The sequence below is a fragment of the Leopardus geoffroyi genome, chromosome B2, assembly GCF_018350155.1.
Source record: "Leopardus geoffroyi isolate Oge1 chromosome B2, O.geoffroyi_Oge1_pat1.0, whole genome shotgun sequence".
NCBI classification, from domain to species: domain Eukaryota; kingdom Metazoa; phylum Chordata; class Mammalia; order Carnivora; family Felidae; genus Leopardus; species Leopardus geoffroyi.
The window spans coordinates 90,153,003-90,225,091 of NC_059332.1; the positions used below are offsets into that span (position 1 = coordinate 90,153,003).

The 72,089-nt window shown below is 39.4% G+C and overlaps 1 protein-coding gene and 1 non-coding gene across 2 annotated transcripts; one reads left to right on the forward strand and one right to left on the reverse strand.

Moving 5' to 3' along the window:
- Nucleotides 1-4,889: 4,889 nt before the first annotated feature.
- On the reverse strand, nucleotides 4,890-30,544 carry MCHR2 (melanin concentrating hormone receptor 2). Its single transcript, XM_045500867.1, is given in 6 exon segments — nucleotides 4,890-5,193; nucleotides 5,196-5,278; nucleotides 11,033-11,152; nucleotides 13,536-13,730; nucleotides 21,045-21,254; nucleotides 30,343-30,544. Coding segments are annotated over 6 exon segments (1,020 nt in total). The 5' UTR covers nucleotides 30,525-30,544; the 3' UTR covers nucleotides 4,890-4,963.
- Nucleotides 30,545-39,601: 9,057 nt separating this feature from the next.
- LOC123610104 lies at nucleotides 39,602-39,736 on the forward strand. The gene has a single exon (XR_006718110.1). It is a non-coding gene; the product is annotated as a U4 spliceosomal RNA (small nuclear RNA).
- The last annotated feature ends 32,353 nt before the right edge of the window (nucleotides 39,737-72,089 follow it).

Genomic DNA, 72,089 nt, shown 5'->3' on the forward strand with positions numbered 1-72,089 from the left:
GTATATGTCCAAAATAAATGAAATACTATCTTGAAGAGATATATGCACTTGCATGTTTATTGCAGCATTATTCCCAGTAGTCAATACAGAAACAACCTAAATGTCCATCAACAGATGTATGGATAAAGAAAATGTGATACACACAGATCACACACACACACACACACACACACACACACACACACACACACACTATTCAGCCTTTAAAAAGAAGAAAATCCTTTCATTTGCGATAGCATAGGTGAACTTGGAGGACGTTATGCCAACTGAAATAAGCCAGATGCAGAAGGATACATACTGCATGGTCTCATTTATGTAGAACTTAAAATAGTCAAATGCATAGAAGCAATGAATGACATGGTGATTGCCAGGGCCAGGAGGAAGGGTGAATGGGGAAGATGTTGGTCAGAGTACAAAGTTTCAAGGTGAGTAAGTTCTGGTGATCTAATGTACAGTATGCTGATTATATTAACAATACTGTGTTGTATACCTGAAGCTTTCTAAGTGGGTAGATCTTAAGTGTTCTCACCAAATAAATAAATAAATAAATAAATAAATAAATAAATAAAATGAGTATGTTAATTAACTTGATTGTGGTAATCATTTCACAATGTATACATATATCAAAACATCAAGTTGTACACCTTAAAAAATACTATCCCTATTCGTCAGTTATACTTTAATATAGCTGAAAAAAGATCCTCTTTTATTCAGTTTAGAAAGCTCTTATACTGTTCTTCCTTTCTGATTGTATACTCTAATAAACTGTTGCCTGCTGCTCATTTTATTTTGTGCCCACCTCTTCATTCTTTGAAGTGGGAATACAACAAATCCTAGGTATTAAGGTAAAAAAAAATCCTGAAACAGTACAATTTATTTCAAAATTATTTGTATATTTTTTTCTCAATCCTGTGTGTGAAAAAAAGTAAAACATTTTGTGAGGTATTTAGTTAATTTTGATCCTTCTATATGATTCATTTATGCATTTGGATTTAGGCATTTATTAGTAGGGAGGAAGTCAGTTGGTAGAGACTTGTTTCATTGAATGATAGAGATGGGTACATTTAATTTTAGAAGAAAATGCAACGATGAGTTGTCAGTGTATTTTTTCATCAATTCAGTGATGTGCACTTTACCCACATGTTAGTTTTTAAACTAATAACTAGGATGTGCCTTACTATTAATATGAATATTTAATGTTGTATTTTTGGTTCCCAAAGGAAGTTATTACATTAATTGTGCATTTTTTAAATGTTTAATTTTGAAAGAGAGAGACAGCATGACCAGAGGAGGGGGAGAGAGAAAGAGACACAGAATCCGAAGCAGGCTCCAGGCTCTGAGCTGTCAGCACAGAGCCTGATGTGAGGCTTGAACCCACAAACTATGAGATCATGACCTGAGCTGAAGTCAGATGCTTAACCAACTGAGCCATCCAGATGCCTCTAAATTCATTGTACATTTTACCATCAATTGTACTTTACAATAGAGAAATCACTGGGGATTGTTTTCTGGTTCACCTAAGTAGGTAGAATTGATCTATAGGAAACACAGGAGACAATGGATTTTCAATTCTTGAGACTGGGTAATGTTTTAGGCATTAAATTTTATTTTTTCCCCCCAGTGGAGCCCAGAATAATGTCTTGGAGATATTGTTATGTAAATGTATGTTAAATAATGAATATACAAACATCAAAAATCAAGATACCAATTTAGCATAGGTTTTTGGATGGACATTGCTGTATTTGAGCTAATTACTGAAAGGGCAAATGAAACAATACTATCTCTATGGGGGTGAAGTCATAAAGGATTCATAGCTATAGGATTGTTCCTAGCCTTAGGCAAAGGAGGAAGCTATCTGTACAATGAACTAAATTTTTGGTGTAGAGAGGTGTCAACAAAAAACTGGGGATAGTAGAAAAAAAATATTGTTAATTTCTATATTTTGCTTTGGGCTTGTTCCATAGAACTCTGTGAATAAAGGGATGACTGGGTGCCTCAGTTGGTTAAGTTTCTGACTTTGGCTCAGATCATGATCTCAGGGTGCGAGAGCCCCACATCGGGCTCCTTGCTGTCAGCATAGAGCCCACTTTAGATCCTCTGTCTACCTCTCTCTCTGCTCCTCCCCCCTCACCTCCTCACTCTCTCTCCCGCTCTCTCTCTCAAAAATATTTTAAAAAAAGAACTCTGTTAAGTAAATGGAAAATTAATCTCTGCCATCCTGACAAAGAAGTCAAAGCAAATTATGAAGAATCAGCTATTTTTTTTTTAACTACAACTTTTAAAACATATGATCTTGATTTATTCACTGAACTCTCAAGAATTTGGTATAGCCATTAAGTGTTAACTTTAATTTTCTTACTAGCAGTTTTTTACTGTCCCCACAAGGGAGGGAAGTTTGGTGGCAAGAACTCAGGGCTGGTTTCTAGCAGCCCATTGGGGTTGGGTCTCTGGACACACACTGGACTGTGTTAAAAATAACTTGGTCTTTCTGGGGATTATTTTTCTCATTTGTAACATCTGATAATCTCTAAAGCATCTTTCAAGTCCAGATTCCATGACCCCTGTGACATCATAACCCATGAAAAACAGTAATATCTAGACTTCAGGTGCCTAGATTTCTGAGAATCTGGTATGATGGGTGCCTTTTAATTATTAGCCATATTTAGGGTACATTTTACTAATTCTGAGCTCTTTATGCTTTGTTCATGAGAAACTATATTAAGGAAAAATGAAATCCTTAGGAATATATACCTATTGGGATGAGCACTGGGTGTTGTATGGAAACCAATTTGACAATAAATTTCATATAAAAAAATACAAGCTGTAGGCTAGAAGTAAATTAATATTCAAGCATTCACTGATTTATATTAATTGGTCAAAATTTAAATGAGGTACCTAAAATTGAATAAGCATAGAGGAGGGATGCAGTTATGATTGTAAGTAATAACAAATACCCAAGTATTAATTAGATATGGGAAACTGATCATTATGTTGTCTTGAAAATAAACATGTATACATATCATGGGCAAAAAATACAAGACAGAGAATCTCTGTCAAACAACCTTAGCAAATTTGCATGTGTGTGTGTGTGTGTGTGTGTGTACTTATACATAGAAAAAGTATATATAAAGCACAAAAATGAATTTAATAGTCATCCTTTTTATTTTGCACTTTGATTAAATGCTAAAGTTCTTTACAACTCTTAATAAATGTAAATTAAAATAAATCACTGACCAATTTACATATTGGAATTATTTGATATCTATTGGAAATGCTATTAGAAAAATGTATGTTGGTTTAAAATAATTTTAATCTTTAAAATCATAATATATTTTGTAATAAAAAAGATGATGGAGATAAACTCTTCAACTATTTTTCAATTGCCAAATGACAACATCTGTTGATGACCCATGGTTTTGGGTCTTCAGATGTCAGGGTTATTCACTGAACCCTGACTGTTGCACCATAGGAAAGTGAGAATAAAGGCCCCTGGAATTGTAGCCATGATACAGCTTTTTCTGAAGTTGTAAAGGAGCATCTAGGCTCTGGGTGTAGCTCTGCAGAGCTCAGTTACAGAATTAAAATGCCTCAATGTGACCTATATGTATCACGTTGTTTATGTGAACTTTCATCGAGATATGCGTTTATATATTCCCTTGTTTCAAAATGGTCTCTAAAAGATCTAGAATCAAATACATTGGGTTAAAAGTCATATGTCTTGACAATTGAGATATAAAAATGGAAATCAGATTGTTAAAAAAGTTGGTCTCTGTGACTCTTTCATGTAAAGGGTTGAGTAAAAGTGAGTTTAAGACATTCATGGAGCAAGTGATTCTATGAATTTAGATGAAGTGGGTGGGTTTATAGATTTCATCCACAAATAAAATAGCAGTGTTTACCTTTGTTGAGAATACAGGCTTTAAAATCATTTCTTTCTTTTCTTTCTGTACAAAATGCATGTTTTATACAAACCCAAAGAAGAAAAGGTAGCTATAATGAACATCTACACATTTAAGGGCTAATTACTTTTGTACTCTTGAGCAAACATATACTGTAACCTAAAGAGAATGTATCTGAGTGTATGCCTCACATCCTGAAGAATACTATTATTAAAACGCATGTACTGCTTTCTGTAATTCATAAGCATGAGAACAAAGCTAAATGCAAAAGAATATTCTTAAACCATCAACCAATTTCTTAATCAGTTCTTTTCTTATGGCACTGTAGGAGAAAGCAAATCCTCCCCCCTCCCAAATAATTGACACTCTCCAGTATGATAGTACAGGTTGCCAAGGTGTGCTTTAAAAGTACAGAAACAGGCAGACCTGGATTTTAGCCCAGCTGTTACGAAGCTGCTCACCGTCAAGCCTATCATTTAACCTTTCTGAGCCTAAGTAAATTGGGTTGATACTTACCTCATGGGTTTGTTACATGTAACCTTACATATTGCATATGTTCAATACGTGGTAACTGTTATGCTAACAGATGGAGCTGATTATTGAAGGCATTAGATTGAATCATATGAAATTTTGTAGATAAAAAATGGCCAAATTTAAGACTTCATGATAAGGTTTTTCCCTCCTAGGAATCTCAAGAGCACTATTGCTGTGAAGCCAAAGTATGGATGGCAAGGCCAGATTCCTTGGTGAATTTTCAGTCAATAGTCATGGCCCTTTTATCAGTGACGAGTTTATAATATGCTGAAGTAACACCCATAACCATGGAGCTCAGGGATCTTAGACTATCCCTTTCTATACTCCCAACGTGAACAAATATTTTACATCTTACTAAAGTTAGCATTTTAAACTCATTGCATTTGAATGGTTACACTTCCATTCCATGCTACTGAGAGTCACAAATACACAGGAAGGATGGACATAAGCACACTGTTTCACCTGCTCTTTCTAATAATACCAATAACATAGACAAGCCTATCTAGACTTTTGATGATACGTGTGCTCTCCTAAAAGCTGGATTTCAAGGTATTTTCTATATTGTTGATTTCCTTCTCAGTCACTCTCTTTTGCACTTGAGGCAGGCGTTTCCGGAAATTTCCACTCAGCATGATGTAGAGAAAAGGATTAATGCTGCTGCTGGCATAGCTGAAACAGATGGAGAGATAATAACCCACATGGAAAGCCAGCGTGGGCTGCTCCATCTGTAAGTTCACCAGTTGTATCACGTGATAGGGGCAGCACTTAAGATAAAGACTGCCACCAGCACCAGCACCATCTTTGTCAGCTTCATCACTCGTTGCTTTGGAACACTGGGATTATAACTACAAAGGAAGCATTAGGATAGACAGAACATAAACAACCATAGAAATTATGGGGCAATGATTTCCTAGAGCTTTCATTAACAGAGATGTCATGCAGTTACCATGAGCCCCCTGATGTGTTGTGATGAGAAGAACTGATCTTTCCCCAAAACACACAACTACGGTCTAATTGTGATACAATATCAGGCAAGTCCAGATTGGGAACATTCTATGGGATACCTGACCAGTACTCCTTAATACCCTCGAGGTCATGAAAAACAAGGAAAGAGCAGGAAACTCTCATAGACTAGAGGAGACTGGGGAGACATGACAACTAAATGCAATGTGGTATTCTGCATTGAATCCTGGACCAGAAAGAGGCTTTAATGAAAAAACTGGAGAAATCCAATTAAGGGTAGAGTTTAGTTAGTAGTAATGTACCAATGACATTTTCTTTGCTTGGACAAATGCATCATGGCAGGGTAGTATATTCATGGAGGAACGAAGTGAGGACTGTATAGGAACTCTGTACTATTTATGGAACTTTTCTATTAATTTAAAATTATTCCAGATAAAATTTGAAACTTCCCAAGTTTTATCATGTTATATTTAGATATTTAATAGAAATGTCCCAGGGACGTAGTTGAAGCAGATGAAAAAGCCCAGGGAATGATTAAAAAAAAAGCACGGCAACTGAAAATCTTTGTAAGATAATGATTCTTCTGCAGCTTATCTGAGTAGGCACCATCATTCCTCTAATTATTTGCATTTTGAGGGGTAATTGGACAGTATGAGATTTGTTTCATAAGATGCTCTTTGCATTTCTGAGGAAAGTGCTGGGAACAAAGTGATCTGTTTTGGAGAATGGTCTTAAAAGGGCTCAAGCATCCTCTCCAACTGTCAGTGTCTTAATACTCCATGTGATTCCATTTCAACTGTCTTCCCAGCTCAGCTGCCTGTGATACATTTAGAAGCTACATTATTTTTCCATAACTGTGGCTGCTTCCCTTTCCCATTCTAAATGGGAATGCAACATTACCAGAGAATTTCAGGAAGCTAAGTGGGAAAAAATGTCATGGGTCAATAAAACACCTAAACCTTTGGCACCAGAGTTTGCCACAGATTTTGACTGATGGTTAAATTGATCGCCTATTTGACTTCCAGGGAAGATGGTGGGTTAGGAGAATCCTAAACTCACCTCATCTCACAGATGCACCTAGATAACACCCATATCAGTTGTAAATAACCCAGAAAATGACCCCAAACCTGGCAGAACAGACTCTACATAGTTAATCATAGAGAAGAGGCCACATCAAAAATGGTAGGAAGGGCAAAGGTGGGGTCAGGAGGTAAACTGACATGTAAGGCTGTCCACAGGAGGGCAGGAAGCTGCAAGCATGAAGAAGGCAGAAGAGCAGAGCCTACACTAGACATCCTAGGCAGGGGGGATCTGAACTGGGAAGACGAATCTCCACAACATTTGGATTTAAAAACAGAGGGGCTTAACTTCACAAGTTTTTACAATCAGTGAGGCTTAATACCTGGAACTTTAAAAATCAGCAGGCTCATCTCTGGGAGAGTTAAAGGGCGGAAGGAAACTGAGTTCCCACCCCTAAAGAGACAGCACAACCACAGTCCCTTGTAGATACAGCACAGAAGCAGCAGTTTGAAAAATATCTGTGATTTATTTATTAATCTCAGAACATGTACTGGAGGGGCAGAAATCATTAGGAGACTTATCCAAGAATAAAAGAGCATAGACACCTGGGGAACCAGCATGAACACTCTCTACCTAGCTTGCTAAAAGTGTACCCCACCCCCACGTTCTCCTGCAGACCTGCCTCCTCCAATATGCCTTTGGCTGGAACCCATCCAAAGCACTGCCACAAGCTTGGCAGTGTGTAAGCAGCCCTGACAGTGGCCAGCGTCACTCCAAAATGACTCCTGTCTGGGGTGCCTGAGTGGCTCAGTCGGTTAAGTGTCTGACTTCGGTTGAGGTCATGGTCTTGTCGTTTGTGAGTTCTAGCCCAGTATCAGGCTCTGTGCTGACAGCTTAAAGCCTGGAGCCAGCTTTGGATTCTGTGTCTCCTTCTTTCTCTGTCCCTTGACCCCTCACACTCTGTCTCTCTGTCTTCAAAAAAAAAAAAACATTAAAAAATAAAACAAAAACAAAAACAAAGTGACTCTGTCCTGGAGAGAGAAGAAGATAACCACACACAGAAGTTTCACTGTGGCTCCAGCAGTGGACTGGGGGCAGACATCTGGTCTGACTATAGTCCCTGACCACCAATGAAAGCTTCTCAGGAGACAACACAGGGAGAGTCCCCTGTAGTTTGATGTTATTGCATCTCTGGCAGATGCATGGTCTGACCCAACTCAAGCCCACAATAGCCCCATACTGATCCATTAACAATACAGGACCCAACTCTGCCCACCACCGACAGAGAGCCATTGCCAATGACTGGACTGAAGTCAAATGCAGTTCAGCCATAATAGTAGGGCACATGCAACACACATAGGAGACACTCGTGAAGCAGCAGATTCTGATAAACAGAGAACATTGCACTGCAGGGCACTATAGAACCCCTTCTTCATTAGGACATCACTTTCAAAAGCAGGAGATGTAGCTGATTTCCCCAACACATAGAAATAGACATAGAGTGCTAGACAAGATGAGAATCAGAGGAATAGATCTCAAATGAAAGAACAGGACAAAATCACAGCAAGGGAGCCAAATGAAATGGAGATAAGCAATATGCCTGATAGAGAATTTAAAGTAATGGTTATAAAGATACTCACCGGACTTGAGAAATTACTGAAATTAAAAAAAAAACAGTAGAGGGAATTAATAGCAGAATAAAGATATTTGTGCTACCAAAGTGAGTATAAAATAGTAGAATAGAGGAAACAGAATAATGGATCAGTGATCAGAAAGATGGAATAATAGAAAGCAATCAAGTTTAATAGGAGAGAGAGAGAGAAAAAGAATAATAAAAAATGAGAATAGATTAAGGGAACTCAACGACACAGTCAAGCATACAAATAACGTTTGTATTAACAGGGATCCCATAAAGAGAAGAGAGAGAAATGGGGGAAGAAAATTTATTTAAGAGACAATAGCAGAAAATTTCTCTAATCTGAGGAAGGAAACAGACATCCAGATATAGGAGGCACAGAGAGCTCCCAACAAAATCAACCCAAGGAGATCCACACCAAGACACATAATGATTAAAATGGCAAAAACAGTGATAAAGAGAGAATTTTAAAAGCAGCAAGAGAAAAGAAAACATTTACATATAAGGGAAGTGCCATAAGGCTATCAGTTGATTTTTTAGCAGAAACCTTGCAGGCAAGAAAGGAGTGGCATGATATATCCAAAGTGCTGAAAGAAAAAGCCCCTGCAACCAAAATGTTCTGTCCAGTGAGGCTATCATTCAGAGTAGAAGGAGAGATAAAGAATATCTCAAACAAAAGTTAAAGAAGTTCATCACCTGTAAACCAACCTCATAAGAAATATTAAAGGGGATTCTTTGAGTGTAAAGGAAAAACCGAAAGTAGGAATAAGAAAAGTAGAAAGCAGAAAGGCAGAAAAAATAAGTATATCTATAAAAATCAGCCCAGGGATTCACAAAATAGAAGAATGTAAATTATAACACCATATACCTAAAATACTGGGGAGGTGGGAGTAAAAATTTAGTGCTTTTAGAATGGGTTCAAACTTAAGTGACCATCAACTTAATATAGACTGCTATATGCATAAGATGTTATATATAAACTAATGATAACCACAAATCAAAGACCCGTAATAGATGTGCAAAATTTAAAAAAGAAAGGAATCCAAGTACATCATTAAAGAAAGCCATCAAACCATGAGAGAAGAGAGCAAGAGAAGAAAGGAACAAAGAAGTACAAAAACAACCATAAAATTAGAAAATGACAGTAAGTTCATACCTATCAATAATTACTTTGGATGTTAGTGGACTAAATGCTCCAATCAAAGATAGGGTGACTGAATGGATAAATAAGTAACACCCATCTATATGTTGCATAGAAGAGACTCATTTCATTTCTACAGACACATGCAGATTGAAAGTGAAGGGATGGAAAAACATTTACCTTGCAAATGAAAGTACAAAGAAAACTGGGGTAGCATTATTTATATCAGACAAAATAGACTTTAAAACAAAGACTGTAACTAGACACAAACAAGGACATTACATAATCATAAAGGGAACAATCCAATAAGATATAACAATTGTTAATATTTATGCACCCAACATCGAACACCCAAATACATAAAGCAACTATTAACAGACATTAAGGAAGTAATTGATTGGAATACACTGAGAGGGGACTTTAACACCCTACTTACATCAATGGGTAGATCAGATAGAAAATCAACAAGGAAATAGTGGCTTTGAATGACATACTGGACCAGATGGATCTAAGATATATTCAGAACATTCCATTTTAAAAGAGTGGAAAACATATTCTTTTCAAGTGCACATGGAACATTCTCCAGAATAGGCCATAAAACAAGTTTCAACAAATTCAAAAAGATCAAAGTCATATCATACATCTTTTTCTAACCATATACTTATGAAACTAGAAATCAACCCTAAGAAAAAATCTGGAAAGAGCTCAAATACATGGAGGTTAAATAACATGCTACTAAATAATGAGTGGGTCAATCAAGAAATCAAACAGGAAATAAAAAAATGTGGACACAAATAAAAATGATAACACAGTGGTCCCAAATCTTTGGGATACTAGGGCACTCAGCCAGTTAAGCATCTGTCTTTTGGTTTTGGCCCCAGGTCATGATCTCACAGTTTGTGATGATCACAGTTTGTGATCTCACAGTTTGTGAGCCCCATATCAGGCCCCAAGCTGACAGTGAAAGAGCCTGCTTGGGATTCTCTCCCTCTCTCTCTGTCTCTATCCCACTTTCTCTTTCTCTCTCTGTCTCTCAAACAAGTAAACGTTTTTTTTTTAAAGGGGGAAGAAAACCCCCAAGACTTTTAACTATAGAGAACAAACTGTTGGTTGCCAGAGAGGATGTGGGTGGGGGGATGGGTGAAATAGGATTAAGAGGGGGTGATGTGTGGGAGATGTAGTGATCTTGTCTTTCCAAAATACAGTAATCTATTCTAAAGACAAAATTTAATATTTGTCTTAAAATCCAACATGTTATGTGTTCACTGACTTACTTAACTTGATATAGACAGTTTCAAGTAGAAAATAATTTAGATTTATTCATACAGTTTTACTGACAACTATTTTTAAAGTTTCTTCCCAAGTCTATTGTCTTAAGGTAATTCTTTGGTTTTATTCAGTCCGAATTAATCTCGTCCTAGATATTCAAGTATTAATGAGATTCTTTTCCTCCAAATTAAAAAATTAAGCACAAAATTAGAAAGTTATACACGGCATCTGGGATATTTACATATGTACACAACTCTTCAAAGTGTACAAACGAAACATTTAAGTAACGTTGATAACAAATATAAAAATATTCTTTTAATAGTATATTGAGTTCTGTTTAGATTTTTATGAAACTATAACATTAGTATTGCAAGATTTATCACTGGGAGGTCCTCAAATAGCTGCTTCAGAACATATCTTATTTCAGAAAATGCCTCATATAAACATTAATGCCCGTATGTCTAAATGTGGTATGTTTCAAGTGATTGTTGTTTAAATTTCTGTTGTGGATGTCTTAGGATCTCTGAATTGTTCTTTCAACAAATAAAACAAAATAGGGTAAATACTTACCATCTGGCATCCTTATTCTGTTGGTACATCTCCCAAGTGTAGCATAAAATTAAAATATAGCATACCAAAATCAAAGGCAGAGGGAAAAAAAAAGTTGTTATTGTCAAATAAAGTGTATACCTGTAAAATGAGAGAGAGAGAAGACATGGCTGTTACATTCACATTGCCAGGAACTGGCTTTTACAGTTTATGAGGCATGATTTTCTAATTTCTCAGGGCTCAGGATAAAAGTCTTTGGGGGAAAAGTTACGGGTCTTTGCTGCTTTTATGTAGAGAAGTCTTGCTCTTCATTATTTGCCAACAATGGTGCTCATCTGTTCTCTAGCCAAGCCCAGCACTACTGAGTACAAACAGGTGAGAATACATATTATTACCATTATCTTTAGTGTTATGTACAACAATATGGAACAGCAAGTAGCATTTATTATATAGTATATGCTGATCTGAGTACTTGACGTATTTTAATCCACTGAATCTGCTCAATGCCATGATTTCAATTGCCATTAGTATTCTCCTGTTATAGAAGAGCAAACTAAGGCACAGAGGGGTTAAGTGGCTTGCCTAAGGGTATCCAGCTAGTAAGTAGGAGAGGTGGGATTTGAATCCACAAGAAAGTTGAGTTGCACAGCCCACCATTGTAATCAAGACCCCCGATGGCCTCTCAAAGGGCCTGTTGTGAAATGAGCCAGTCTTTTCCTTGAGATCCCCTGGGGAAAATTCTCAGGTAAGCCAATTCCATTTTTGCATGGATTCCAGGTATCCTCCTGCCTGGAAGAAGCTTGGTGTTGGTGAAAGAAGGCAGCCCACACTGGGTGGGTGTGCACAGGGTGGCGCAGGGAGAGCACCTGGGAGCAGAGGGACACTGAAAGCCACACATTGGTTCCAGTCTCAGTTCATCGTAAGAACTTAATTCTGGGGAGTAACAACAGAGGCTAGAACCTCAGGATTGCCCTTATGATAACCAACCAAAACCAGCAGATGCAGCTGCTGGTGCAAGATAATCATTATTATTTCTTTGACACAGGCTGAGTCCTCTAGACATCTCAGGTTGTGCTGCTCTGTTAGACAGGTTGGGGTTCATATTAATAATCTGTCAGTCACCAGTGATTAAATATCATTTCACCTTTAGATTGGCAGATGGTTTTTGTCTGTGAGTGCTGCCAGTGCTGGTGGGAGAACATAATGAATTAACAATCACTCCTACTGATGTTGTGGTCCTCTGGAGATTTTTGTTACTGGATTTGTAGCCTTGCAAGGGCCTCTACCTCCATCCCTCTTGGGCTGTGACTACATGACGCAGAAATGACTCACCTATTTGACAAGTGGTAGATGGGAAAAAGGAATCTTCCAAATTGACTGGAGATAATGTATGTGAAAAGCACCTAGCACAATACGTAGCCTGTAGTAGGCGGTCAAAAAATTTTAGTCATAGACTCCAAGGATATATTCAAAATTTCGAACAAAAATTTTTGACTTAATTTTTCTTTTCAAATTAAAATGTGAGAAATAAGCTGTATTGGCTGCCTTGTTAGTTACCCAGAGCTGCTGTAACAAATGACTGGGTGGCTTAAAGCAACAGAAAGTTATTGTCTCAGTTGTGGAGGTAGAAGTTAAGGGGCACCTGGGTGGCTCAGTCAATTAAGTGTCCAACTCTTCATTTTAGCTCATGGCATGATCTCACGGTTGTGAGATCAAACCTCAAGTTGGGGTCTGCTGAGTGTAGAGCCTGCTTGGGATTCTCTTTTTCCCTCTCTCCCCAACTCTCTCTCTCTCAAAAAAAAAAAAAAGTATGAAATTAAGATGTTGGCAGGGTTGGGTTTTTTTGGAGGCTCTGAGGGAGAATCTATGCCATGCCTCTCTGGTAGTTTCTGGCAATCCTTGGTGTTATTTCCCTTGTAGACACATCACTCCAATCCCTGCCTCTGTCTTCACAGGCTCTCTCCTCTCTGTGTCTCTTCAAACCTCACTCTCCTTCTGAGGACACCAATCACTGGATTTAAGGCACACTCGAATCCAGTATGACCTCATTTAACTTGATGATATCTGCAAAGACCCTATTTCTAAATAAGGTCACATTCATAGGTACTTAGAATTAGGACTTGAATATATCTTTTGGGAGGGAGGGCAAACTTAAACCAAACTCCAGTGGTACACTGTTAAGGTTGGAATCTTGGTAACACCTAGACCCTTTTGGAAATTTTGCCCCTCCCTTGATTTTTGCATTCCTGCTGTGTCTGGTTGCCATGGATCTTTAAAACCCATATTTAAATATACTTGTGTCCACTGAGGCTACATAATTAAACTCCAAATCTTTTTCTAAAGGTTACCCTCTCCTTAAAATCAAGCTACCAACTTGATTGTGGAAAGCAGAAAGTGAAGCGGGGAGACTGCCCCTTAGAGGATCCCCAAGGACACTGTGTGCAGCTGCCCACGTGTTGACAAGGAGGATGAAGCACTTCACAACTTAATTCAACTCTATTTTTCTTAAGTTTTAACAACCTACCGGAGTACATCGTCAGGGGATGTTAAATCAAAAGCACAACTCTCCACGCCGTCTTTAAATTTGATGACCTTCGAGTAGACCCAGACAGGCAATGCCAGAATAAAGGAAGCTGCCCAAAGGCCCAAATTGATGCGGATGGTCTTGTACCTCGTTCTCCAACTTGTAAGTCGAAATGGTTGGACGAGAGCCAAGTACCTGCAAAGCCAGTTAAGAAGGGTTTGGGAACAATCAATAAAACGCTGAGCTGCCAGGATGAAAGGTTCATGACAAGAGTAAATTATTAGTATTATTATCTTCCCTGAAGCACACCTCTATCAGGGTAAAAGAAAGTTCTATTTTTTAAGAGCTGGCTGGTACCTGTAGAGAAAACAACTCTTGACCCTGCAAGTCTGAATAAACCACTCACTGAAATAGCTGTCACTTCCCCGAACACACTGATAATGGTAAAATTCTGCCCTGTGCAAACTCTGTCTTTACAAAAGCGTTTCCCATGTAGGCTGGGTTCTGGAAAACTTTGCTTCTGAGCGGGGATTTCCTCCAGGAGAGAGGGGCCTTCTTCCCAGTAGGATTTACTGACATGGAGGCAGGAAGGAGGCAAGTGCACTGGCTGGTAGGAGAGTCCCCAGGCAGGATGAGGTTCTGGCCCATGGGGACAGACATTCTGCCCAGATGACTTTCCAGTGGGGGCCCCAGGCTCTTGGAAAGCAGTCCACAGGAATCACAGTGAGGATAAACCAACATGACTAGTGCAGACAATGCAGATTTCCAGGAATTTAGGCTGCAGGCCAAAGAGGGGAAATGGGCTAATTTCATGGGGAAGGGGTTTTTCTTTCTTTTCTTTTTTCCCCCCATTTTTAATTCAGAAAAAAAGCATAATCATTAATGAAGCTTGAAGTCCTGACATATCAAATATTTTTGGTTCTCCAGCAAGTCCAAGAATGTTTCAGAGCTAACTGAAAGCTAAAAGGTGAGAAACAGCCTAGACCCAGAAGGAAGGTTATCTGTGAAAGCATAGTTTTGCTGGAGGTGGGGGTGTTGGAAGGCAGTATCCATACACATCAAATAAATGTGAAACATGTTTTGGTGGTTATTTAATTTTTGTAGAGCTACTTAAGATTTCTAAAAATAAAAAAAATTGCTTGTCCCCTGTTCTTTCAATTTTGCATGAGAGGCAGAATGTTTTAAGGGACACTTAGTTAAGGGACCCCTTGGCATTCAGGGAGACGTTTGTGGCCCAGGGTACCCCAGCTGCTCCTCTCCTGCACATTGCACCTTCATTACCTGTGGCTGAAGAGAGAAGGACCCCTCCCTCCCTTGTGTACAACCACGAGGTAGTGATTGTACAGCAGCCCAACCATCATTTTGTCTGGGATGAAAGGATAATGGAGTCATGGCATCAATAGATAAGGGAATCTTCTCTGGTTATATCTTCACCCCAACACCCTCCTTCTCCCACCTGAAAACCCCTCACTGGTTTTCCATCTCCTTTCAGATAAAATTCAGAATTCTTACCATTATTTGCCAAGTCTTTCTTCACCTGGCCCTGCCTGTTACTCAGGCTGCAGCTTGTTCCAGTCTCACTATGGCCTTCCTTTAAGCTCTCTCCCCTTTCAAGGCCAGGTGCATGCTGTCTTACTTGCCTGGCAGAATCTGCCTCTGTTTCCTCTTGCTCTTCCTTTGAGTCTCCATTTAATAGTCTGTGTGTCTCGGAGCACCTGGGCAGCTCAGTCGGTTGAGTGTCTGTCTTCAGCTCAGGTCGTGGTCTCATGGTCTGTGGGTCTGTGGGTTTGAGCCCACATCGGGCTCTGTGTTGACAGCTCAGAGCCTGGAGACTGCTTCCGATTTTGTCTCCCTCTCTCTCTGCCTCTCCCCAGCTTGTGTTCTTTATCTCTCTCAATAATAAAGAAATAAACTTAAAATATTATTTAAAAAATAGTCTGTGTGTCTCAGAGAAGCCTCCCTTGACTACTTACTCTATACAAGGGCCCATGACTATAAATGCAGATGGTGGGGGAAGTCTGCTTTTCTTTCCTAGTATGTATCACTGTGTGGAAATACACATTTGCTGTGTGACTCTTCACTTAATGTCTGTCTACATCTTGGGAGTGGAAGCCCCAGGAAAGCAGGAACCTTGACTATTAGTTTAATGCTCTTGTATCATTTGTATCCAGCATAGTTCCTGACTTATGGTCATACTCAATAAATATTTGTTGAATGGGGGATTTGGCTCCTACTTACAGACTTTTGATGTTCTAGAGAATATATTTACAAAAGTAGCTATCTATGAGAGTTTAGGCAGCTTTCATCTGGAGCTATATACATTTAATATTTTGGATGTTTACAAAATTTTTTTGGTATTGATTTTTTAATGTATCTCTCTTTTTTTTTTATGAAATTTACTGTCACATTGGTTTCCATGAAACACCCAGTGCTCATCCCAACAAGTGCCCTCCTCAATGCCCATCACCCACTTTTCCCTCCCTCCCACCTTCCATCAACTCTCAGTTTATTCTCAGTTTTTAAGAGTGTCTTATGGTTTGCCTCCCTCCCTCTCTGTAACTTTTTTTCCCCCTTTCCCTCCCCTATGGTCTTCTGTTAAGTTTCTCAGGATCCACATAAGAATGAAAACATATGGTATCTTTCTTTCTCTGTATGACTTATTTCACTTAGCATAACACTCTCCAGTTCCATCCATGTTGCTTCAAAAGGCCATGTTTCATTCTTTCTCATTGCCAAGTAGTATTCCACTGTGTATATAAACCACAATTTCTTTATCCATTCATCAGTTGACGGACATTTTAGGCTCTTTCCATAATTTGGCTATTGTTGAAAGTGCTGCTATAAACATTGGGGTAGAGGTGCCCCTATGCATCAGCACTCCTGTAACCCTTGGGTAGCAGGGCTTTGCTGGGTCATAGGGTAGATCTATTTTTAATTTTTTGAGGAACCTCCACACTGTTTTCCAGAGTCGCTGCACCAGTTTGCATTCCCACCAACAGTGCAAGAGGGTTCCCGTTTCTCCACATCCTCTCCAGCATCTATAGTCTCCTGATTTGTTCATTTTAGCCACTCTGACTGGCGTGAGGTGGTATCTCAGTGTGGTTTTGATTTGTATTTCCCCAATGAGGAGTGACGCTGAGCATCTTTTCATGTGCCTCTTGGCCATCTGGATGTCTTCTTTAGAGAAGTGTCTATTCATGTCTTCTGCCCATTTCTTCACTGGATTATTTGTTTTTCAAGTGTGGAGTTTGGTGAGTTCTTTATAGATTTTGGGTACTAGTCCTTTGTCCGATATGTCATTTGCAAATATCCTTTCCCATTCCATTGGTTGCCTTTTAATTTTGTTGATTGTTTCCTTTGCCGTGCAGAAGCTTTTTGTCTTCATGAGGTCCCAATAGTTCATTTTTGCTTTTAATTCCCTTGCCTTTGGGGATGTGCCGAGTGAGAAATTGCTGTGGCTGAGGTCAGAGAGGTTTTTCCTGCTTTCTCCTCTAGGGTTTTGATGGTTTCCTGTCTCACATTCAGGTCCTTTATCCATTTTGAGTTTATTTTTGTGAATGGTGTAAGAAAGTGATCTAGTTTCATCTGCATGTTGCTGTCTAGTTCTCCCAGCACCATTTGTTAAAGAGCCGGTCTTTTTCCCATTGGATGTTCTTTCCTGCTTTGTCAAAGATTAGTTGGCCATACGTTTGTGGGTCTAGTTCTGGGGTCTCTATTCTATTCCATTGGTCTATGTGTCTGTTTTTGTGCCAGTACCATGCTGTCTTGATGATTACAGCTTTGTATTAGAGGCTAACGTCTGGGATTGTGATGCCTCCCACTTTGGTCTTCCTTCCTCAATATTACTTTGGCTATTCGGGGTCTTTTGTGGTTCCATAAAAATTTTAGGATTGCTTGCTATAGCTTTGAGAAGGATGCTGGTGCAATTTTAATTGGGATTGCATTGAATGTGTAGATAGCTTTGGGTAGTATTGACATTTTAACAATATCCCTGATGAATATGGATGCAAAAATTCTCAATAAGATACTAACAAATCGAATTCAACACCATATAAAAAGAATTATTCACCATGATCAAGTGGGATTCATTCCTGGGCTGCAGGGCTGGTTCAATATTCACAAATCAATCAATGTGATACATCACATTAATAAAAGAAAAGATAAGAATCATATGATCCTGTCAATCGATGCAGAAAAAGCATTTGACAAAATTCAGCATTCTTTCTTAATAAAAACCCTCAAGAAAGTTGGGATAGAAGGAACATACTTAAACATCCTAAAAGGCATTTATCAAAATCCCACAGCTAATATCATCCTCAATGGGAAAAAACAGAGCTTTTTCCCTGAGATCAGGAACATGACAGGGATGTCCACTCTCACCGCTGTTGTTTCACAGAGTGTTGGAAGTTCTAGCATCAGCAATCAGACAACAAAAGGAAATCAAAGTCATCAAAATTGGCAAAGATGAAGTCAAGCTTTCACTTTTTGAAGATGACGTGATATTATACATGGAAAACAGGATAGAGTCCACCAAAAGTCTGCTAGAATTGATACATGAATTCAGCACAGTCACAGGATACAAAATTAATGTACAGAAATCAGTTTCATTCTTATATACTAATAATGAAGCAACAGAAAGACAAATAAAGAAACTGATCCCATTCACAATTGCACCAAGAATCATAAAATACCTAGGAATAAACCTAACCAAAGATGTAAAAGATCTGTATGCTGAAAACTATAGAAAGTTTATGAAGGGAATTGAAGAAGATATAAAGAAATGGAAAAAAATTCTGTGCTCATGGATTGGAAGAATAAATATGGGTATTGTTTGGAGGTAGGAACCTACTATTGAAATATTCCACACACCTGTAGTTATTATTAATCAGAGAAAGAAGGAGAAATTATCAAATGCATTTGAAATTTCTGATCTGTTAAATTGGCAATACTTGAATGGCTTAAATGTTCCCTGCTTGCATGTGCATATGTATGTGCTTTCTCTCTCTCTCAAAAAATAAATAAACATTTAAAATGACTTAAATGTGTAAGTGATAAGGCTTACTCTTGGCACTGACATGGCCAATGCCATGGTTATGGCCTTGCAAAGAAAACTACATTTCTGTTTTACAAAATCTCAGATTTTGTTGAAGTTTTATGGATTTAGTACAGTTGGAACCGTAAGAAATGCCAAGAAGGAAAAGGTTCAGTTTTACAGACTCTTAATTTCTCTCTGGCCATGTAATCTCTAGAGTGAGGACAGAGAGAAGGATAAGTATTCAAGTGCCTTAATTCTAAAATACAATTTTAGCATACTGTGTCCATTAGACTAAAAAAGTGACATTAAGGGGTGCCTGGGTGCCTCAGTCAGTTTAGTGTAAACTCTTGGTTTTGGCTTAGGTCATGATCTCATGGTCATGAAATTGAGCCCCACGTTGGGCTCTGTGCTGAGCGTGGAGCCTGCTTGGGATTGTCTTTCTCTCTCTCTCTCTCTGCCCCTCACCACTTGCTCTCTCTCTCTCTCACTCTCTAAGTAAACATTAAAAAAAGAATGAAAAAATTAAAAAGTGACATTCATATATATGACACACATGCACATGTACACATACACTCACAGAAAAGAACCGGTGAACATTAGGGAATGTATACAGTTGGTCTGTTCCAGTGCAGACCACGTCCATTCACTTTATTTGCAGTAAGAGGTTTACAGAAGAGGTACAGTTTCCTTTCTTTAAAGAAAAAGCCAAAAACTCTCCTGCCTTCAGGGTACAGGGTATGAATAAGCTTTTATTATCTCTGAGAATGGGATTATGATTGGTAATACCTGTGCTTATGACTGGTAATCCCTGTGCTTTAGATTGCTTTCTTTCAGTGGGCCTGTCCTCTGCTGAGCCCTCACCCTGCGTTGGAACACCGGCCAAGCTCACCAGGCTTTACCTAAGACATTGTCAGCAATGGCTGGCATCAGATGAACGAAACAGACCTACATTGATTTTTAAATGTGCTGTTAATTATAAATTGAGAAGCACAGTCTATATTTTGAGAATTCTTTTGCAGAAAAGCAGTAGGATATAAAAAATGCATTAAACATCACCATCATTATTCATGTCTGAATAATGATCCACTGAATGATTTCTATGAACCTCACTATTCCTTTGTTTTTTCATTTGAAAAACTGATCATCACGTCCTCACCCCAAAGACACACGTGGAGTGGAAAAAGAGGCAGAGCTCAGGAAGAGGTCCTGGAAGGACCCAGGGGAATTTAACATAGCACTCAAGACTGACAGTCATTCATTTGTCAGTATTTTATGAGCACCTATATGCCAGGCACTGTCACATAGACACTTGGGATTTATTAGTGATCAAAGACCCTGACTTCATGGAATTTACATTTGAGGGGTAGGGGAAACTGAACAATAAACAGTACACACACACATCCAAACAAAAAGCAAATTATACTATATAATATATTGGAAACAAAGGAGAAAGAAAAAGTAGATCAGAGCAAGAGGGGGTCAAATATGCTGGGTTGGGGTTGGTATGGGAAGAAGATGGATGGAGATTTTAAGTGAGTTGTTATCTGAGACCATTCCTGTTTTGCATGTTACTGCATCTTTAGGGCTTGTTTCTATTTGGGGAATGTTGCTAAGACCTAGTCTGGAGGTCCCTGCATCTAGATAATGCAGGGACATTCTAGCTTGCCTGCTTCCTGAAGAGGTCAGATGATAAAGTTGTTATGAGCCATCTGCCATCTCTAGAGACAGCTTGGAACTGAGCTCCACCACTCCCTGGCTCCATAAGTACTCACCATCACTGTCATCTCCTCGAATAACATTAGCTTATATGGTTGGTGAATACAGCTATGGTACATTCCAGGTCACAGTCTAATGCATTTCTAATGATGTTAATTAAATATCAGCATTTGTGTTAACTCATATAATGATGAGTGTAAAAGATGTAAAATATGGTCTTCCTGGTACTGCAATGTCTCTTCATAGCTATCCAGGAGCCCAAATTTATTTCCCAGATTCCTTCAAACTGCCAGGTGATAACAAGAGTCTGTGAGACATTGAACATACCAAAAATAGCCCTGGACAGAGAGTAAGGAGACATACTTCAGTTCTCAGTTCTGCCATTGACTTCCTGTGTGCCTTCAGAAAATACCCTCACTTCTTGGGGCCTCAGTTTCCTTAATGCACGAATGATGGGGGGCACTCATTCTTGTTTCTAACATTTCATGATTTCAAGATATTTTTTATCTTGCAGTGAATTAGAAATAATACTGAAGTAAAGAATGAATAGGAAAACGATTTTAGTGTTTTAAAATTTCCATTAAAAATATAATTCTATGAAAGTTGGAAAAAATATTCTGAAGTCCTACAATGAAATAAGCAAAGTAAGAGGAACTTTGCTGTTACAAACCAGCAGATGTTGCTTAAACTGGGATAAACATGGGAAAGCACAAGCACTTCTGAATTATGTTAAGCCATTTCAGAGTTTCATCACTTACCTGTCCACACTCATTACAGTCATGATGGAAGTACAGGCAAACTGGTTGCAAGTATCCAGGGATGTGATAATGGTGCAGAGAGGCCCCCCAAACACCCACTCTCCTCCCCGTGCCCACTGATGAATAAGAAAAGGCATTCCAATGATGTGGACCAGATCAGCCACAGCCAGGTTGCAGATATAAATGTCAGGAATAGTTTTTTTCCTGGACCTGAAAGAAAAGCAGGGAAACTCAGGATTGATATTGAAATTACACACCTTGTTCAATTTATGCCACCTGTTACAAATTTTTAATTGTCTAAATGAATTTTAAAAGAAATTAAAGGAAAACCTACACAAATTCATGTATGAATGTCTAGTCTTGTGTGTACTTAAACATTTTGAACTATATACCTGATAACTTTCTGTGGTGGCTTAAAGATATGTCCACAAATTCTTTGATACTGCTTTCAAAAGATGGAGCCTAATTATCTCCTTTTGAGTGTGGTTAAACTTAGTAACCAACTGTTCACAAATGGAATATGGTGGAAATGACAATGTGTGACATAAGAGCATACAGGCATTATAGGCCTTCTCCTTGCTCTCTCTTGGATCACTTTCTGGGGTAGCCAGCTACCATCTTGGGAGGATACTCAAGCAACTCTGGAGAGATCCACATGGAGAGGAACTGAGGCCCCTTGCCTACAACCAGCATCAGTCTTCCAGGTATGTGAGTAGGCTACTTTGGAAGTAGATGCTTCAGCTCCCACCAAGATAACTGTTGCCTTGGAGAACAGCTAACTGCAACTTTATGAGAAACCCTGAGCCAGAGCCACCCAGCTAAGCTGCTTCTGGATTCTTGACCCTTGAAACTGTGTGGGATAATAAATGTTGATTGTTTCAAACCACTAAGTTTTGGGGGGTAATTTCTACATAGAAACAAATTATACCAGTTCTAAGCTCCATCAGGCAAAAGGCTTACTCCTTACTTATCCCTGCCACCAAAAACAGCTGAACAGGGAAAATAAGTGGTTTGCATTATACAATGCGTTTTTCCCCACTGAAGCTTAAGTCATATACTAACAGATCATTGTTAAAAAGTTTCAACCATTACTTAGAAATATTCCAATAATATCTAACCCAATAGCAAAGACTATGAATTAAGATCATGAAATCCAGACAGTGTGGAGAAGAAATCTGAAGAGTAAACTGTTAGAGGGCATGGAGAATAATCTCATGACCCCTGCTGGGGGGAGTGCATTCGATGCTGTCTAGATGTGGCTCTCTTCTCTGTAGGCAAAAGAATTTTCTAAGGGCAGAAATTTAAATTTAAAATTTAGTTGGTTCCATGGGACACCTGGGTGGCTCAGTCAGTTAAGGCTCTGACTCTTGATTTTGGCTCAGGTCATGATCTCACAGTTCATGAGATGGAGCCCCATATCGGACTCCAAGCTGATGGCGCAAGAGCCTGCTTGGGATTCTCTCTCCCTCTCTCTGCCCCTCCCATATGTGTGTGCATTCTCTTGCTCTCAAAATAAATAAAATAAATGTTGAAAAAATTCATTTGGTTCCTATCTTCAAGGCGTTAGGACATTCAGTAATAAAAAGGTAACATCTTTAATTTGGGAGATGCTATTCATTACTTCAACGAAGATTTTATTGAGCACCAATTATGTATCAGGCATCATATTGTGCTCTGGGGCTGCAAAGCTAAATAATCTAGAAACTCTAACATCAAGGAGCTTGTAGTCTAGATGTGTATAAATAAAGATCACTGCAGTGTGGTGAGAGAAAGCTAGAGCAAGCACAAGGAGCACACAAAAGGGGCCCCTGCACCCTCCCCTGGAGACAGTCAAAGCAGATTTCTTGGCAGAAGTGGCATCTGAACTGAGGACAAATAAGACTGTACAGAACACATAAAAATTAGCCCTAAGATTATGCCGCAATTGCTAGTTCACTCTGAATACACGGCTCTGTGGTTTGGAAGCTAATGTGTGTCTTTATTATCCATGAGCTGAAAATTCTACAGCCTGTGAACTTTATTTCTAAGCCATAAAATCCTTGTGTGAAACAAATCAGAGAGGATGCTTTCTCCAGATCCTGGCAAGCACACACTGTGTGGGAAGTTACTGCCATCGAATACTTACTCAGCAACCGCACTTCGGGCATGGTTGATGACACTATAAAGCATGTTGGTTCCCTGTCCCCAGCAGGTTGGTGACTCATATCAGAAAGATCCAGAATGAGAAGAGATTTGAGGAAAAGATGATGTCAACCAAAAGATCAGCCAAGTGACTGTCCTTGGTCTCTCATCCTCTGTCCTCACCAGGCCACTGGCAGTGGGAGATGGGGAGGGGACAGGGGAGGAGAATAGCTCCCAGAGGTCAGGTAGAAAGAGTTCCACATTAAAAAAACAAAAAACAAAGCAAAACACCATAAAATCCCCCATAAATTTTAGCCTATAAACAGATGTTATTTCCACTTGAATTAGGATATAAACTCTAAGTGGTTGCTTAGGGTCTAATTGCAGCAATTAGACTCACAGCCCTTGCTCTTCTCTAGACAGGTACCCATCATCAACTGATAATGAATTATGGTAGTACCATTGTGGAGGACAGTGCAAGCCATTAAGTGGCAATTAAAATGAATTAAATAAAGTGTTTCTAGGTGATATTCTGTATAGAAAAGGAGAATTCTGAAGCAAATGATGATCTGGGCAAAAGATGATAGATAGGGCAATAAAAATAACACATCGTATTTATCATTGCTTTCTGTGGTAAGAGTGACAGCATAGAAATTTAAAAAAAATTAAGGAGAAATTGTAAAATTTCTACCTATACAACTTGCATTCTTTTTTTTTAGGTCTAATTCATCTCCAGATTTTCTGTTGCCAGACTTCATTAAATTTCTGTCATGACTCAAAGATTTAAAATAAAAAATGTAGACTAGTGATCCTTTTAGCTAACATGTTTTCCATATGGTTAACATGGCCGTATCTAATGCTCACTAATTTGGAGAATGATAAAATAAATTATGGTATTGCACAGTACCTTCCAATAAATTATGTAGTTGTTACAAATCATAGTTTGTGAGAATATTTAATCAAAAGGGAAACATACTGATTAAGTAAAAAAGTCCCAATTATGTATATAGCATACATTTATTTAACATTTAAATAATTTATTTCAACATTTGTTTAGAAATATGCTGGAATCATGCCAAGTGATTACAATGATTATCTACTGGATAATAGTAGTATAACTATTATTTGTGTTTAAACAGTAGTATGACTGTTAATAACATGTTTACATTTTATGGTCATAAATAACAACATATGCTATGGATTAAATAAAACACATAACACCACACATGCGGGAGGCTGCTTTGCTGATCAACTTGCTTTCAAATCCTTTTCCCACTCTTCTCCAGCTTTGTTCCTAGGTGTCCTAGCCAACTGGCTTTTGGTTGGTTTTGGCCAGTAGGAAGCACTGTTGGAGGGAAATTGGAGGGTGGGAGGAGAGGAGGGGTCAAGGCATTTTCTTATCCTTTTAAGCTATTGGCATCTCTGGCAGTGGCTGCACATCTTCCATGGCTCCATCTTCCTCCTATAGCCTCAATTCCATTATCCCAGATCCCTTTATGGCTACCGCTCCCACGAGGCAGTCTAGATTCCTGGGGTCTATAAAACTACCTATTTTCTTTTTTCCATCCAGCTCAGGGTTGGGAGAGGGGTGGTGGTGTTAGGGTGGGAGATGGTGGTAGGACATGGTAGAAGCTTCCTGATTTTTAAAAATTTTATTTATTTTATTTTTAAATGTTTATTTATTTTGAGAGAGAGTAAGAGCTAGCAGGGGAAGGGCAGAGAGAGAGAGAGAGAGAGAGAGAGAGAGAGAGAGAGAGAAAGAGAGAGAGAGAGAGAGAAAGAGAGAGAATCCAAGCAGGTTCCATGCTGTCAGTGCAGAGCCTGACTCAGGGCTTGATTCCAGGACCCTGGGATCATGACCTAAGCCGAAATCAAAAGTTGGATGCTCAACTGACTGAGCCACCCGGGTATCCCCAAAGCTTCCTGCTTTTGTGTATCTTCGGGTTGATGTCTGACATTTAACTCTAGTTGAATTAAATCCCAGTTGTGGAAAAACCCCAATGGATTAGTAGTGATTTTGTGAAGCACTGTGATGAGAAGAATTCTGAATCTTTGCACGGTCACTACTTACAGGACAGATCTGTGTACAGATTAGAATGACTGGCATGGATGGGAGAGTTTGGAATGGGAGAGTACAATGACATACTTGCCAATGCTGCTCTAGATACATAGTGGGATACAGTTGAAAGAGAACCTAACTGGCAATTCCATTTTCATTTCTATGCCCTCCTTATGTCATAGGACAAGACATTCAACCCCTTTAGATTCCAGAGTTTTCTTGGCTCATTGGACCATTGCAATGAGGCTCTTCCAACAACTTTCCACGTCGGGTGAACAGATGTGGCTGAAAGGTTCTATAGCATCTGAAATATAGGATATGTGTGCAGCAAGAGTATGGTTAACTTCAACAATAACTTACATATGGCTGACACTCTGAGAACGGCTGAGGGCTGGGTCAGAGGGAACCAGTAGTTATGATTTAAGCTGGGTAGAAAAAATGAAGGGGTCTTATTCTAACTTTTTAATCTTCCTGTCTGTTTTAGCAACTGGTATTCTACCATTAGATCATTTGTGTTCCTGGGGCACCTGGGTGGCTCAGTGGGTTGAGTGTCAGACTTTGGCTCAGGTCATAATCTCTTGTGAGTTTGAACCCTACATTGGGCTCACTGCTGTCATTGTAGAGCCTGCTTTGGATCCTCTGTCCCCCTTCCTTCTCTGCCCCTTCCCCACTCATGTGCATGTTCTCTTGCTCTCTCTCAAAAATAAATAAACATTAAAAAAAGAGTATTAGATTCTTAATATTGCTTCAGGTTAATGTACTGACCCTCTTGTAATCTCTGTATAAAATGTAGATACCACTGGGAGGGCTAAAAGTAAGGTGTTTCAGAATTCATGGTTTAGTGTGAATTCATTGACTTGACAGTGTCAGGGAATGACAGAACAAGGACTTTTTATTTATCAGGAAACAGGGCATCCCTTGGGGAGTCTCTGTCAGTAGACTGTCAGTCGACAGGTGAAAGATGTGTTCAGGAGGTGGGGGTAGGGATCTGATGGAGAAGAACATCCTCCCCTTTATGGAAGTAGCTTCCCAGGGCCCACTATGACTGTGGAGCAGAGTTGTGTAATGGGATTGAGTTCACTAGTCTCCCACTGAAGAATAAAAGGGGGAAATGATTGTGTTATAATTGGCCCAGTTTCCCTCCTACGTTTTCTAATCTGGCTTTCTTTTGACCTGCTGTGAATTTAAAGTGTGACCAACTAATAATGATCTGGCTTCACTACTTTATAGTCACCTTCCTAATGCACAATTTGCTTCTTACTCTTTAAAATGGCCACATAGAACCTCTTATTCTGGAAACTCCATATTTCTTAAACTTATTTTTTTTCTTATATGTTTTTAGTCTTCCTTTGGCAAAGTCAGAAGTTAGTTCATTTCTTGTTTCCTAGTATCGCTAATGATCTTACTGACTTTCAGTTCTGTTCATCCTCTTCTGATACAAATATTCATCATAAATGGAACTTCTCCTTATTTTTAGTGTAATCTTAATATTTTAATTAAGCCACCCATCTGTTAAGAAGGTAACAAATAAAAGATCATGGCAAGGCATGATGAAACTATTAATACAAATTGCCTTAAAATTTTTAGAGAGCAATTTTCCAAAAACAAAGTGTGAGATAAATTCCAAGCCAAAAAAAAATTAAAATTAATTTACTTTCAAATGATTTTTGAAAGACTAATACATTTTTGGACAGCAATTTACAAAGAAAAATATTAAAGTCGTTGTAATAAAAATTAAAATTAAGTTGCTCCCAAATTTTTTTTGAAAGATTAAAAGATTCATCTTAAAAGCTCCATTAACATATCTTCTCACATATTATCTATAAAATGGTAATGATAAGAAGAAAGGACAGATTTTTCACAACCATTGCAAATAAATTGGTCAGTATGATGGCTCAGGTTTTCTTTTTTTTTCCAGTTAAATGATTACTTGCTTTATGTTGAGAATCTGTTTCCAGGAATTATAGCTCAAGTACTGACTTTTAGAAGAGTTCACATTCCACATTTATTCTTTTTTCCAGCTTTGTCTCCAGCTAAGTAGATAAGATCAGGCCATTGTCTATTGGTGTAATTAGAGGGGAACCAAGAATTTTTTCCAGCCCCAAATATCTCTTCAACAGCTTGTCACAGGGCCTGAAATCTAACACTGAAGACTCTCTGCATATAAAAATTGCCTATAAAAAATGCAACCATTTCTGTAGGGCCAACACATGATAACTTGATTTCTCACCAGTGGGGCTCTATGGATGTGAGACATCCTATATGTATCTCCGGGAGAGGACAGTAAAGATCCTGAGAGGTATGAGGGAAGATGGAAGGAGAAGTGGGCAGGAGCAACAGGCAAACAGGGGAGAGCGAGAAACATTCCTGTTTCTGACTATAAACTCTCTACTTGGCACTATTGCTTCCTTGATGCTTCCAGAGAATATCTGATTACTTCTGTTTTCCTTCCTGGAACTTAATATTTGAAGCATCTTTTTTTTTTTTTTTTCACTTGATTGTTTTTAGTGTCTTGTATTATTTTTCAAATTATTTTATGTGTTTAAATCTTAGCTTTTCTACTAGTCTTTGATTTTTTTAGAGTCAGATGCTACCACATTTCTTTGGTATTTGTATAACACTTAGTGCTGGGTTTGCAATAGGTATTAGCAATATGTATTGAGTTGAACTACTTACGGCACTTAGAAAATTATTTTAAAATGCTTGATGTTCACAAATGGCTTTACAGGACACAATAAGAAATGCTTGAATTCATTAAGAGTAGAATTCTAATATACCAAATAAATCTTCAATTATGGATGGTGAAAATACCGTTGATGTGCTACACTTAACTGCAGAGATAATGACAATAAAAATTTGAGAGGTGCCTGGGTGGCTCCATTGGTAAACATCTGACCCTTGATTTCGGCTCAGGTCATGATCTTGCAGTTCATGAGTTCAAGCCCTGTGTCAGGCTCCACACTGCTGACAGTGCCGAACCTGCTTGGGATTCTCTCTGTCTCCCCCTCTCTCTGTCCCTTCCCTACTTGCACTCTCTCTCTCGCTCTCTCTCTTTCAAAATAAGTAAATAAAGTTAAAAAAAAAGGCAGTCATTAAAAAAAAATTGCAAGTGGGCTGGCTGATAGGAAGCCACCTGGGGAATGTGACCAGTTATGAACTTTCTCCGGAATAGTGAAAGTCATCTGCATCACCATCCTCTGGGTTGCTTTTGCTCTTAATTGATTCTGTGAAAATTCTTCTATGTACATAGTAAATCCAACCATCTTTCTAGTTTTGATGACTTGTTTATTTGTTTTCATTTATTTTTTAATATTTATTCGTTTTTGAAAGAGAGACAGAGCGCGAGCAGGGGAGGGGCAGAGAGAGAGGAAGATAGAATCCACAGCAGACTCCAGGCTTTGAGCTGTCAGCACAGAGCCCAGTGGGGCTCAAACTCACAAGCCTCGAGATCATGACCTGAGCTGAAGTTGGATGCTCAACTGACTGAGCCACCCAGCAGCCCCTTTTTGTTTTTATTTTTATATATATTTATAGCACCCGAGTTGGGGAGAGGGGTAGAGGGAGAGAGAGAGAGAATCTTAAACAGGTCCACACTCAGCATGGAGCCCGACACGGCGCTCCATTCATGGCCCTGGGAACATGGCCTGAGCCAAAATCAAGAGTCAGATGCTCAACTAACTGAGCCACCCAGGCTCCTCTGTTTGTTTTTATTAATGTGGAGAAAATAAACTAGAATTTGGAATCCGAGTTCATGGGAATTCTGAATCTTGGGATCTGAGTTCAGTGCCAGGACTGTCACTAACTGTGTGATGCTGGGCAAGTTATTTTCTCTCCTAAGTCTCTTTGCCTAAATGGGTATAGTAATTGTACTGCTATTTTGGATTAAGTGGGTTTACAACTGTGCTTTGTAAGTGTAATATGCTACACAAAAGATTGGTGTAATTATGTGTTAATATGCTGAAAACACTATTATTAAGTGGTACTCTCAAAAGTGTTTTCTTATATAGAAACATGGACAATTTTTTTTATGATGGTTATAAGCATGATTGGAGACCAGGATAATTACATTTAACATCTTATATTGATTAAAAGAAGTAAAACTTAAATGTGAAAATAATCAGGATAGCAAAAATATCAAGTAGTGATGGGGCACATGTACACTAACTCTGAATCCATGTGTCAAAACCCATAGGAAATAAGTAACCTATTCCTATTTTCCAGGCTGAACCTTATGCCCTGGGTTTGAGAGGAACAAGGAAATTACCTGAAGGAGGTGGGAGATGAGAAGCAAAGGCAGGAGGTTCTAGGGAGCAGATGTCTCTCAGTTTGGCCTACATGGGGGTAGTCTACACTGAAGGGAAGAGCCTACCATCTATGACTGCCTGAATCTTTGGGTGATCAGGGAGAGTATCTCTCTTGCTCAAATGAGTGAAAAAGAGTCTCTTTCATCAACCGACCAGGGCAACTTGTTAGGATAACTCTTATTGCCAGAAAATAGAATGGTTGCATTGAAGTTTTATTCCATGCCTGGGCTCCACCTCTAGAGATTCTGAATTAGTTAGTCTAGGATGAAACTATGTATTAAGTTTTTTTTTAAGTTTATTTATTTTGAGAGAGGGAGGGAATGAGGGGGGGGGGAGAGAGAGAGAGAGAGAGAGAGAGAGAGAGAGAGAGAGAATGAGCAGGGGAGGGTCAGAGAGAGAGAGAATCCCAAGCAGGCTCCATGATGTCAGCATGGAGCCCGACATGGGGATTGAACCCATGAACCAGGAGATCATGATCTGAGCTGAAACCAAGAGTCAGATGCTTAACTGACTGAGGCACCCAGGCGCCCCTGTATTAAGATTTTTAAAAGCTCCTCAGGTGATCTGATATGGTGCTAAGATTGAGAAAATTCCCTAACCCAGCAGGAAGCGTTGGCTTAGGCCTTTTCATTTTGAGTTTTACAACTCAGATGTTACTTAATACATGATGAAAATATCTGTAGAATCCTGTTTAATTATCTTAACCAAATATTTCCAAACCGATTTCATTAAGAAAAATCCTATAGAGGGAAAGAGATTCATTTAGGGAGTATAGAATGTGCCTAAATTACAGAAAAGAATAAGAAGATCTTACCTTATTATAGTGAATACAATGAGGATGTTGCCAACCAGCCCCAGTGAACAGATAACCCCAATCATAGAAGGGAGGATAATTGTATCCACAATGCTGAGGGTTTGATAAGCAATCTCTTTATTGCAGGATTTGTTCAAAAGTTCAGCAGAGGTGTTCCAACAGGATGAGTAAAGTGAATTCATTGTTCATGAATTTCCAGTGGTTAAACCTGTGAAGGAATAGGACGTGATTTATTTAATGAATTGTTGAGGCAGTTCCGTGAACACAGCTTTTCTTTAACTTAATTTAAAAAAATTTATTGGGGCCTTCTTTGCAACAGGAATTGATGCACCATAAGATTTCAGGTGAATATTACTACTCCCTGTCCATAATGGCCTCACAGATTACCAGAGGGGATACGTAAATAGGAAATTACAGAACAGTGTACTGTGATAGTATGCATATGTTATCATGCCTTATTGTGGTGCATTCTTTGAAGATTGCTGATATTTACTCATTATTCCCTGGTACTGGTTGTTTACAGCTGGTATCTGTTCTTATTGGTCTGTGTATCTACTCGTATTGGCTAGAACCCCTGCAATACTTAAGTTGTTAAATACATCGTCTCTGCAATAAAGTGCATGGGGAACACCAACTCTGATTATTTATGAATGGAATGCAATAAGACTTCCTGAGATGATTCTTGGACTATCTGAAAGGATGAATAAGAGTTAGCTCAGTAAGGGACAATGTAGGAAGGGAAAGTACTGTAGCTAGTAGGGGATGATGTCTCAAGTCTGAGAGTTTCAAGTGTTGGTGAGGATTTGGAGCCCAGAAAAAACCCCTGCTGGTGGGAATGTAAATTGATATACCACTGTGGAACACGGGGAGGCATTATTTATTACAGTTGAATAGAATACATATTATCCCATGACCCACAGACTTCCCCCAAGATGGGATATACCTAGAGATACACGCTTATATGTACCAGGATGAGTGCTCCTGAGTGTTCACAGAAATGTTTATTTTAAATGTCTTAAGCTGAAAATAGTCAAAATGCCCATTAACAATGGGATGGATAAATCAATTGTGATATAGTCACACAACGAAATGCTTCACAATACTAGAGGGAACAGATCACAAGTACACAGAGTAACGTGGATGAATCTAATGACTTAAGGTTAGGCAAAAGCAACACTTCATACAGTATGACTACATTTACACGGAATTTAAAAACACAGGCAAAACTAATCTATATTATTAGGGATAGATTTAATCATGGTAAAAATAGAAAGAAAAGCAAAAGAGTGATAAGTGGAAAAGTCAGAAGATGGGAGGCTTTTATGTATGGTTCTGCCAGTTATATTAACAGTAAAAATTTTAAAAATGCAGTCCAATATCTAATCATATGGTTTGAAGACAATTATCCAAATCTCTGTTCTTTCTTCTTTAGTAATTCTTACCTTATGCTTAATTTTCCTACTTTGCTTCTGTTCTCTTTTATTTTTCATCCAGTTATTTCAAACATTAAAAATCAGCTAATATAAATGTTAAATTTGATTGTGATTCTGTTATGTTGAAATTCGATGTCAAAATATATGCAAAAATCTTGCAAAAGAGCCATTTTCAGGCAAAACAGCTATATATGACTGGCTGAACTCATTGAATAATCTCATACAGAGAAACATATTCACAGTCAGGCACCTCGTGTTGTTTTAAAAACAACAAATGTGGCTATTTGAAAAAGCCAAGATGACTAATTTATTTCAGTTTTCATTCTGTTATTTAGATCATGAAAAACCAATGCTTAATAAAGATTTTGGGGGATACACAAAAATAGTGTTTAATAGGTAAAAATGAACTTTTATGACAATTGCTTTTTAAGCATTTCCACAAGGTCAATAAGGAAAATATGGATTACATATTCAGAATAATAGGTTTGGGCACATATATGCATTTTTGGAAATGATGATTTAAGTTTAAGACATAGGTAAACATTTTTCAATGAATTATGTATAGCAATATCTGTTACCTCCCAAATCATTTATGTATTTAAATATCTCTTCTCCAAATATAATCTATAGGTATATGACTCCCTAAGTTTTAGTCAACAGTCATGCTAATAAGTATGTTTCTAAGGCTAATGGCCTTACGTCTAAGATTGGAAGTATAATTGATAAGGCTAAATATTATTTTTTTTAACATTTAACAAAAAAAATTTGCTAAATCAGAAGGCTCGCCTGTGATTGACAACTCCTAGGCTATTAAAGTTTTAACCCAAATCTCTTCAGCTCCACCTTTCCATCTCCCTGTACCTTTTCCTGTATTCATCTCCTGGCTCTTGAATTCTCTGAAGAAGATAGGAACTTCAGAGAGTGGGAAAAGGAGTTATCTGTAAAAGAATATGATGTGTGGAAAGAACCCTGAAAGTAAACTGTAACCTTTAATCTAAAACCTTTGTTCATGTCCTTACAAACCAGACAAGGTAAGAACCCTGTGACCTTGGCAGTTACTGTTTTTCTCCCGAGGTCGATTAAAACCTTTATTGAGCATCTCCCGTAAATGTTGCAATTTAAAGTAAAGGCAAATGGGTGTATTTGTAAAAATTCTATACAATTGAAATTTTATGAATCCTTTGGTCATATTTATAAGAAGTTTCTTGCTTTACTAATTCACCTAATTTCCAACTTGAGAAATTCACCCATTGAATAATAAATTCCTATCAATGAAAATAACCTTCTTGTCCTTTACCTTGTCTTGTTATCTGTGGCAGGTAGCTGCCTTCCTTCCCTCTAGGTATATGAACATGAAAAAAGCTAAACATGAAAAGCTACTGTTAACAATATTTTGTGCTTCATAAGGCTTAGAAAATACCATAATCTTATCTTTCTCATTCTTATTTCTTATTCATTCTACCTTAGTAGACACTGCTTGTTGGTTAAATATACAGAAACAAAATATTAATTCACTGATCATTGATAAATATTAGCTATTAGAAATTTTAAGCATTATTTATTTAAATTATGTTCATATTTTAAATATTGTTAATATTTACATAGAAAGTTTTTTTACAATCTTTCATACAAAGAATCTCTCAATTCTTTTCTTTTTTTAATGTTTATTTATTTATTTATTTTAAAAAATTTTTAAACATTTATTCATTTTTGAAAGGCAGAGAGAGACAGAGCACGAACAGGGGAGGGGCAGAGAGAGAGGGAGACACAGAATCTGAAGCAGACTCCAGCCTCCAAGCTGCCAACACAGAGCCTGACATGGGGCTTGAACCCACAAACCATGAGACCATAACCTAAGCTGGAGTTAGATGCTTCACCGATTGTGCCATTTCATTATATCTAAGCACCATTTTCATCCAGGACAACTCCCTCTAATGGTTATGAGAATCAGTGCTTTCTCTGACTTATTTCACTTAGCATAAAACTTTCTAGGTCTATCCATGTTGCAAATGGCAGGATTTCATTCTTTATCTAATATTCTATTGTACATGTATACATGTTCTTTATCCATTCATCAGTTGGTGGACATTTGGGCTCTTTCCATAATTTGGCTATTGTAGATAATGCTTTTATAAACATTGGGGTGCATTTCACTCATGTATGGAATTTAATAAACAAAACAATCATAGGGGGGAGAAAAGAGAGGCAAATCAAGAAGCTGACTCTTAACTATAGAGAATAAACTGATGGTTACCATAGGGGAGGTGGGTGAGGGGATGGGTGAAATAAGAATGGGGATTCAGTAGGGCACTTGTCATGATGAGCACTGAGTATTGTATATGTAAGTGTTGAATCACTAAATTGTGCACGTGAAACTAACATTGCACTGTATGTTAACTAACTGGAATTTAAATAAAAATTAAAAAAAAGAAAACCAGTGTTAAATAAGATTAACTTAATAAATACTCCTTTGCAGAAAACTATCTACATTGTCTCTATCAACCCTCATGGTACCTCTGGGGTGAACCCATCCACCCAGGTATTACATGAAAGTACTTCCCCCTTGAAATTTCTAGGCATAAAACTCTTTTTCATTTACTAAATTGCAAGTTTTGATGCTTATTTGAAATATAACTCCAGAAAACTGGTCCTAAATAGTTGAAGACATCTTTTTGTAGGAAGATTTTCTTCTTAAGAAAAAAAAAAAAAAAAAGGAAATTTATGCTTGTGAGGTTGGTGTTGAGAGAAGACTGACAGTGTCAGTTTAATGTATTCTGATTCACATTGTTCATCTATATACACTGACATCTTCATACATACACAATTTATTCATGATGGGTAGGACAAGCAAATGGAGGAATGAATATAAAGGAAATTAGATGTTTTTTTTAAAGAAAAAGAGTGTTAAGAAGTCTGAGAAGTGATAAGAAAACGTACATGGCAAAGAAGAGCATGATGTAGAGAATAAATCAAAAGAACAGATGATGAGTTCACTTACATTGCAGCACTATTTCACACAAGTTTGATTATTTTAAAAAAATCCTAACATAATAATCCTCAACTATTTTTCAATGAACATAATCATGTTGATGGGATTAAGTGGATCTAATGAGCCAGCTATATGGCCACTTGTCTCATTACTACTTTCAAGTTAAATATCAGGAAAAAATTATATGGGGAAAAATCCTGCTAATACCTAGCAAAATTAATAAGGATGTTTCAATAGCCATAAAGCACAAAATGTAACACTTACATTTGCCTGCTATACCCCTGCTCCATACCCCCCACACTGATGAGTAAGAAATACACTATATATGTATTTTTAATGTTTATTTATTTTTGAGAGAGAGACACACAGAGTGCTAGTGGGGGAGGGTCAGAAAGGGAGGGAGACAGAATCTGAAACAGGCTTCAGGCTCTGAGCTGTCACCACAGAGCCTGATGTGGGGCTTGAACTCACAGACTGCGAGATCATGACCTGAGCCGAAGTCGAACGCTTAACTGATGGAGCCACCCAGGCGCCCCTCCACTTAATCTTTAATCTACAGTGAGCACCTTTAGAAACTGTTAAAAGGTAAACAGAGGCACATTAAAATTTTTTTCAAGAGTTTGAATGAACATCAATTGAAATCAAGTAACACCAAACTGAAAGTGGTTGGGAGTACCCCATCGACAGGGACAAGGGGAAAAGTTTTTATAGAGAAGGTGCAGAAGCAACACAAGAAAATTATTTGATTGGCTTAGCTTACACTTGTCCTATTTGAGAAAGCCTAGTTGGCTGTTTGTGACTGGTTGTTCTTAAGTGTTATTTTTCTCAGATTCAAGGGCATAGACTTCAGCATAGGGTTTCATTTGCTTACATAGGGTACCAAAGCATTAGGGGCACTTTGGTCTAATGGCCTCCTTGTTTAATTACTTGAACAAAACATAGTACCAGTTTTATCTCAAAACACTTCAGACCGTAAAGAGAAGCAGAAGAAAGGGGATCACTCCCATGACCCCGTCTCTATCTGTTGACTATCTAGACAGCAGCTACAATGACCTGATCTAACCATGGCAAACCAGGCTTTGTCACCATTTACAGCTAGAAAGAAAACCTTCTAGGGATTACTGTCACTTGTCAGCTTCCCATATATCTCTAAGTGACAAAGGAAGCTGGAGAGAAGGGACTAACAGAGTTTATCCTAATGAATATACCATGAGTTGGTGATGATGATGAAAAAGTATGGTCAGATAGGCTGGGGGTGTGTTTTAAACATACCTGCCTCTATGTTTCTGCCTCTCATCTACTTTGAATAAGTAGAGCTGAACACTGTAATCAACGTAGCCTAAACAACTGAACTTTATGTTCAAAGTTGAATGATACAAAGGCATTTCACTTTTTATCTCAAACATTCATACCATCTTTCATCTGAATTCTTTTTCTAAGTAACCAGAGAGAAGCTTCTCTTCATTGGAATAATGAAGGAATTGGATCTCACATCTAGTGGTCTGACAGTCAGGAGCAGATGCAGATTTGTGGGTCCATTAGCTCATACAGTGGGGAGGGGTGCTCTTTAAGAAAAAAACAAGTCACAAATACAAATTTCCGTGCAAATGTTTCTTTAGAATGAGAAAAGACACGACACATTACAAATGTTAAAAAGCTAAAAATACCCTAAACACAAAATCCAGGAAAATAACATAATATTTTATTAATTGCCTAACAAGTACTTTTCTCCTACATGTTTTGGTTGCATAATCTTTAATTATCTCTTCAAATGACAACACATATGAAATATCATCTGTGTCACAGTTCAGAATCTATAGCCTTAGGAAACTATGTGATTTTGCATAAGCCTCAACTTTTTATGTCTGAGTTTTTTTTAAGTTTATTTACTTAAAGAGAGAGAGACCTAGTGTGAGTGGGGGGGGGGGGGGACAGAGAGAGAGAGAGAGAGAGAGAGAGAGAGAAGGAGAGAGAGAGAATCCCAAGCAGGCTCTGCACCATCAGCACAGCGCCTGATGCAAGGCTCGAACCCACAAAACCATGAGATCATGACCTGAAACGAAACTGAGAGTTGGATGCTAAACCAATTTAGCCATCCCAGCACCCCTGTCTGATGTTTTTTTTTCAGCCTAAGGAAAAACCAGTTATCATCTGGTGGGCACCAACTGTGCACGGATTTGGGGCATCTCTGGTTGGCCTCGGGGCTCTAGGAAATGCAGCCACTAATGGTGGTGACTGGCGTGTGGGAGGCTGGCTTCTGGAGGTGCTGCTCCTGTAGCCCAGCTGCTCCACAGCTCAGTCCTTCAAACCAGCACCTACTCATGCTTTTGTTCCAAAACACTACCCCAGGTGTGGCTGCTACAAGCCAGCCAAGGCTTTCATCTTTCATGAAGCATCACCTGTAACTCTTTGACAGCACTCCCCACCTACCTCATGTTTACCGATGCCCCTACCTGACCTCCAGCTGCCTTCAAGCTCCTGGGTCCTACCTGAGCTCACTTTCTGGCAGCTTCTTTTGCACCGGCACCTTTCAGTCTCTGCATCTGGACTGCTCAAGCCTGGCCAAGGTAAGGAGTGCTGGCTGGGATCCAAGGTCTGCTGCTCAAATTTGTTTTACCTTTAATTTAAGGGATTTGCTTTCTTTGCTAGTGTTCTCGCCTCATACACTTGCTGGCCCCTTGCCACACACATTTCTTTGTCAGCTACTCACATATTCCATATCAAAAGCGATCTTAGGCTTATAGAGACCATAACGCTAATCATTAACTGACTTACTGATTTTAAGTTTAATTTCACTTTTATTATGGAGTTACATTTAGTGAACTTGGTTTGATGTAAGTAAATGCTTAACTTTTGATAAGTGATTAAGGTCTGGGATGCATTCTGACATGTTATCCCACTCATTCATGAATCACTCTCCAAATGTGTGAATAAAAATTAGCCTTTCTCTGCTCAAGCATTATCTAACATTTTAATTAGCACGTTCACAATCTCCTTTGACCTTGAACTGTATTAGCTGGAAGGGAATGTTCTTTGCAGATTTCAAAACAGGTTAGAAAGTCCAGACTCTTACATTCTAGCCCTTCGTTTTATAAACTCTTTAGATTCTTTGGAAAACTCCAGTTTATCATTTTGCCAGAGAAGGTTTTTTTTTCTTTTTTTTTAAACAATTGTTGGAAATACATTTTGAAGGAAATTTACTCTTTGCTTAGGAAGAACAGAGTATCTATGACATTGTTGGCAGTTGTGGTGTGGGATCAGCCAGAGTAGGGCTCTGTCAATACTTTCATGGGACCTAGTTTTGCTTTCATGAGCCCCTTCCTCCATAAAAACTTAAAATTATACCTTATAATTGTATTGGTATAAATACAAATATAATCCAGTTTGGATTCTATTTATTTTTCCCTTTTGAATTTATAAGAAATAAAAACATTTTCATTGGCCTGTAAAAGTTTTGTGGGCCCTGGGCATTGTGGCTTCTGTGCCTAACGGATGAGTCATTTCTACTTATCTTTATATTTAAAAAAAAATACAACAAAGTATTGACTTAGAAACTCAAAATGTCATGCTATTCCCTCAGCTTTGAATGAAGACGACTCACTTAAAAGCAAGGCTATAACCAGTCCATGGAGCCACCATGAAGCTTACTAGATGATGAGTGTAATTTATAATGTTAACATTCAGTCTTGGGCCATATCATAGGTTTATTTCTGGAAATAAATATAAACTGAATGTAAACACTTCTAATATGTGGTGAACTCAATAATTAGAGCCAAAAATTGAGTGGGCAGGGAAAAAAACACACTCTGAGAATCAACTTCAGCAGATTCCAGTGTTATGTGACAAAGGTATGGAGATTTGTGAAGGAAGAAAGAGCAATGGGACAGCCTGTTTGATGAGCCACAACCAAAGGCAACGTTTCAGCAGCCTCAGGAAGATGACCCTCCACCTACTTGCTTGATGATGCTTGAAACTAATTTAACTGAGAATGCAGACTTTCAAATCCATAGTTAAAATATTGCTTATAATGTGAAAACTCCTGAGAAAATGAAGTATTGTGCTAAATGCATGATGCAGAATTAAAGATCGCCACCTGAACTTTCTCTGAAAGCAGGTTGTGTTGAGGGGAAATGTTCTGGTTTTGCCTAGCTTTTAGAATCTAGAAGAGGCTATGGGAGCTCAAGATGGTTCGTTAGAAGCATAGGTCATCCACTGGCCTTCCCTGGAGGAAGAAGATAGCGTGGTGGGGGTGGGATGGGGAAGATACAAAGGGGGACAAGTACCCTTCTTCACAACTGATACTATAATCAGAGTTCAGAGGGCAGTGGACTTTCTGAAGCAGTGTTAGAGAGTCCTGGTCTTTTGATGTTGGTTGGAGTGTAGACTGGGATAGGACTGTGGAGACGAGAAGGTGCCATGACTAAAATTAGGCCAAGAGAACCAGCAGGGCTCCTGGTACAATTGTGCAGGTTGTGCACAGCTCAAGGGTGCCACATCTAAGGGAGGGCGGTTTATTTACTTTGTAGACATCATAAGTTTGTATATTTATTAAAACAGTTTTCTGGCTGATGGTAGTAGAGTACTTTGTTTTAATTAGATTGGCATATTTTGTCCATTTTCTGACAGATGGGAAGAAGAGAGTCTCTAAATTGCAGAAAGGCACATTTTGTTTAGTATCCTTGTACCCCTTCAGGAAGTTCCTTAGCTTGAAAAAATTCCTGCATTTTGTTCTCATTGACGACAGGAGTCCTGTTTTGTTTTGATCCCCACCCCCATGATTTTTTTCTTATCACATAATATAGGAGCACAGTTTACCAATGAAATTGAACTTTCCCCAAGCTTTGTGGCAGTATTGTAGCCAATGAGGTCTATCTGAGGCGCGATTATTGCTAATTGAAATTGAACTTTCCCCAGAACCATCGTAGTCACCAGCCAAATGTGACTGTTGAGCATTTGAAATATGGCTTGTTTGGATGGAGATGCACTGTATGTGTAAAACACGCTGGATTTTTAAGACAAAGTATGAAAAATATAAAATAGTTCCTCAATGACAAGTTTATATTGAAAATACATGGGAATGATAATTTTTAATATAATGGGTTAAATGAAATATATTAAAATTAATTTCACCTGTTTATTTTTAGGTTTTAAGTGTGCCTACTAGAGGGGCACCTGGGTGGCTCAGTCAGTTGAGCATCAGACTCTTGATTTCCGCTTAGGTTGTGAACCCAGTGCACTGGGATCGAGCCCCATGTTGGCTCTGTGCTAAGTGTGGAGACTGCTTGAGATTCTCTGTCTCGCTCTCTCGCCCTCTTGCTCTCTCACTCTCGCTCTCTTCCCCCCCCCTTACCTCCTGTGTGTGTACTTGTGTGCTCTGTTTCTCTAAAAAATAAAAAGATTGTTAAATGTGGCTACAAGAAACTTTTTTTTTAATATATGAAATTTATTGTCAAATTGGTTTCCATACAACACCCAGTGCTCATCCCAAAAGGTGCCCTCCTCAATACCCATCACCCACCCTCCCCTCCCTCCCACCCCCATCAACCCTCAGTTTGTTCTCAGTTTTTTTTTTTTTTTTTTTTTTTTTTTTACTGTTCTCAGTTTTTAACAGTCTCTTATGCTTTGGCTCTCTCCCACTCTAACCTCTTTTTTTTTTTTTTTTCCCTTCCCCTCCCCCATGGGTTTCTGTTAAATTTCTCAGGATCCACATAAGAGTGAAACCATATGGTATCTGTCTTTCTCTGTATGGCTTATTTCACTTAGCATCACACTCTCCAGTTCCATCCACGTTGCTACAAAAGGCCATATTTCATTTTTTCTCATTGCCATGTAGTATTCCATTGTGTATATAAACCACAATTTCTTTATCCATTCATCAGTTGATGGACATTTAGGCTCTTTCCATAATTTGGCTATTGTTGAGAGTGCTGCTATGAACATTGGGGTACAAGTGCCCCTATGCATCAGTACTCCTGTATCCCTTGGATAAATTCCTAGCAGTGCTATTGCTGGGTCATAGGGTAGGTCTATTTTTAATTTTCTGAGGAACCTCCACACTGCTTTCCAGAGCGGCTGCACCAATTTGCATTCCCACCAACAGTGCAAGAGGGTTCCCGTTTCTCCACATCCTCTCCAGCATCTATAGTCTCCTGATTTGTTCATTTTGGCCACTCTGACTGGCGTGAGGTGATATCTGAGTGTGGTTTTGATTTGTATTTCCCTGATAAGGAGCGACGCTGAACATCTTTTCATGTGCCTGTTGGCCATCCGGATGTCTTCTTTAGAGAAGTGTCTATTCATGTTTTCTGCCCATTTCTTCACTGGGTTATTTGTTTTTCGGGTGTGGAGTTTGGTGAGCTCTTTATAGATTTTGGATACTAGCCCTTTGTCCGATATGTCATTTGCAAATATCTTTTCCCATTCCGTTGGTTGCCTTTTAGTTTTGTTGGTTGTTTCCTTTGCTGTGCAGAAGCTTTTTATCTTCATAAGGTCCCAGTAATTCACTTTTGCTTTTAATTCCCTTGCCTTTGGGGATGTGTCGAATAAGAGATTGCTACGGCTGAGGTCGGAGAGGTCTTTCCCTGCTTTCTCCTCTAAGGTTTTGATGGTTTCCTGTCTCACATTCAGGTCCTTTATCCATTTTGAGTTTCTTTTTGTGAATGGTGTGAGAAAGTGGTCTAGTTTCAACCTCCTGCATGTTGCTGTCCAGTTCTCCCAGCACCATTTGTTAAAGAGGCTGTCTTTTTTCCATTGGATGTTCTTTCCTGCTTTGTCAAATATGAGTTGGCCATACGTTTGTGGGTCTAGTTCTGGGGTTTCTATTCTATTCCATTGGTCTATGTGTCTGTTTTTGTGCCAATACCATGCTGTCTTGATGATGACAGCTTTGTAGTAGAGGCTAAAGTCTGGGATTGTGATGCCTCCTGCTTTGGTCTTCTTCAAAATTATGTTGGCTATTTGGGGCCTTTTGTGGTTCCATATGAATTTTAGGATTGCTTGTTCTAGTTTCGAGAAGAATGCTGGTGCAATTTTGATTGGGATTGCATTGAATGTGTAGATAGCTTTGGGTAGTATTGACATTTTGACAATATTTATTCTTCCAATCCATGAGCAGGGAATGTCTTTCCATGTCTTTAAATCTTCTTCAATTACCTTCATAAGCTTTCTATAGTTTTCAGCATACAGATCTTTTACATCTTTGGTTAGATTTATTCCTAGGTATTTTATGCTTCTTGGTGCAATTGTGAATGGGATCAGTTTCTTTAGTTGTCTTTCTGTTGCTTCATTGTTGGTGTATAAGAATGCAACTGATTTCTGTACATTGATTTTGTATCCTGCAACTTTGCTGAATTCATGTATCAGTTCTAGCAGACTTTTGGTGGAGTCTATCAGATTTTCCATGTATAATATCATGTCATCTGCAAAAAGCGAAAGCTTGACTTCATCTTTGCCAATTTTGATGCCTTTGATTTCCTTTTGTTGTCTGATTGCTGATGCTAGAACTTCCAGCACTATGTTAAACAACAACGATGAGAGTGGGCATCCCTGTCGTGTTCCTGATCTCAGGGAAAAAGCTCTCAGTTTTTCCCCGTTGAGGATGATGTTAGCTGTGGGCTTTTCATAAACGGCTTTTATACTCTTTAAGTATGCTCCTTCTATCCCGACTTTCTCAAGGGTTTTTATTAAGAAAGGGTGCTGGATTTTGTCAAAGGCCTTTTCTGCATCGATTGACAGGATCATATGGTTCTTCTCTTTTTTTTTGTTAATGTGATGTATCACGTTGATTGATTTGCGAATGTTGAACCAGCCCTGCATCCCAGGAATGAATCCCACTTGATCATGGTGAATAATTCTTTTTATATGCCGTTGAATTCGATTTGCTAGTATCTTATTGAGAATTTTTGCATCCATATTCATCAGGGATATTGGCCTGTAGTTCTCTTTTTTTACTGGGTCTCTGTCTGGTTTAGGAATCAAAGTAATACTGGCTTCATAGAATGAGTCTGGAAGTTTTCCTTCCCTTTCTATTTCTTGGAATAGCTTGAGAAGGATAGGTATTATCTCTGCTTTAAACGTCTGGTAGAACTCCCTGGGAAGCCATCTGGTCCTGGACTCTTATTTGTTGGGAGATTTTTGATAACCGATTCAATTTCTTCGCTGGTTATGGGTCTGTTCAAGCTTTCTCTTTCCTCCTGATTGAGTTTTGGAAGCGTGTGGGTGTTTAGGAATTTGTCCATTTCTTCCAGGTTGTCCAATTTGTTGGCATATAATTTTTCATAGTATTCCCTGATAATTGTTTGTATCTCTGAGGGATTGGTTGTAATAATTCCATTTTCATTCATGATTTTATCTATTTGGGTCATCTCCCTTTTCTTTTTGAGAAGCCCGGCTAGAGGTTTGTCAATTTTGTTTATTTTTTCAAAAAACCAACTCTTGGTTTCGTTGATCTGCTCTACAGTTTTTTTGGACTCTATATTGTTTATTTCTGCTCTGATCTTTATTATTTCTCTTCTTCTGCTGGGTTTGGGGTGTCTTTGCTGTTCTGCTTCTATTTCCTTCATGTGTGCTGTTAGATTTTGTATTTGGGATTTTTCTTGTTTTTTGAGATAGGCCTGGATTGCAATGTATTCCTCTCAGGACTGCCTTCGCTGCGTCCCAAAGCATTTGGATTGTTGTATTTTCATTTTCATTTGTTTCCATATATTTTTTAATTTCTTCTCTAATTGCCTGGTTGACCCACTCATTCGTTAGTAGGGTGTCCTTTAACCTCCATGCTTTTGGAGGTTTTCCAGACTTTTTTCTGTGGTTGATTTCAAGCTTCATAGCATTGTGGTCTGAAAGTATGCATGGTATAATTTCAATTCTGGTAAACTTATGAAGGGCTGTTTTGTGACCCAGTATATGATCTATCTTGGAGAATGTTCCATGTGCACTCGAGAAGAAAGTATATTCTGTTGCTTTGGGATGCAGAGTTCTAAATATATCTGTCAAGTCCATCTGATCCAATGTGTCATTCAGGGCCCTTGTTTCTTTATTGATCGTGTGTCTAGATGATCTATCCATTTCTGTAAGTGGGGTGTTAAAGTCCCCTGCAATTACCACATTCTTCTCAATAAGGTTGCTTATGTTTATGAGTAGTTGTTTTATATATTTGGGGGCTCCGGTATTCGGCGCATAGACATTTATAATTGTTAGCTCTTCCTGATGGATAGACCCTGTAACTATTATATAATGTCCTTCTTCATCTCTTGTTAAAGCCTTTATTTAAAGTCTAGTTTGTCTGATATAAGTATGGCTACTCCAGCTTTCTTTTGGCTTCCAGTAGCATGATAAATAGTTCTCCATCCCCTCACTCTCAATCTAAAGGTGTCCTCAGGTCTAAAATGAGTCTCTTGTAGACAGCAAATAGATGGGTCTTGTTTTTTTATCCATTCTGATACCCTATGTCTTTTGGTTGGCGCATTTAATCCATTTACATTCAGTGTTATTATAGAAAGATACGGGTTTAGAGTAATTGTGATGTCTGTATGTTTTATGCTTGTAGTGATGTCTCTGGTACTTTGTCTCACAGGGTCCCCCTTAGGATCTCTTGTAGGGCTGGTTTAGTGGTGACAAATTCCTTCAGTTTTTGTTTGTTTGGGAAGACCTTTATCTCTCCTTCTATTCTAAATGACAGACTTGCTGGATAAAGGGTTCTCGGCTGCATATTTTTTCTTTTTAGCACACTGAAGATATCGTGCCAATTCTTTCTGGCCTGCCAAGTTAAAAAAGAGAGATCCGTCACGAGTCTTATAGGTCTCCCTTTATATGTGAGGGCACGTTTATCCCTTGCTGCTTTCAGAATTTTCTCTTTATCCTTGTATTTTGCCAGTTTCACTATGATATGTCGTGCAGAAGATCGATTCAAGTTCCGTCTGAAGGGAGTTCTCTGTGCCTCTTGGATTTCAATGCCTTTTTCCTTCCCCAGTTCAGGGAAGTTCTCCGCTATAATTTCTTCAAGTACCCCTTCAGCACCTTTCCCTCTCTCTTCCTCCTCTGGGATACCAATTATGCATATATTATTTCTTTTTAGTGTATCACTTAGTTCTCTAATTTTCCCCTCATACTCCTGGATTTTTTTATCTCTCTTTCTCTCAGCTTCCTCTTTTTCCATAACTTTATCTTCTAGTTCACCTATTCTCGCCTCTGCCTTTTCAATCCGAGCCGTGGTGGTTTCCATTTTGTTTTGCATTTCGTTTTAAAGCGCTTTTCAGCTCCTCGTGACTGTTCCTTAGTCCCTTGATAACTGTAGCAAGAGATTCTCTGCTGTCCTCTATACTGTTTTCAAGCCCAGCGATTAATTTTATGACTATTATTCTAAATTCACTTTCTGTTATATTATTTAAATCCTTTTTGATCAGTTCATTAGCTGTTGTTATTTCCTGGAGGTTCTTCTGAGGGGAATTCTTCCGCTTGGTCTTTGGATAGTCCCTGGAGTGGTGAGGACCTGCAGGGCACTTCCCCTGTGCTGTGGTGTATAACTGGATTTGGTGGGCGGGGCCGCAGTCTGACCTGATGTCTGCCCCCAGCCCACCGCTGGGGCCACAGTCAGGCTGGAGTGTGCCTTCTCTTCCCCTCTCCTAGGGGTGGGATTCACTGTGGGGTGGTGTGGCCCGTCTGGGCTACTTGCACACTGCCAGGCTTGTGATGCTGGGGATCTGGCATATTAGCTGGGGTGGGTAGGCAAGGTGCATGGGGGCAGGAGGGGCAGGCTTAGCTCGCTTCTCCTTAGGTGATCCACTTCAGGAGGGGCCCCTCTTCCGTGGGCCTCTCGTCTGTGCTTGGCTCCGGAGACTCTGTTCTGCTAATCCTCTGGCGGTTTTCTGGGTTATTTAGGCAGGTGTAGGTGGAATCTAAGTGATCAGCAGGACGCGCGGTGAGCCCAGCGTCCTCCTACGCCGCCATCTTCGAGAATACCCTAGAAACTTAAGTTACATATGTGGCTTGCGTTGATGGCTCATATTTCTGCTGTACAGAGCTCTGCCTTAGAAGGCTGACTAGAAAAAAAATCCTTGGTAATAATTTATACAATAATCATTTACATTATCTCCAATTTAGTACTCTTTAGTTAATAGTATTCTGATCCACTTCATATTATTTTTAAGAGTTACATGAGGCATAATCTTAAATAGGGTTAAAGAAGAATATTTCTGAAAAATGTATGTTTCTTCATGGCAAAGATGTTAAGTTGAAAAGGAAAAAAATCATTTTTTTATGGCTTGGCACTTTGCCCAGATAATTACAAGCTTTTATTTGGAGAAGAGTGTTGTTTGTTCCTGAAAATCTGCTAGCATTATTTAGGTAGCCTCATATGAACATAGTGACTCATGTTTGGTATAAGATTTTCGTTTAATTTGATCATTTCAATTTATATGCTGATTATGGTTTTACAGTTGTATTATTTTGTAATAGTTTGTTTTGTAGTTTATCTATAAGATGAGAAAGTAAGCATTGTAAAAGCATACTAGCCAGCTTTACTCAACCAACTAGGGATCTTTGTTCAATAGTAGCTTCTAGATATGTGACTTTTCCTCAGCACCACAGCTTTTCCTAAGGGCATGAGTGAGAGGGACCAAAGGAAGGTCAATATACTCCATTGAATTTGGACTGGTCTCATGCTAAGTAGAGATAACCTTGCCTGGGAGTCAGGCTGAGATTGAAGCTGCTTTTGTGTGGAAGTTGTGTGTGTGTGTGTGTGTGTGTGTGTGTGTGTGTGTGTGAGAGAGAGAGAGAGAGAGAGAGAGAGAGATAGGAACTGGATGAGGAAAACAGAAGGGAGAGGGAGAGAAAGAGAACTTTCTGATATAATCTTTCTAAGGACTATCTATTAGCACCAATAAAACATCATCTATATTGGGACTTTCAGGGTTGAATCAAACCCTGGCTCGTCCTAAAAATTGGGAGTGACGTGTGTAGCAGAAATGACAATGTAGAAGAATTCTTTATTGTGTCAGTATTCAGTGTTCCACATATAGGTACTGCTCACATAAAACTAATTTCCAAAACATCAAAGAAAAAATAGGTTCATTCAGATGGTACAATCCCAGAAGGGATGCATGAAATATTTAGTATTTGTTTCTGCTTTAGGTTTTAGGATAAAAAGTTATTAAGTATTTGAGTAGATGTCAAGATGGGGTTGTGAATTTAACAAAAGAAACCCTTAGATAATTTACACTTCTTTCATTGTGGTTTATATACACAATGGAGTACTACGTGGAAATGAGAAAGAATGAAATACGGCCCTTTGTAGCAACTTGGATGGAACTGGAGAGTGTTATGCTAAGTGAAATAAGCCATACAGAGAAAGACAGATACCATATGTTTTCACTCTTATGTGGATCCTGAGAAACTTAACAGGAACCCATGGGGGAGGGGAAGGAAAAAAAAAAGAGAGGTTAGAGTGGGAGAGAGCCAAAGCATAAGAGACTGTTAAAAACTGAGAACAAACTGAGGGTTGATGGGGGGTGGGAGGGAATGGAGGGTAGGTGATGGGCATTGAAGAGGGCATCTTTTGGGATGAGCACTGGGTGTTGTATGGAAACCAATTTGACAATAAATTTCATATATTAAAAAAAATTTACACTTCTTTCAAATAGGTCAAGTGCTCATAGAAGAAGAGAGATTTTAGTCTGACAATCAGAAATCTACTACAGTAAAAACAAGGGTCTTCCTAACTGCTGATCCTTACTTGGTCATCAAAGGTAATGCTTCATCTGCTTGTTTATTTTTATTATTGTTATTATTTTTAATTTCAAAAGTACAGACTTCCCTAAGCTGTGGTCCAAATAAAAAGGTAGCAGTTCATATATCTATCACTCATTATTCTATATTGAAGGCAGAAAACAAAGATATTTTATTTAACAATAAAATAATAACCATGAGCACCTAACCTCCCCATCTCAGGCACCTGAGCCCTCATCCTGGAAAGAAAAAAAATTGCTTGTTGCTAAAAATCTGCTAGCATTATTTAAGTAGATTCATATGAACATAGTGGTTGTTGTTGTTGTTGTTTAGCACACACTTGATTTTCATCCCTGCTTTTTAAGACTTGGACCCTTCTCTCTCTAGAGTGAGTTGAATGGTGCCCCCTGATAAGGGGTGTTTATGGGAAAGAATTCCTGATATGAACCCAGTCACAGCCTAGGAAACATTTCGGAAGCCTGAAGCCACTGACCTATTAAAATAATTTCACAAAGGGTAAGAGGATTTAGAGTCTTGTGTCATGATTAAAAGTTCTGGAGCCTGAATGCCGGAGACTGAACCTGACTCTGACACTATCTGTGACCTCGGACAGGTCATTTTACTTTTTTATGCCTTAGAATTTTCATCTGTAAGTTGGGGAATAATAATAGTACCTACCTCATAAGGGTTGTTTTGAGGATTGAGTGAAATAATGCATTTAAAGCCCCATGCCAGATATAGAGTAAGTGCTCATGAATATTAGCTATAATTTAATTCTTCTCACTGGTCTATGCCCAAGTCTTTAAAGTATTTGTGCAGAAAATGAAATTGACAACTATTTGTTTAATATATTTCCGTAACATGTTCTTAATCTGCTGCATTTCCAATGATGTGCAGATATCTGTTGTTATAGTGGCCTCCTCTTTTCTCCAAACTTTGGGGTTCTGCCTTCCTTTTGCTGTCACCATCACTGCCTCCTCTCTTACTCAGTCACACTTGCCTCTACACAAGTACACTGTGTTGCTTTAAGATTTCAGAGGGCAAAAAGGGACTACTCAATTAAATAAGCATCTCCTGCCCCATCACCATCTTCTGTAATTCCTTCTTCTGTGTACATAGGAAATTGCTGGGGAATGACATTTAGGAGGTTTGATAGTTGTTTTATTTACTAGAGTTGAGATGAAACTGATTGGTATTTTTCTGCTAAACACTCCCCTGCAGAGGTAAGAGTTTCAAGAACAAAGAAGAGGGTGGCCATAAAGAAAAGATGTTTTAATGCTGGGTGTTAGCCTGTGACTGGAGTGGTTTTCCTCAAAACTGTGGTCTGGCCTCTGGAAAAATCCTTGTCCTCGATGGGGACCTGGCCAGTGGCTGGGGGTATAAGACTGGGGATGCTGGGACTGAATCCAGGTTCTGCCCTGCCAGGAGTGAGAACATGGGCAAATTACTTAACTCCTTTTAATTTTAGATTCCTACCTGTTCAATGAGAATAATACAGCCCATCTTATCAGATTGTTTTGAGAAAATGAGATGGTACAGATGAAGCACCTGGCAGACAGTAACCGTGAAATAGGTGCTGGTTCTTGCTGTTGTTACTATTAATTCTCTACCTATGCCTTTGCTCATGTTCTCTCTGCATGAATGTACCTTTTCCTCCTGGATGATGTGGAGGACTCTTCTTTTTAGGAACGGCTCACCTTCTTGGAGAACTATCCTCTGATTTTTTTCCAGTGCTGTGAGTCTCACCTGACTCCATGCTGTCAGGTTTTGTACGTGCTCATGATTTTTAGTGCTGTGTTCACATGTCCCTCCCCCCAAACTGTAAGTTACTGTAAACACATGGCATATGTTCAACATCCACTCTTTACTGAATTAACAGTTTCTCTCTCCAACCCTTATTCCTCCTGACCACTTCCCATATACCTTGCATCTATTTTCATATTCTGGACTCTTAATTTCATGGCCCCTGAGACCCCTAGCTCCCCGCCCATCTTTGTGTTCTATTCAGATGGGCCTTCTTTGGGTTCTCTTTCTCATAGCCCCACTGCTTCCTTCAGTTAGGGCAGCTTCCTCTGAGCCACCTCAGCAGAATCCCTCCTCAGTCTTTCATAGTCCATGTCAAGGCTGCCTCCTAAGTTAAGTCTTAGTTTCTGACTCACCCCAACTCACCTTTCTTCAACTGTACTCAGGATGGCTGTCTAGAAATGTAATAGTACCAATGCATATTACAAATGTGACATCTCAAAAGGTGCTTTGTGGTGACAGTGGTCCTTCTCAAGGTGTATGTAGCATTATGTAGATGTTAGCAACCCTGCTTGGTAAAAGGATTTCTCTCGCTCCTGGGTCCTCATGCTTAGATGTTGTTCATAGAGGATGTCATGAGTAGAGAATTATGTCTCAAAGCACCATCTGAGCCAGCAGAATATGCATGGCACCCATCCTTCCTGTAATTAGGACCCTCTCCTCTTTTATTACACAGCTGTGTCTGCTACCCTGTACTTCTAGAAGCAACCCTTCTCCTAGTTGTTCCAAAAAGAGAATTTGAGATCCTCATTCTAGCTTTTGCATCATCACTCCAATGAAACCATGCTCGTCAGGCTTACATGATCTGATGGTTGGCTAAATACAGTGAATTCTTATTTTAGTTGAGTTCCAGGCAATAGCTAGCATCGTTGCATAGTTCCTCCTTAAAACAATTTTTGCTCTTGACTTTCTTAATATCACTTAGTTCTCTTTTTACTGGCTGAATGTCCTGCTCAGTCTCCTTTGCTGGTTTCTCTTTGCTTGCCAGTCCTTGAAGTGTTGACACTCCCTAATGTTGGGTCCTAAGCCACTACCTCTTAGCCCTCCTCATCCCCTGCAAGGTCTTATCTCTTCCTGATGTCAGTGACTGTGTGCGTTTGTGTCTGTGTTGCTGCCCAAATGATAATCATGGTGTTGATGAAGATGATATGTACTGAGTTCTTATTATATGCACTTTAAGGATTTCATTTGCATGAAGTCATTTAATCATCACAGTAAGACTATGAGGTAGAATGATTATTAATCCTGTTTTACAGGTAAGTGCAGAGTTAGGAGCTGACCAAACCATCTGGCCTTGGATCATGCGCTGTTATTCAGTACCCTGCATGCCTCTTTCAGTTTTACGCTTCTGTCCTTATTCCAGAATATCACTCTTGGATTTCACCCAGGCACCTCAGATAAGTAATATATATTAAGAACTAAACTTACCATCCTGCATGTACTGCTCCTGCTCCTGTGTCCCCTATGTCAAGGATGGCACCAATTCCCCCCATTTGGCTTAGCTGCACAGCTGGCCTTCTCTTTGCCTTCATTCTCACCTGCTCTTTAATCAGACAGCAGATTCTCTCCATTCTCTTCCTTTCCCCAGATCCAACCATGTTTTCCTAGCTTCATTGCTACTACCTTGATTGATGCTACTTTCGTCTATGTCACTGTAATAGCTTCATAACTGATCTCCCTGCTTCTTGTCTTGCTCCCTCTGCAGCTGGTACTAAACAGATGATACGCTTTGCTTAAATACCCTTCAGTGCCTCCACGCTGACCGCAGGCCAGAGACTTACCACCTCAGTGTGGCTACATGACACACATGTGCTTCTCTCTTCTGCCTCAGCGTGTGCACCTGTTCCTCACACAGTGTTTGTGCAGTTCCTGGAGCCTTCCACAAACGGCTTCATCTTTGTCTCTTCACACTCTCCCTTCCCTTTGCCTTTAAGTGTCTGGCCTCTCCTCTTTACTCTGTTTTGGTCCACATATTATACTCTTAGTTTTTAGCTTTGTACGTTTTAGTGTTTTTATACTTTGGATTCTCGTTTTGTCCCACTTGAGTATATTACCCTTTGACTCACATGTATCACACGTGAAACCTCCCATTTTCTCTCCCCCTTCCTCTTCCAGTTTTTGATAGGTGTGCAATTAAAAATTTTCAGGCCATACAGTGTGCCATTCTAATCCTTATACTCAACTTTAGGATTGGTTCTACAGTTTAACACGTTCTAGGCCTCCTGCCATTCCTTTGCTGTAGGTGAGGAATTTTCCAAGAGCCCTACAAAAAGTAGATGGCAGGGCTAGTATTTAAACCAAAGTCTGACACAAATTTTTGTGTTTTTTTTCCTACTACATCCCGCTTCTTTTGAAAACAGAAACACATATATATTTAAAAGATAAACAGGGGTGCTTGGGTGGCTCAATTGGTTAAGCGTCCAACTTCAGCTCAGGTCATGATCTTATGGTTCCTGAGTTCGATCCCTGTGTTGGGCTCTGTGCTGGCAACTAGGAGCCTGGAGCCTTCTTCAGATTCTGTTTCTCCCTCTTTCTCTGCCCCTCCCGTGCTCACACTCTGTCTCTCTCAAAAATAAGCACACAATAAAAAAATAAAGGATAAACTATACTGAAAGCAAAAGAGATCAACATAGTACATGGGAAAAGTAAGCAAAAATATAAAAAGATAAAAAAGAAACATGATAAAATAGAAATAGATATATGAAAGAGATTAAAATTCACTTCACTGGCATAAAACATGTAAAAATAAAAATTATTAAAAAATTATATGTGGGTACATATGATTATATATGTATATTTTTTTTGATAAGATATTCACAAGCCAATAATAAAGTAAAATCAAATCAAACAAGAGATTAATAAGCCTAGAGAGGGTTAATATTTTTTTTTTATTAAATTTTTTTTTCAACGTTTATTTATTTTTGGGACAGAGAGAGACAGAGGATGAACGGGGGAGGGGCAGAGAGAGAGGGAGACACAGAATCGGAAACAGGCTCCAGGCTCTGAGCCATCAGCCCAGAGCCTGACGCGGGGCTCGAACTCACAGACCGCGAGATCGTGACCTGGCTGAAGTCGGACGCTTAACCGACTGCGCCACCCAGGCGCCCCAAGAGAGGGTTAATATTTTTAAAGGCATTAAAATAGGTTAAAAATCATTCGAGGTAATCTACATTCCTTGAACAAAGACAGCTATAGACTCTAGCCAAGTATTTAACCTATTTTATCTCATTTGACATCAGGTTCTAGGTCCTTTCCATCTTTCTCCCCTGCAGCCCCCTCATCAGGTGAGCTTTTCTCCAAGGCTGGTCCCTTCAAGGATACAAGAAGGAGGCAGCATCTCCAAACACCATATCCTCACATAACCACAAAGACCAGAAAAGAAACCATGTCTTTTCTGTGGACATGTTGGTGAATGTGCAGTCCTTTCCAAGCAACCTCTCCTGCAGACTTCCCCACAAGTATCAATGGCTGGAAATGTGCCATTTGCTCATTGATAAACTCATACATAGTAAGAGGAGTCCAATTACAGTGATTGGTCTAAAATAATCTAGATTTCCCCCTGTCCACCCTGGGTCTAGGGATGGACATAAACTCACCAGAAGCACACAGCCATGCAAACCCAATGCAAGGAGAAGAGCATAATCAACCAACAGCATTTGTCATAGGTAGAAACACTAGAAAGACTTTCCCCTTTCCTTTTGACCTGTCTGCCTCTCATTTTTGACTCTCAAGTACCAGTGAGGATCAGGATGGGCTGGGTGAAGACATACAACTTCATGCTTTTTTTTTTTTTTTTTGCTTGCAACAGCTGATTGGGGCACAAGTTCCTATTATTAGGTCTATAATTCTATAATTTTTTTATATAATGAATGACATACTGATTTGTCTCCAAGAATGGCCATAATAAATATTTACCCATGACTAATGTGAAATTCTTTTTTTTAATGTTTATTTATCTTGGGAGGGAGGGAGAGAGGGAGGGAGGGAGGGAGGGAGGGAGAGAGAGAGCGAGCATGTGGGGGAGGGGCAGAGAGAGAGGGAGACAGAGAATCCCAAGCAGGCTCTGTGCTGTCAGCACAAAAGCTGACATGGGGCTCAAACTGATGAACTGTTTCAGTTCACGACCTGAGCCGAAATCAAGAGTTGGATACTCAACCAACTGGGCCACCCAGGCACCCCTAATGTGAAATTATCAAGGTATTTATGAGTCAGTGAAGAGACCAAGCTTAGTGTCTGCATGATCTAAATGGATATTTACAAATACACGCATGTGTAGTCATATTTACAAACAAACCTGTGACTCCAGTGAGAAAAAATAAATATAAGGTACATGTTAAAAACAAGCATTTCCAATGGCTGAAGAGGGTCCAATATTGTATGTACAGAAATACACCCCAAATTTAAAATTACTGCCTAGATTTTCATGAAAACGAACACAGAGAAGTGAAGTGTCAATTATAATAATAAGCAAATGTATAGAATATGTATAATGTGCCATATATTGTACTTAGCTCCTTACATATATTATCTCACTTAATTCTTATAGTCACATTCATGGCAGATACTACTATTACCTTCATTTTGCAAATGGGACTACTGACACTAAGAGGACAAGGACATTACTCAGTTCACCCTGATAATGAGTGGTAGGGCCAAAAATTAAACCTATTTCTGTCGGCTTCCAAAGCTGTGTGGTTGGTCTTTGACCTCTACTGAAAAGATGGTGAACAATAGACACACTTCCCCTGAAATGTTCCCTTCTTGTTAGGAGCCCAAACTGCTCCCAAGAGCCCCTGGGACATTGGGTTAATAGCTTATCATGATCATTGCTGCTTGAAAAGAATCAAGAAACACTTTGAGAAAATTACACATATCTTATATAGAAGCTCTATATAAAGAACAAACTGTATAAATTCCCTTCTAGATTTTGAAAATATAAAATATTTTAGGTAAAATTTATACAAGGGAAATGCTTTAGTAGTAAATAATTTTATGCCATTTTCTATTTGAAAAGATGTTGTTTTCATATGTGTTGTATGAAATAATCTCCACCAAAGAGTGCAGCCTTTCTTTTAAATTTATGAATAATTTTGTTGGAGGAAAATATTCACCTGGACTTTAAAAAGAGCTTCAATACATGAATTTATTTAAAAAAATTTTAAGATTAAAAGGCATTTTTATGCCAGTTTATTTGCAAGTTCATAGGCTTAAAAAACCCCAAACTACCATCTTAATGAACTTGAGTGATCAGAGGATTGTAAAATGAGTAGCTCAACTTTTTTAGAAGGCTTGGGACATCAGGTACATTTAGGACAAAGTGGGAACTAGTTGATGAGACTTCCTGTATTTGATGGCTTTGCAACCCAATAGTACTCACATTACATGCTTTAAAATTGTGGCAATGAGCTGCTAAACGTATGTGACTAGAGTTCAGTGTGGCAAAAGCTTTGCCAGTGTTTTACATGCTTTATATAAATCCCTAAGGATAAAACTTCTTAGGAAGCATGATTTCCATCTAGGTCTCTCAGAATGTTAGAGTCACAAAATAAACACACTATCGTATGTGTAAATTTATTGTAATGGATGATCATACCAAATATTTAGATTCGTGAGCAATTCTCTTAGACTTGAATATATAGATCACCAGCATTTTTCACAGAACTAGAACAAATAATCCTAAAATTTGTCTAGAACCACAAAAAACCCTGACTAGCCAAAGCAAACTTGAAATAGAAAAGCAAAGTTGGAAACATCACAATACCAGACTTCAAGTTACATTACAAAGCTGTAACAATCAAAACAGTATGGTACTGGCACAAAGATGGACACAGATCAAAGGAACCAAATAGAAAGCTCAGAAATGAACCCACAACTACATGGTCAATTAACCTTTGACAAAACAGGAAGGAATATCCAGTGGGAAAAAGACAGTCTCTTCAACAAATGGTATTGGGAAAACTGGACAGCAACATGCAAAATAATGAAACTGGGCCACTTGATTACACCATACACAAAAATAAATTCAAAATGGATTAAAGACCTAAGTGTGATACATGAAACCATAAAAATCCTAGAAGAGCACACAGGCAGTAACTTCTTTGACATTGGCCATAGAAACTTCTTTCTAGATATGTCTTCTGAGGCAAGAGAAACAAAAGCAAAAATAAACTATTGGGACTTCATCAAAATAAAAAATAAAGAATCAATAATACTAAAAAGCAACCTATGAATGGGAGATGATATTTGCAAATGACATATCTGATAAAAGGTTAGTATCCAAAATATATAAAGAACTTATAAAACTCAACACTCAAAAAATGAATAATCCAATTAAAAAGTGGGCAGAAGAGGTGAATAGATGTTTTTCCAAGTAAGATATACAGATGGCTAGCAGACACATAAAAAATGCTCAACATCACTCATCACCAGGGAAATGCAAATGAAAGCTACAATGAGATATGACCTTATACCTGTCAGAATGCCTAAAATCAAAAATGCAATTGATAACAGATATTGGTGAACTCTCCCTCCATTACTAGGAATGCAGACTGGCATAGCCACTCTGGACAACAGTATGGAGTTTCCTCAAAAGTTAAAAATAGAACTACCCTACCATCCAGCAGTCACACTTCTAGCTATTTACCCAAGGAATACAAAAATACTAATTCAAAGGGATAAAAGAGCCTGATGTTTATAGAAGCATTATCTACAATAGCTAAATTATGGAAACAGTCCAACTGCCCATCAATAGATGAATGAATGAAGAAGAAGTGGTGTATATGTATACAATAGAATATTGCTCAGCCATAACAAAGAATGAAATCTTGCCATTTGCCATGACATGGATGGAACTACAGCATATTATGCTAAGTGAAATAAGTCAGTCAGAGAAAGACAAATACCATATGGTTTTGCTCATGTGGAATTTAAGAAACAAAACAAATGAGCAAAGTGTGGGGAGGGAAAGAGAGGGCAAACCAAGGAACAGACTCTGAACTCCAGAAAACAAACTGATGCTTCCCAGAGGGGAGGTTGGTGGGGGATGGGGGAGATACGTGATGGGGATGAAGAGCACACTTGTCTTGATGAGCACTGAGTAATATGCACAATTGTTGAATCACTGTACTCTACACCCTTCACTAATATTACACTGTGTGTTAACTAACTGGAATTTAAATGAAAACATAAAAAATACTTGAGTATAGAGAGAGTTAAGAATTTTATTATTTTAATGAAATAAAATGTACCAAAGTTACTTTGATGTGTACTTAACGCAATACACAATTGTTACTGTGCTGCATGGTAATTAGCTGCAAGTCATAAGAAATTTTAAAATGACTGTCATTTTGCCAGCATGAATTTTTTGTCAGCACTAATTTTACACAGTCAAATCTAGTTTCTAAAAGCTTCTCTATGATCATACAATTTTCCCTGGATAAGAATCATTCTCTCCCTTCTTCTCTGTCTCCTTTTGCTTTTCCTACTGCCCTTTCCTAAGGTGAAGGGTCCCCCAATTCTGACCCCCCAATTCAGCATTCCCACTCATCATTCCCTCCCCCTTCCCATCCTCATCCAGGGATCCAGCTGCTTGGAAATGCCAGGCCCTGGATTCTGCAGATCTTGAAGCTGTGCCTAGTTTGGGCCCTTAAATGTACATCTCCTGCTTTATTATAGGGATCTTTATGACATCCCCATATTTTGGTGTGGGACAGAAAGAAGAAACCTCTCATGGGGTGAGAACGTGGTACAACAGGGAGAGAGAGGGTATGTGCCAACGCATTTGACAGTTTGGGGCAAGAGGAATGAACACAGTGATGGAGATAAAGGATGGGGGAAGGGAGGTGAGTAGAGCAGCCTCTGGGGTCCACTACCTCTGTGAGAGACCCTGTGTCCATACATGTCCCTGGGGCATAACTCTTCCTCTTGGAGAAAGCTGGGAGATGGATATGCCAGGAGAACAGAGCCACTTGAGTTTTTCTCACCAGCCCTCACATGCTCACCTTTCTGGAGGAATCAGGCAGATTAGGGCCCAGTCTAGTGCTATCACTTCCTACCTGTGTAACTCCCACTAGTCACCACCCTCTCCAAACCTCATTTTTCCCAATGATGGTTTCCCCATTGGTAAACAGGGATACTCTCTATCTTACACAGTTCTTGTGAGGATTTAATGAAATGAAGCATCCAGACATTGTTTAACACAAAGTTGGCTCTTGACAAAAGTTCTTTTCTTTTTTCCTCCCCTGAAGTACTAAGAAGGCTTCCCACCCTGCCCCATCGTGATCTTTCACCATCTCCAGCTTTCCTCAGTTTTCCCCACCTATATGTATATCATTTCACTTCTGAGGATCAGAATGTTAAAAATAAGTGTGCAAAGTTTTGGGGGTGAGTACGTATGAGACAGAAGATAAGTGACAGCCTCTGGTTCCTTCCCTGTGGGCTGCAGAAGGGAGTGTTACAGTGCTGGAGAGGCTGTCATGGTGAAAGGTAGGGTGTCTTCAGGGCACAGGACCATTTTCCATCTTCTGTCCTTTGTGGAGTGGGTGCCATGGATGCCGTCCTTCCCAAGGCACCTAGGGCCTCTGCCCCATCCATGAGATCTAATGTGCTTCCAAAAGTCCTGTCTAGGGAAAGCCTTGTGTCCTACCCTATGACTAACATAGTAGGCTGGGGAGTTTGGGGTGTCTGAGAGGACCATTGCTGCACCTTATGCATTTAGCTCATCACTTGTGTTAAGTGCTATAGGCTCACTTCTTGATTGAGCCTGTACTCAGCACTATACTGCAGTAGACCTCCCCAAATCCATTTCTGGTGTTTGGGAAAAGCTGAGCTGATACTAAAAATGAAATCGGTTCTGTCATAGCCTCTTGGACCCACAAGACTATTCCTGGCTTCTTTGTAAACTGCCTGGTGGTTTGCCTTCCCAACTTGATCTTTGTTTAACAATCTACATTAACATTCCAGAAACATTAGGTGGCCTGTGTGTCGATGGTACTTTATTCCCTAGGCTAGAAAAACTCTTTTCTTGGAATGAGATTGCTCTGGGCAGTTTAACAACCAGTGCCAGGCTAAGAGTCAAACAATATTGCCTTTGTAATTATCTTGTCATGGCATGAGACAATAGATGAGGGCATGTCTGCTCTGCAAAAGGCGGTTTCAATTGTGACATTTAAACACATGTCATGATCCAAATGAAATACAAATAATGGGTTACCAACCCAACCCAGTCATAACCAGCCAGTCAGCGCTCCCCTCCCCACATCTCTACCCACTATATTATACTAACAAACATATTTAGGTAGAAAACACCCCACCCCCAAATCTATGCTAAGCTAAATTCAGTGAAATTTCTGTGCATACCTCAAGTGAAAACAATTTCTTGTTTATGTCAGAATCTTTACTAGTAGTTTCAGGGGCATTTTAATAAGATTCCACTACACATGAAGATACCAGACTTTGGGGCAAAACCTTGTTAAGAAGCATAAGAAAGCACATAGCTCTCTCAATTGCTAAAGAAAGAACTTTCAGAAAGAATTTCTCAACGGCTCTAAGAAGCCCCAGGCTGATGTGCAAAAGTCCACGCTACCTCCTTCCCTCTCACCCCAGTTCCCTGATAACTGGGAGGCCATCAGAGGAGTTCAGATGACCCTGCATGCCTCATGTGACCAATGAATAATATAAAGTTAACCAAGTGGGGCGGGGACTTCACAGAAGGCTGCCCAAAGGGGCGAGTGAACATGGACACAGAGGCAGAGAGGGAGATCTACCAAGGGTGTGGAATTGTACTTGGCTTTTCTAGTTCAGAAAAGGCATGCCTGAACTCCTGGTTAGGAAAACAACCCAGTGATCAATTCCTCACCGTCGCCACTCTATTCCATCCTTTTTACTACCGGAAGGGCAGGTGCACAAGTTCCTTGCGCTCCATCCCTCTGAGCTGAGTCTGACGCTTCCCTGAAAGCCATACTGCATTTCTTTTCCCATTTTTGTTTCCATTTTCTTTACCGAGTATGAAACTAGTCGCCGCCCGCCCCCTCTGTCCCGCAGATGCCTCCGTAGAAGCACACTCTGTACCTTCCGCCGAGAGAAGATGCTCACAGAGATCCGACACCTGTAGGTGAACCCTCCCCTTGGGAGGAGCAGCAGGTGGGTGGAGCCGGCAGGGACCGCCCCCCACCGCCCACCCCCAACGCAGACGGCTGCACCCTGGGCGCTCCCACTTTCGGCACCTGTGCCTTCCAGCTCCGGCCAGCTGAAACGTCACCTGAGTGCTCACTGTCCTCCCCATGGAGTGACAAGGCGTCAAGCGGCCCGAGCGCCCTTCTGTGCGGGACTGGAGACCTCGCAGACAAGTCCTTGATGCAAAGCCGCCAGCAGCCAACGGTCCAGCTGGGGGAAGGTGGGGAGGAGTGGGAGGGAGCGCGGTCTAAGACGGGTCTGGAGCCAAACCCACCTCTACTTCCAAAGGGCGTGTCAGAAGAAAAACAGCCGCACCCCCAAACGGGGGTTTACTTTACCACTTAAATGCCATTTTATTCAATCAGCACCTTTACTGAGCACCTTTGGTGTGCCTTGAGAGCTTCTAGGAGCTTGGGAGGCCCTAACGAATACAATGTTAAAACGCCTCTGCTCTTCACGGAGCTGTTGTTTCTAGTGACCGGTAATCACATAGGTTCCTGTGAACATTTGTAGATGTTTTCAGCTAAGGAGTGAAAGAATAGAATTCTGACTTTGTATTTCAACAAATGTTTATTGATGTCCCAAAGATTCAGAGGGAAGGAGGGAGAAGAAACCTACAATATCACCAAGGAGCTAGTTTCTTTTCAGGAACTTTGGCTTAGCCTGATTAAATCTCTCTGGTATCCCCCAAACTGTAAACCCAACCCAACAAAGCTGCTTGATAGTAACCAGGAACATTATGCTTTCCTATTGATCAAATCTGACCAGTTGCTACTTAGCAAATAAGGTGACATTTATACAGCTGGACCTGGATCACTTCTTCCCCAAGAGAGTCACACAGGGTCATGAAGAGAGAGCCCTGATTCTGTCCCAGCCTTATCATTGACTATTAGGCATATGACCTTGGGCAGATTTGTTAATGTCATCAATCCTCAGTTGCCCCTTGGGTAGAATGAGGGTTGTAAGTACCTCCCTCCTAGGCATGCTGGGAGGCTTCATTGTGATGGCATATGCATAGTACTTAAACCATGCCTGGCACGTAGTAAGTGTTGAATAAATAGTCCCAATGATAATTAATGGTGATTACAGCACCTTTCTGAATCCCCCTTCCTTCTATAACCTGAGTGGTGAGTGTGCCGTGGTGAATGTCATGTATTTACATATTAGAAAAATTAAGAAACCTTGAAAGATTAAAAAATTCAACAGACCAGCATTTTTAAAAGCAAGTATGGAGTCATTGATCATAAAGTTTAGAACTGGAAGTTACCTTAGTATTTATGCAAAAAGATACTGCCTCTAAACGAGTATGTGCTCTAAAATCTTTTGCACAAAAGCCGAGAGGATGAGTATGGGAAATGAAATTTAAAGAGAACTTAAAGAGAGTGCAGAGCGGGAGACTTCGCAGCCAAGATCCTAGAAGGGTGTGTGATTATTAGCAAATGTGACACCTGAGATTTTATCACAACACCGTTGAGGAAAGAGGGAAAAAAATCCCACCCCACCTGTCTCTTAGTCTGATTCTTACCTGTTATGGAAACTTCCACTGCAATGCCCTTGTCTCAAAGCCTTTACTGTTTCTCTGTTAATATAACAACACAGTCTACCGAGTTCATACACCTTAAGTGTTCTCCACATTAAATTCTTGAAGCTTTTTTCCCTATGCAACATTATTACCCCAGACCAGATTTTGAGTCTTTTCCAAGTAAACTCAAGGGGGAGCTTGTCTTGCCGTTCTTACCTTGGAGGCATCCATTTAAAGAAGGCAGGGCTCTCTGCAGTAATAATTTTTGCCACTTCAATCCTTTGTTCCAGTGACTGAGAATGATGACAACAGTCAAATCCTATCTACTTGTGTACACGCTACAGGAGGGCTGAATAAATCTCTTCTTGTTGTTGCCATATTGTAAAAGCGAAGAAACCAGTTTTTGTGTTCCTAACCCCAGCATGTTGCATTGTGTGTCATCTAGGCATAGGTAGTGGAAAGGCCTGTGCTAGAGATCACTGTTCAGGAAAACGTCACCAGATGAGATCGAATTGCATCCTTGTCTGTGTTTGACAGTTTTCATAGACATTGAGGGAGGATATGTTTCCTCCTCTCCTATTGTGGTGGCACTTTTATATATACTTTAAAAAGTGTCCTCACATGCTTATAACAACTTTGGAAGATGTATAGGATGATTTTAATCCAATTTCACTGATACAAAGCTGAGGTCAGAGTGGGGATAAATGACAGGCAGTGGGGTGGAGGCATAATCCAGGAACAGAATCCCATCCAGTTCTTACCCTAAATCATGAGTTCTTTCGAAGATGTCACCTGCTTTAGGGAGCACCAGGGGAGCTAGAATTCAGAGTTAAAGCCCAATCTCTGAAACATCTGTGCCCTTTTCTCTCAGCTGGAAACTGGACTGGGGGGAGGGCAAGGGTGAGACAAGCTATTTCCGTGTTACTGGTGTGTGGGGGGAAGCTTCTGCTGGCCTGGTTTTGTCCCACACTGGACACAGATTTCTGACTGTGCTTATCAGATAAACTTTCGTCTTGTTCAAGAATTTTTGGTAGGGTTCACTGATTCTGGTCTTATAAAAGCAACAAAAGGAATGAATGAGATGACTGACCATACCTGCTGATGTGAACGAGGTCTGTTGTGGTCCACATACATGCACAGATGTGGCAAGGGCATGCCCTGTGGGTGGCAAGGGCATGCAGTGCATCCTGGTGTCTATTCTTCCTCATTAAGGGAATGTTCAGGGATGTCTCTGTACCGACCTGCCATGGCTTTCTTCTGAGGACCCTGGCCGGGACTGGGATGTCACTTCTCTCCATAATCCACTTGCTGTCAGCTTGGTCTTTGGCTCTACACTTATTCAAAGCACAGGCTCTGAGAACTGAGTTCTCATCATTCACTCCCAGAGAAGGATCTGCCTCCCTCCAAGAAACTTAATGGTATTCTGGCTGAGGCTAGGGAGAAGTGTTGTCTTTCCAAACTGAACTCACTGTGCTCACATTCACTCCAGAGGTTGAATCCTCTTTTTTTTTTTTTTTAATGTTTATTCATTTTTGAGAGAAAGACAGAGAGAGCATGAGCAGGGGAGGGGCAGAGAGAGAGAGGGGGACAGAGGATATGAAGTGGGCTCTGTGCTGACAGCAGCAAACCCTATGCAAGACTCAAACTCACGAACCATGAGATCATGACCCAAAGTTGGATGCTCAACTGATTGAGCCACCCAGGCACCCCTAGAGGTTGAATTCTTAGTGAGCTATGACAGTAGGAAGGATCTTAAAGTCCCATTAACAGGAAGACTCTTCCTTTGCTAAGAATCTAGTAGTGGATGCTCGTGTAGATTCTGATGTTTTAGAACTCCCAGACTGCTGCACCTCTGGATGTTACCATTTTATGTAATTTTGTACCTACTAACATGACCATTGCATAAACACCAATGACATATGGCGATGTTTCTGGAAGTGTGTTCCGTAGAAAACTAATGCCATTACATGATCTATAAACAAAGGGTTTTATGGTTGTGATAGATTGAGTTATTGGCCCCAGGTCTTTTACCCCTCTCTGGATCCACTTCATCTTAATGCCTCATCATGGACAGAACAGATTTCATCACGCCTTTACTTTTGGCCTGGCCATGTTACTTGCTTTGTCCAGTTGATTTTGGATTAGAGACAGTGTAACAGTTCTCAGACTGGAACTTAAGAGATACGGCCTGAGAACATGTTCTGGCTAACCCGATAGGCTGAGGAGGGTGAGAGAAGTGTGGAGCGCCCAGATCCACAAATGTGCAGCTTGAAGCAGAGCTGTTTTGGCCAAACTGTAGATCTGTGAGAGTAAATGATTGTTTTAACCTACTGAATTTGGGATGGTTTGCCATCCAGAATTACTGTGGCAATAGGTAATTGATGTAGTGGTCAGAAGGGCTTGGGACACAACGTGTGCTATATAACTCCTCACTCCCTTTCTAAGAGTCATAATGCACATTGACATATTAAAGACTCTGAGAAGGACTGCAGTAATGATCACTCCCCAAACTCATTTCATTTCTGAACCTTTGTATCATAAAAATATCCTTTAGAATATACACTTCAAAATTTTTTAAAATTATTAAGGGTAATCTATATAAATCCTAAAGTTGGTATTAAGAAACCTGAAATGAACTCTTAGAACAATTGTTAATGATCTTCAAGCCTTGCCAATCAATTAGAGTCTCTAAAATTTTGCTTATTAGTAAGTTCCCATTTACCTTGTCATGGCTGCTGAATTTCACATCAATGACTTGTATGGCTCCAAATTTCTAAATGATTAAAAGCTATTTTCCACTGCTGTTGCCAGCCATATTTCAGAATGATTTTATAATCAGTATAAGAACATTTATTTTTAAATAAATGACCAATGAGTTAAATTGATCAATTTTAATTACTTCCATTTGTGTTTTTCCCCCCAAACTATATATCTAATATTTACTATTAAAGTTACTCTTAAAGCTATGGTTGAGTCAAAAATGAGAATGAGTTACCTGAAATACTGGTTAATCCCTGTTTCTTCTCATTTTTGAGACATGTGGAGCATGTATAGGAGAGCTCTTTTTCAAGCCTAGCCACAATGCCAAGCACCAAAGAAAACACAGGGTTTCAGGAAACATGTAAGTAACAACTCCCTTTTTATTTATTTCAGTAACTATGTGCCATTGTCAATATCTGTTTATATTTTTTAAGAGGCTTTGGCATAAGTATTCATTTCACTCATGAGTGCTTATGTTCAAAACTTATCATTGGCAATGAGGTACATGCAATGATTTATACTTTATTTTATTCCAACTTTTTGAAGAATGGTCATAGATTTTCAAGTATGCTATTTTAGAAACCATAAATCACTGTGACCTAGAATGTTTTAAAACAAAGTGAAAAGTCAGTTGACCTTTTATGCCTTTTCCTTCTCTAAGGTGAACTTCTTTCTTTACTATATTTGCCCATGGCTGGTTGGTCTATAGTAAGGTGTTATATAAACTGAAGTGTGTTAGTAAAGCTTCATTATTCTTCTTTAGACATTTAAGTGGTACTTTTTAAGGGCATGCTTAAAGACACCCATATCCAATGATAAAATGATCAGAGACTTGAAGAACTTAGTCTATAAGGGTAGAAAGACAAGTGATGAACTTGACCATATTCTGTTCAATAATCTCTCAATCATATCTTGTGTGCAGCTGGAAATTCCTGGGAAATACTCTTAGGGATAGGCTAATGATAAAATGGGGATTTCACATCTTGAAGTGATTATAATTTGCTGCTTAAGGGGATTATAATTAGTGACTTAACCTTAATTTGCTTTTCTTGGGATTTTGTGGTATAATAAAGTTGCGTCAATATAAACTTTTGGAAATTTTTGAATAGAAAATTGCAAAAGTTGATCAAACAACCAGTTAGGTAGCTACACATCAGCTAACCTGCCATTCACCCACACAACCAACCCACTCATCTGCTATGTAGCTGACCAGCCAACCAGTCAACCAACCAACTAATTAGCTAATTAGCCAACTGACCAGCTAACCAACTAGTTGGAAATCAACCAACCAGCCAAGCAACTAACTAGAAAATCAACCAAGCAGCCAAACAGCAATTCAGCTAACAAGCCAACCCATCTACCACACACCAGTAATTATTCTAGGCACTGGGGGTACGGAGATGAATAAGATATCATCCCTGCCAATGAAGGTAGATATTTGTAATCTTATTGAAAAATAAACAATAATTACAGAACAGCGCGAGATGGAGGTATGATATGCATTTCCAGACAGAAGTAAAACATGTTAATTCGGTATTCTTGAAAGAGGTCTACTGTAATGAGTTTGCTCATTTTAGGGATCAGAATTTTGACTGGTTAGTGAGGTAGAGAATACTCAGCCACACTTTTGTCATTTGAAAAAACATAAGAGGTGCTTTAATTTGAGTTTCAAAAAGGACAACCACAAAGACTCACTGTGAATCACTGCCTTTAATCTTTGGAATGATAACCACATACTGTCACTAATCAGTTACCCTAAACATAGCTGTACAAGACAAACCACATACAATATAGAAAGAGGGGGTAGATGTTAATATACAACTCTATCCTCAAGAAATTGTGAAAAACTCTGACCAGCAAGTTTAAAGCAAACTGACCCTGGTCTAATCCAGTTGATATTTCTCCTGTTGCATCAGGTTCAATAACCCTCTGCCAGGTCTCCAGCCTTCCTGGGCTGAGATAGAAATGCCAGGACCTCATTTTCAGTCTCAGCTAATTCACTTGTTCAAGTTTCACTTCGAGTCCAGAGTTTATGGGGATAATTGACTTCCAAAATGCTCTAAGAAGTGCATACTACTTACTACTCAACTTCCTATATATTTCAGTTTGCTTGGGACAATTCCAGTCAATGCCTTTGTTCTAGTGTGATCATTAATAGTGTCTAATGGCAGTGTGGTGAGTGTCTGGGACAGCTACCTATGTGTCCTACTTATCCTATGGGGAAGGGATGGTAGTGTTAGCCTTCAAGATTAGGTATATGTAAACTAGAAACAGAGAAGAAATGTGGATACCATGATACTTCCTGTAGAGCATCATTAGTATATTCCTTGGGGGCAGTAGCTTAGAATTCTAAGGTTTTACCATTTCATAACCCCTTCACATGAGCTTCATGAACACACATACACACAAATGCACACACACAAACACGCACACACACATTCTCTGAGAGTACAGAAGAAGTATGACTAACTGTGTGGGAGGGCTCTTCAAAGACTCAGCAGTGGTGGTTTGAGTTTGGTTTTGGAAAATGAGCAGAGAAGCAGGTAGAAAAATCATGTCATCCCACAGTACAAATGTATGCAAGATGGCCATTTGGTTGTATGTTACTGCTTATGAGTTATAAATGTGCAAATTTACAACTGGTTATATATAATTTTTTTTAATGTTTATTTATTTTTGAGACAGAGAGAGACAGAGCATGAACGGGGGAGGGTCAGAGAGAGAGGGAGACACAGAATCGGAAGCAGGCTCCAGGCTCTGGGCCATCATCAGCCCAGAGCCCGACGCGGGGCTCGAACTCATGGACCGTGAGATCGTGACCTGAGCCGAAGTCGGACGCTCAACCGACTGAGCCACCCAGGCGCCCCTACAACTGGTTATATATAAATCTACTAGCAGACATGTGCTCATTGGAAAAGTTAGGAGTCCGGATATACAAAAGGATCTTTGGCAAAGGGATCTACCTTAGTAAGTCCATTACTAGCAGGAACAACCCTACCTCATCCAGCTTTGGTTAGAAAATTGGAGTGATTATTTTGCATGTGCTCCATTGAGTGATACCTCTGCAGTCTTTGGTTAATGATTTTATTCTTAAAAAGATCCAATTCTTTAAACATTTTTTTAATGTTTATTTATTTTTGAAAGAGAGACAGATTGCGAGTGGGGGAGGGGCAGAGAGAGAGGAAGACACAGAATCCAAAGCAGGCTCCAGGCTCTGAGCTGAAAGTGCAGAGTCTGATGCAGGGCTCACACTCATGAACTGTGAAATCATGACCTGAGCCAAAGTCAGATGTTTAACCGACTGAACTACCCAGGTGTCCTAGAAAGATCCAATTCTTAATTCCATTGCTGTAATCTATACTGAGTTCATTTTTAGGAGAAATTATGAAATGTTTAAAAGCTCACCTTTTTATATTTATTGCATTTATATTTTCAAATTGTTTTAATAATTTATAAATACTCTTCATTTTACTAACACAGATACTCAGAAAGTGATTTAACTTATCCCAGTTTTAGTAAAGAGTCACAGAAATCCAAAGTGGAAATTGAGGAGAATTCACTGGCTTACTATTTGTTTCTCAATTCTGGCAAATTTCATCTCTCTTTGTTTCAAAGGTATAAGGTATCCTTGTGTACCGAACAAAAATAACTACACCAAACAGTAAAAGAGACATGAGATATTTGACAAATTCCGGATTACAAAACATGTTTATAGCAGAATTGACATTAAAATTTAGAGGAACATTTCATACCAGTCTTACTAAATATAATTTTTAAAAAATTAGAGGGACAACATGCTAAGGAAGACAGTTCTGGGTATGAGTCTAAGTATGAATTGGGATCAAGTCTAAGGACTCATTTTATAAATTTTATGCTGTGTGGAAAATCATTTAGTGTTTCTGAGTTTCAACTTCATCATGGATAAAATAGAATAAACTTGCCTTACCCACTCTACAAGGTAAGCAAATGTTAAATATAACTTATTATTAATATAGATTAAATATAAGAGCATACTTTATCAAGTGGTAGTTGAGGGGTTTGTCTTTAAGTCTATTTGGAGGTATTGTACTTGTGGAAATAACAAAATATATCTACCTGCAAGGTTGAGCTTCTTAGTCTGGCTCTATTTCCTTTAGCAACTACACTCCCTCTTTGCAGACTAAATCAAACAAGTTCAGGTCAACAAGAATTAATAAAAGAAATCTGTCAGGGTTAGTAATGGGGGTGAGGGGGGCAGAGGGTACTAGTCAATGGGCACTTCAAAGATGCTAGTCTTTGTAAATTCTCTACCACTGGTTCCCGCTCTTGCCAGTGCCTGAGCTTATTGTTGGGCATAAAGATAAATATGACATAGTTCCTGCAGTGAAGAGCTCATAATCCAGTGAGGGGACAGACACATACATAGATTAGTTTCAATATAATGCTATGAATAGTATAATAAAAAGACAGTCACAGAGGAATGTGGAGACCCTTAGGTAAGTCTGACTCTCATAAGGTTTAAAGAGATATTTTAGGGGCGCCTGGGTGGCGCAGTCGGTTAAGCGTCCGACTTCAGCCAGGTCACGATCTCGCGGTCCGTGAGTTCGAGCCCCGCATCGGGCTCTGGGCTGATGGCTCAGAGCCTGGAGCCTGCTTCCGATTCTGTGTCTCCCTCTCTCTCTGCCCCTCCCCCGTTCATGCTCTGTCTCTCTCTGTCCCAAAAATAAATAAACGTTGAAAAAAAAAATTAAAAAAAAAAAAAAGAGATATTTTAGGCATCAAGGATACTGTGTGTATCAGAAAGCCTCTGTAAGGACCATTATGGTAGAATTTGTGGGATTTACAAATGGATCAGAGGTATTTGCTTGTAGCATAGAGATACAAGCACAGGTTTTATTGTAGAACAGACATGTGCCTAAAACCTCATTATGTCAGTTACTTGCTCTACAGTATTTCTGAGCCTCAGCTTCTTTATCTGTGACACAGGGGTAATAATACCTAGCTCAGCCCACTGGAATATAAACTCTGCGAGGACAGGGACTTGGTCCTCTTTTGTTGATTATCTCCATCATTCAGAACTCAGCAAACACTTACCTGTCCTCAATAATTAATTGTTGAATCTGTTGAATAAATGAAGGTAGTTATTTAGTTTCCTGTCTCCACTTGTGCCCTAGTTCTTCCAAAAGCCACAATTAAATCAAGGAGAGATTGGAGAGGGTCCACTGGTTTACTGTGTGCTTCTCAGTTCTGACTTGCTTCATCTTTGTCTTCCAAATGGCCCCTTCAAAGGTACACAGTGTCCTTATGTATTGAGTACAAATAGCTTCATTCTACAGAAGGTGAAAGGTGGAAGAGCAGGCTGTGTTCATGACACTTGTGAATACCCATGTCGTCTGCCATCTTGCAGTGCCCATCCGCACTGAAAAATCTGCAAGCATCTGAAGATGCAGCTCTGTCTATAAAGATGGTATCAGCATTCTTACTTTTTCTGTTTTTCAATATTTTAGAGTTTTTTCACACATGTACAAGTTTTCTGAAAATAGCCTTTTCCCAAATTGTCAAACAGAAAATTGTAAACGTGCTGGAATAGATCCTGTATCAGGCTACCCCTTTAATGCAATTCTCACTTGATGGGTTGACATATTTCTCATTTCACTGGAAAGCTGTCACACAAGAATTTCCCTAGAGAGTTGGTGGACCTCCACAACTTGGAAGCTGGGTCTTGGAAAGACAAATACCTCACAGATGATTCTAACACCAAGTGTAGTTCTCACAACTGGGCACGTGGTGGCAGTGCCAACTAAGTGCCAACCTAATAGGTCAGGGTACACACCAATGTGCTACCCCTAACTTCTTTTTTATCCATTCAAAGTTTAGGACCTATAAGAGGTGTCCAGTCAATCTAATGGGTTAGGGTAAACTTTGCTAATTGAAAACAAGGCTGTAGTGAATATCTTAATAAGTTTCCTACTCTAGTTTATGACATTATTAGGATAGGCCCATAGTTAGGTGACCCCCCTGGAAAGGTGAAAAATGAACATTTCTGCAGTGTCCTAGGGTCATCTTACCTCCATGCCACATTAGTGACACACTTTCTGGGCCATATCCCAGAACAAGTTATAACCCTGAACTTCTCTACCTCTGAAATGTGAAACTACTCTCTGATCACAAACACCTACTGTCTCCTTTTCACTGTTACTACAAAGGCTGTGTTCTATCCAGATCACAGTCTCTTGAGTTCTTCTCATTATTCCTTGATCCAATCCAGGCACCAGGGTCCAGCAAGTAACCCTTCCCTCCATTAGCCATTGTCCTTTTTGATACCCCTGAAGGTTGCAGATCCACACCACCACCCCCATGCCAATTCCTATCCTTTCTATATTTTCCAGCATCCTTAGCTTGGGGTGACTATAGGACTAAGTTGTCACCAATGAACATGACTGCAAGTGATTTCTTCAATTCTACCTCTCTTTTAAAAAGAAAATACCTTGGGGCGCTTGGGTGGCTCAGTCAGTTAAGCATCGGACTTCGGTTTAGGTCATGATCTCACAGTTTGTGAGTTCCAGCCCTGCATCAGGCTCTGTGCTGACAGCTCAGGGCCTGGAGCCTGCTTCAGATTCTATGTCTCCTCCTCTTTCTGCCCCTCCCATGCTCACGATCTGTCTCTCTCTCTGTCTCTCAATAATGAATAAATGTTAAAAAAAATTAAAAAAAAGAAAAAAGAAAAAGAAAATACCTTGCTCTAGACTTCCCCTTCTCTCTTCCCCATGAGGTAGAACACAGATGAACCAGCTAACCAACTTTGACTACACAGATGGGGGTGTGATGTAGAAAATCAGGTCCATGAATAAATTCCTGAATCCAAGTCTTCTGGTCAACTTGGACTTTTCATCTTGTGACTATGAAGTGAGAGAGAAATAAACTTCTATTTTATTTAAGCCACTGTGAGTTGAGGTCTTTTTGTCATAGCTGCTTAACTTTAAAAAAAAATTTTTTTAATGTTTATTTATTTTTGAGACAGAGAGAGACAGAGCATGAATGGGGGAGGGTCAGAGAGAGAGGGAGACACAGAATCCGAAACAGGCTCCAGGCTCTGAGCGGTCAGCACAGAGCCCAATGTGGGGCTCGAACTCACGGACTGCGAGATCATGACCTGAGCCGAAGTTGGAGGCTTAACTGACTGAGCCACCCAGGCGCCCCAGCTTAACTTTTACTAATATAGGACCTACCTGGAGGAACCCCATGCCTGAATCAACCCAATTCTCTACATCCTCCATGTTTACAGGTTGAGAGCTTCCTGAGATAAGCAGAATACACTGATTATGTCCATTACACAGAAACAATGGCTTTTCACTTGGGCTCTCACACTGCCTGATGGTCTTTTTTCACACCCTTAGTTGGCTCTCCTATTCTCCTTGGTAGCTTTTTAAACTGTTCCCTAAAACTACGTCCTGATTTACAGAGAAAATAAAAAAGATCAGGAAGTAACTCCTTCAACTTCCTGCTCCAGTCAATATAACTACTTGCTGCTGACCTTTTTTACCTCCTATCATAATGTAATCTCTTCCTTTCCCTTCCCTATACCTCATCCTTCCACATGTCCTGGGCCTCAAGTCCTTCTATCTTCATGGGTACTGGATTAAGATCCTTTTTTTCTTTAATGTTGATTAAAAAGAAGAGAAAAAGAGAGAGTGTGTGTATGTGAGGGAGGGGCAGATTGAAAGGGAGAGAGAGGATCTCAAGCAGGCTTCATGCTGTCAGTGCAGAGCCTGATTTGGGGCTTGATCATGACTGTGAGATCATGACTTGAGCCAAAATCAAGAATCAGCCGTTTAACCTACTGAGCCACCCAGGCACCCCTCATTTCCTGTTTTTAAACCACAACTTAAAACTTTGCTTTGATCCCCTCAAGCTAATGCCCTATCTTTTTGCTTTTGTAGTCATGCTTCTTAAAAGTCTTATTTACACTCAAAGTGTATATTTTCTATATATTTGTCTATATACTGATTTTTTGGAGAATCTTATTTAGAAGCAAAAATCTGTGAACTGGATGCAGGTTTTCTTTTGAATAACTGCAGCTCAATAAATGGTTCTAGAGCTGACTTTTTGGATACTATATTCACAAGTAGTTTGATGATACAGATTTATAGCTGATTTTATATACACACATATTTTATTTTTGAGCATAAACAAATGGAGAAAAAGAGACAAAATATTTCTTACAGAGGAATTCCAAATAATGTATGTAAGTACCAGGCTCCTTCCTAGGAAATAGAGCTTGATTCCATCCTTCTTTTTTTTTTTTTTTTTTAAGTAATCTCTATGCCTAACATGGGGCTTCAACTCACAATCTTGAGATCAAGAGCTG